The sequence below is a fragment of the Pinus tabuliformis genome, chromosome 7 (genome assembly GCF_031772625.1).
Source record: "Pinus tabuliformis cultivar Carrire ecotype Pingquan chromosome 7, CPIR1, whole genome shotgun sequence".
Classification (NCBI taxonomy): domain Eukaryota; kingdom Viridiplantae; phylum Streptophyta; class Pinopsida; order Pinales; family Pinaceae; genus Pinus; species Pinus tabuliformis.
In genome coordinates this window covers 96,842,772-96,914,860 of record NC_142293.1, presented here as the reverse complement: position 1 = coordinate 96,914,860, position 72,089 = coordinate 96,842,772, and the positions used below count along the sequence as shown (strand labels likewise).

Genomic DNA, 72,089 nt, shown 5'->3' with positions numbered 1-72,089 from the left:
GGCCCCTATGTTCAAATGTGTTTTTATGACCTGTACATTCATGCTTATGATGTGTTTAATGAAATGCTTGTTATGGTTAGGATGACTTTGGTAAGATCCTTATTCAAGTTTTGCATTATAGACCTTGTCTTCTTGTCATTTGTCATTTATGAGAGTTTCATTAAATTTTGGAGAGAGGCTTGGGTCCTAGCCCTAAAAAAGTGTCTTAAATCTCGCGGTCGTTGGCACAAAAGTAGTTGGAAAAGACTGTAGTCGCTAGGAAGCAAGCCTATGGGAGCGACTGGAGGGTTTTAATCACATGGAGGCCTTTTCATGGGAGCGACTAGGGGTCTAGTTTAGTAAAAAGCTAAGCTAACTCAGGGGTTGGGAACTTGGAGTGGTTGGTTAGCTCTTAGGGGTCCTGTAGCACCTGAGGGGGGTCTATAAAGTGTTCGTTTGTTGGTTCCACTTCCTTAAGGTGATCTAGGAGGTCGAATCATATCACAGTAACTCTGCATCACATATTTACCCCGGTGGACCAATAATCTTTGGTAAGTATGGGAGGAGGGTGTTATAGAGTGGTATTAGAGCGGATTCCATTCTCTTTGGGCGATGTCTAGTTTATGCTCTCTTTGGGTGATATCTGATACCACTGAGTGGTATCTAAACATGGTTCACCCCTTGAACTGGATGGGTGGAATGTGTTTGTCATGCATGCATGTAGGTTGTATATGTGCTTGATGTGTATGCATGGTGATGGTCATTGTTGTAGTTGTGTTGTCATGTAGAAGTTGAAGGTGTTATGATTGGGATGTGTTTGTTGTGAATGCATGTCAGTTGAATATGCATTTGTTGTGTATGTTTGTTGTCTATGTGGATGTATGCATGCATTGTCATGGTTATAGTTGTCATGCACGAGGTCATGGTATGCGGTTGGTATTGTCAGGCATGGTAACTAGATAATGAATGAAATGATGTTGATATATTGTTATGATTATGATTATACATGTATCATGCTAATCTGGTTGATCTTGCAGATAAGATATCCTCTCCTAAACTATACTGAGGTATGTTGACTATGTTTATATTTTGGTTTAGCTAACATGGTACACTTGCAAGAAGAAGAGCAAAGATGACTAGCAAGATGTTAGACTACAGTTCACAAGATTTTCCTTATAGATCAGATGAGCAACATGGTGATGGTTACTCTCTTGACATAACAAACACATTGAGAAGTTTGAAGGCTAAAACAAGAAGTTGCAAAGCAAATAATGACAAAATCATTCAGACATGGGAGAAACGCGCAAAGGTTAATGAAGTTATCCTTCAAATTTTGTTATATTTGTAGAGACAGGGACTGCTTAGGATCAATCATGGATGGGAGGACATGAGTAATGGGGCATCTGGTGGTAGGTCTTATGGTGTGCACAGGTTGGATAGGGATGATACGATCAGAGATGGCAGGTTCTTGGATATGCCAGGCATGAGAGGTGATGGACACAGGTTCTAATCTATTTCTTATTCTGATAGGTACCATGGTCATCATCATTATCATCCTTACAGGAGGAATAATAGGGGATATTTTCCAAATGAGTTCAAGAAAGCCAAGCCACCTACCTTTGATGGAGATTTGAAGAAGCTAGAAGATGTAGAGGCATGGTTACTTAGGATGAAGAAGTTCTTTGAGATGTATGATTACACATAGAATATGAAGGACATAATAGCTATCTTTAGCCTCAAAGGGAAAGAAGACATCTGGTGGGAAGATGTGAAGCGGGCCAGAGACATCAGGATAGAGGAGTTGAGTTGGCATGAATTCAAGAGACTTTTTAGGAAGAAATATTTGTTACAAAGGTACCATGGCAGTAAAGCCAAGGAATTATACGGGCTAAATATGGGATCGATGATGGATGAGGAGTATACGACCAAGTCCCTGGAATTGTTGAGGTATGCACCATATCTTAAGGATGAGAAAGCCAAAGTTCAGAGATTTTTTAGTGCATTATTATTAGAATTTAAATATCAAATTGAGTATGATGAGCCTCGGTCACTTGGATAAGCCATTGGGAAGTTGAGGCACTGTTATGAGCAATCAAAGTGTAAGGCATAATCTCGGCAAGGTTGGAAAGGGAAATATAAGACTAAAGGTAAATGGTAGCCGAAAAGAGAAAGACCCTAGGATGTAGGTGCGAAAAAGAATGTTGTACCTTACAAGAAGTTTAATGGACCTCAACCTGGAGAACAACAAAACATAGGCGATGGTAGGAAACAGTTGCAGTGTTGGACATGTGGTAAGGAACATCTTAAGAAATATTGTTTGCAAAATCAGGGTGGCAGAGTTCAGATCTACAGTTCTCAGGAGGCACCGCCAGTTGGGGATGTTGGGCATAACATTCCACGTATCTATGCAACATTGGATAACAGGCATGTAGATCACTGGACATCTATTATCGATATGGACGATAAGCTTTGTGATCAATTTGTTTCTGTTTTGATTTAACTAGGATCTAATTATAGTTATGTTAATCCTGACCTGATGGCTTAGTGTAGCTTGAATAAAGAAGTACACAAAAAATCTTGGTTAGTGCAGTTGGCTACATATACAAAGAAAAGAGTTCATCATTGGGAAAGAGCTTGTGCATTTGAGTTGAATGTTATGCCTACATCAACACAAATGAATGTACTTCCTTTAGGATCATATAGTATGCTTTTGGGTATGGATTGGCTATACCTTCACAGGACCAAAGTGGATTGCTATGACAAGTCTATTGAGCGCTTGGATGAAAATGGAGAAGATAGGATCTTGCAGGGTAAGAAGAAGGCTATATCAATTAGAATGGTTACAGTTACGTAGGCGAAGCGAAGTCATAGGAAAGGGTGTGTGTTATTCGCTATGCATATTTCTAGTGATGAAGGTAAGGATGTTGAGGATGCAAAGGTATTGAATAGGTACTTGGTTTTGCAGCAGTTTCGGGATGTATTTCTGGCAGAGATTTCAGAGTTGTCACCTCACAGGGAAGTGGAATTTTCTAATGAGTTGGTACTAAGGGCAACACCAACATCGAAAGCACCATACAGGATGAGGACACCAGAGTTAGTGGAATTGAAATTGCAGCTGAAGGAAATTCTTGACAATGGATACATTAGGCCAAGTGCATCACCCTGGGGTGCACCAATGTTGTTTATAAAGAAGAAGGATGGTACTCTTAGGTTGTGTATTGACTACAAGTAGTTGAACAAGGTAACCATTAAGAACATGTATCCATTGTCAAGGATCGATGATTTGTTTGACCAGTTGAAGGGAGCAACACTGTTCTCGAAGATTGACTTGAGATCAGAATACCATCAAGTACGCATTAAAAAATAGGACATCTACATGACTAATTTCTGGATCAGGTATGGAAATTATGCATTTATTTTAGTTTTTTTTTTCTTTGGATAATGATCTAAATACTTTTATGTGCTTGATGAATAGTGTGTTGCATCCTTATCTAGACAAGTTTGTTATTGTGTTCATTGATGATATATTGATATATTATAAGAATGAGAAGAACATGTCGAACATTTAGTAGCAGTGTTGAGATCGCTACGAGAGCATCAATTGTATGCCAAGCTTAGCAAATACAATTTCTTTCAGATAAAGGTACATTACTTGGGACATATTTTTTCCAATGAAGGCACACTACTGGGTCCAAAAAAGATAAGAGTTATCATGGAATGGGTAGCTCCTAGGAATGTGTATGTGGTTAGATCATTTATGGGGTTAGCATGTTACTACAGGAGGTTCATTAGGAACTTCTCGTGGATTTCATATCCTATCACATCATTGCAATGAAAAGGGAAGAAATTTGAATGGACAGAAGAATGTGCCGCTAGTTTTGAACAATTGAAACAGTTGTTGAAAAATGCTCCAGTTCTAAATATTGCAGATCCAGATAAAGAGTTTGTGGTGTGTACACATTCTTACAAAAGAGAACTTGGTGGAGTCTTGATGTAGGAAGGTCAAGTGGCATGTTATGAATCAAGGGATCTGAATGAGCATGAGAAAAATTATGTGACACATGACCTTGAGTTGGCAGCAATCATTCATGCATTTAAGATGTGGAGGAATTATCTTCTTAGCAGGAGGTTTGTACTGATGATTGATCACAATGGGTTGAGATACTTGTTTGACCAATTGAATCTGAATGCCAGGAAAGCTAGATGTTTGTCGATGATCAGTGAGTTTGACTACGAGATCAAGTACATTAAGGGAAAGGAAAACAAGGTTGCTGATGCTCTTAGCATAAGAGTGCAAGTAAATCATATAGTAACTATGAGTTCACATGGGACATATTTACAGGATCAAATATTACAGGCAGGACAATAGGATGACATGTATAGGGAGCTTAGGAACAGGTTGCAGTAGCAGGATACAGGTGATAAGGATGTAGAGTATCGTCTCACAACGGATGGTTTGGTCAGATTTAGGGACAAGATCTATGTGCCGAAAAATAGTGAGCTAAAGAAGCTTATCTTGAGAGAATTTCATGTTAAGCCATATTCAAGTCATTCAAGATATCAAATGACATTGATAGTGGTGAAGAAGTTCTACTATTGGTCGAATCTAAAGAAGGAAGTGACATTGTTTGTGGCTAGATGTTTGGATTTCCAACAGGGAAAAGAAGAGTGTAAGCATCCAGGTGGTCTACTACAACCGATTTTGATTCCAAAGTGGAAATGGGAAGTTATTTCCATGGATTTCATTACAGGTTTTTCGAGGACATCTAGACAATGTGATTCTATTATGGTTGTGGTTGACAGGTTGACAAGGGTAGCACACTTCATTCCGGTTAACTATTCACAAGTTGCTATGAGAATAAATTTGATTTTAATTCTTAGTTTAATTCAGGGAAAAATTAAACTGGGATTTATTGTTTCCATTTCTCAACACTCCCTCTCAACAAGAAAGGGATTATCTTCTACCCCGATCATGTCTCTGTGAAACTCAAATTTACATCTTGACAATGACTTTGTCAAAATGTCAACATCTTGCTCCACCCTGGGAATGTACTATAACAACATAATCGGCCTCAATAAACAATCTTTGAGATGATGATATCAGATATCAATGTGCTTGGACCGATCATGAAAAACTAGATTTTCAAAGAGTTTGATACAAATTTTATTATCATAGTAAATCACACTTGGATCCATCTGCTAACCAAACAAACCAGCCAAGATCTTCCTCATCCAAATGGCATCACATGCTGCCTGACTCACAACCATGTACTCTTCCTCTGTTGAACTGAGTGCAACTGATCTCTGTTTCCTGCTATACCAAGAAACTATCGCTGACCCAATACTAAAAATCCCTCGTGATGTGCTTTTCCAGTCGAATGGACTCCCTGCTCAATCTGCATCAGTGAAGCCTTGAAGCTTCACTCCATATGTCAGTTTTTACCATAATCCATACTGAGAAGTTCCCCTGAGGTATCTTAACACATGCTTTGCCGCCTTCCAATACAGCTTGGTAGGCCTAACCATCCTTGACTAAGTTGGTTAACTGCATAGCATATATCTGGTCGTGTGTTCGCCAAGTACATGAATGAAACCACAAGATGCATGTAAACAATAGCTTCCACTACTTCGCCTGAAGTAGCATCCTCCTTCCTCTAGTTACCTGCTAGAGGAGTCTCCATGGGTTTGTTGCTCTTCATGCAGAATCTCCTAAGTATCTTGTTGGCATACTTGCCCTAAGACACAAACAACTCCCCATCACCCTTCCATACCTCCATGCCAAGAAAGTAATGCATGAGCCCTATTTCCTTCATCTCAAACTCTCTTGCAAGGTCCTCCTTGCAATATTTGATCCGCTGATCATCACCTGTCAGTATGAGATCATCAACATAAAGTACAATGATCAACAATTTACCTTCCATCATTGTGTGGTATAGGTTCACATTCGCTTCACTCTTCGTGAAGTCCAACCCGATGAAGTAGCTATCTATCCTGGTGTACCAAGCAGAGGGTGCTTGCTTCAACCCATACAACTCTCTCTTCAGTTGACACACATGTGTCTCACAGTCAGAGGTCTCAAAACCTTCAGGCTTCTCTATGTACACCTCTTACTCAATCATGCCATTAAGGAAGGTTGTCTTCACATCCATCTGATGTATCTTCCAACCCATCTGTGTTGATAGTGCCAATATAGATCTAATTGACAAGTACCTTGCAACAGGAGCAAAGGTCTCATCATAGTCAATCCCCTCTACCTGTGAAAATCCAAGGGCCACAAATCTAGCATTATGCTTCTCCACACTACCATCTGCAACTTGATTTACTTTTTAAAGCCAATGAGAGATCACCACTGAATTGTCCTTTGGCCTCGGGACCACATCCCAACAATTGTTATGAACTATGGAGTCATACTCCTCCACCATGGCATCAACCCAAACTGGTTGTTGCACTGCTTTCTGAAAGGAAAATGGCTCTTTCACAACACATTTTCCCATAAGATCCATGTATCCAATGTACCTCTTAGGTGACCTCCTTTGTCTGCGCTGAGAAGTGGGTTCTCCCACATTCTCCCGTGCATCATCCAACAATTTGTCAGCCTCTATGGTGCGCTTTCTTCCCTCTATGGAAGACTCTGCTTGAGTGGATGTCTCCACTCCCGGATCCTCTGCATGTGGCTGCTCCGCATCAACCTGAGGCTCCTCAACCTTAGGAGCTAAAATATTCTCATCCGCATGTAGCTCAAGCTCCCTCTCAACGGAAACTCGCATGGCCTTCTCCTCATCGAATATGAAATCCCTGAGAACCACTGTCATCCTATTGGTCGACAAGTATACCTGATAGTTATGAGGTGTACTAGTGTACCCCACAAATATCCCAAACTCCGCTGTCATCTCAACCTTCTTTCATGCATCTTTGGTCACATGGAAATACACTAATGACCCAAAAATCCTGAAGTGAACAACATCAGGCCTCTTACCAAAATAAGCCTCCATTGGTGTCTTCATCTCAAGTATCCGATGTGGGCTACGATTCTGAACATAAACCACTGTGTTGCATGCCTCAACCCACAAGTGTAGTGGTAGGCCCTGATCATGCAACAACGCCCTTTTTGTCCCTACTATTCTTCTATTCTTCCTCTTGGACACCCCATTCTGCTAAGGGTTATGGGGTGCCGTCAAATCCAGTTTAATCACTTCCATTACATAGAAGTTATTAAACTAATTTGAGACATAATCACCACTGTTATCACTCCATAGAGATTTAACCTTCTTTCCATAATATTTCTCCACCAATGATTTGAACTCACAAAACTTTGTGAAAGTTTAATCCTTTTTCTGCATGAAAAATATCCAGCATTTACACGAATATTCATCAACACATATAACATAATACCTGTGTTTGGTCGTGGATGCTGTCGAGAATGGTCCACACACATCTGAATGGACTCACTCTAGAATAGCCTCTGCTCGACTGTCTCTATCGTGAAAGGAAGACTTGGTGGATTTTCCCAAAGTACACCTCTTGCATGTATCAACTTGCTCAAGCGTACCTTTGGGAAGACAATATCTTCAAAGACCCATGATGCAAGTGGCCTAATTGCTTGTGCCACAACTCGCCAATGTCTCGGCTCTGCACCCTTTCTACTTTAGTGCTCAAAGAAGCACACTCTACCTCCAGCTTACAGAGATTCTTCACTCGAATCCGTATCTTCTTTACTTGACCCGTGGCTATGTGTCGAAGGAATGTCTTTCCTTTCAAGAAGATCGCATCATAGCCTCTATCCTCAAGCATGGCAACATATACCAAGTTCTTCTTCAGTCCAAGCACATACATAACATTCTTCAAGGTGAGTGGAGCCCCATGCTCCCTCTGAAAAGTAATCGTGCCCAATCCAATAACATTATACTTCCCGTTGTCACCCATCTTGATATGCATCTGGAGATCTTTCTCCTCCAGGTCACTGGATAACTCTTTGTCGCCAATCATGTGGAATGAAGCTCCACTGTCTAAGTACCATACACTTCCTATCATTGATGACACCATGCATGCAATGAGGAAAAAGTCCAATTTGAATTGAGAGGTAAAATCCTCACCCACTGCTCCTCATGAGGACTTCTTCTTGGACATCTTGAGTGGGCAATTTGTAGCAAAATGACCCAGCTCATGACAATGAAAGCACTTAACTTTGATCATGTCTTTCTTCTTACCTCCATGATAAGAATTCAATTTGGAATGGGAAGATTTCCCTTTCCCCTTCTTCACCTTAATCGCTAAGGCAAAGTTCTCTTCATCATTAGTGTTTGATGAAGAGCCATCCCTAGTGTTCCTCCTCATCTCCTCCTACATCAAATACAACCACAATCATTCCCAATATGGCAGCTTCTCCTGACCATTAACAGAGTCCTGATAACTATGCCAACTCTTTGGGAGTCCTAGAAGAGCAAGAATCACCATATCATCCTTGGAAACCATGATTCCAACACTTCCAAGTTCATCACGACACTGAGTGAACTTGGTCAAGTTTTTTGGAATTGTCTTGCCTTTCTCCATTTTGATTTTCCGAAGTTTGTTCTTCAGTGCCAATTTCCTTTGGTCAATGTTGTTTTGATACAATTCCTTCAATGTTTTCCACATAGCATACTGTGTTTCCTTGCCATGGATACTCGAGACAATGTGGTCTCGAACTCCCTCAAGGATTATCCGCCTCGCCTTTGCCACACACTTCTTCCATTCGGCCAAATTCTGTGCATCTGATGCTGCTGGCTTAGGAATTTCTTGATCAACGAATTTCTTCAAGCCATTATCCTCTAACGCAACCCTCATTCAAGTTTGTGATGTGATATTGTCATTCCCCTTGTCGGGTTCTGACCCAGAGTTAGAGCATGCATCTGATTCAGAAGCCTTCAACTCAGCCGCCAGTGAGTACTTGACTCGACACTCACTCATGTTGTGAGTGGAGCTCTTATGGAACTCACGCCATTTTCCCATGTCCTTCTTTGTCTTTGTAGTGTTTTTCTTTTCTTGTGGCTTCAACGAGTTGTCCTGGGTCGCCCCAGCTTAGCTTTGTCCTTTTCTCTGCATTTTGGGGGTGCCTTTCCCTTGCTATGGATTCACGGATCTCAAATCTCGACTTTTTTGTTTAAACTTATGCTCAATCTTGACAATGTATCGGTACATCGTTCCGAGCGAGGAGATGTCTACGAACTCCATCTTGTCTCGAATGTACCTATGTATGCAGCCGCAGTACTTGAGTACCAAATGTGGCTCAGAATCCTTGATACCCAACTTCGTACAAAGGGTATGAAAAACATTGGTAAACTTCGGCACATCTTGGTCCCTTCCCTGCTGTAGTGTGGTCCACTTTATGTATTTATCCTCATAGCTCCCAACAAGGTAGTACTTCTCCTTGATGGCATCTTAGAACGAATTACAAGCGGGGGCGACTGAAAATAGCGAGTGTGTACTTTTGTCCTTCTTCTCACAGTAGGTCTCCCACTAGTCCTTGACGTGGAGGGCGACTTTGAGAAGTGCAAAAGTAATATTTTCCCGACCAGAAAAATCATGAAAATAAAAATATCCTTCCAACAGATTTAACCATTTATCTACGATGTTTGCATCTATATGACCTTCAAGTATGGGGATGTCAAAGCTAACTTGTACCTTAAAGGGTGCGGTGCTTCCAGAGTAGCTGCTATAAGGAGATGTGTCGCCTTTGGGTAGCCACTGAAGGATCTGGAAAAAGTTGTCCATCATTGTGTTCCTCTGTCGCTCAAGGGCTTCTTCGGGCAAGATTTTGAAAGGATCTCCATCCCCCTCCTCTTTCTTCTCTTTCGCCATGGGAGGCCATCGAGATTTATGAGGGTGGTCTTGCAAAGGTTCGATTAGTTCGATCCCTAACTCCTTATATCCTGACCTCATTGGGGACACGCATAGAAAAACAATGAAAGAGCATATCGCTCTGATACCACTAATATGAACTTAAAATTGAATGCAACAAATTACATATATAACCATAGATACAAAGATGTCGTAGAAATAACAAACATAAAGGAAATAAAACTAGTTTGGACAATGGTAGCTTATCTATGAGGAGAGATGTGGCAGCTACATACCTATGAATTGTGTTACAATGAGGTTCGAATGCGTATTTATTATTGAGAAATAATGGAAAACCCTAAACATCCATAAACCTAACCCTAGAAGATGAAGCGCAAAAACTATGGGCCCTAGTTGGTTAAATTGGTACATCTACTTCCCGAGGTCGTAACTTTGGCATATGATCTTCGTTTGATGTGCACAATAACTCGTTAAAAAGATTTATCTGAGGACTACAACTTTCAAATGAAAACATGAGTCAAAGTTGATGTGCACAATACCTCGTAAAAAACATTTATCCGAGGACTACAACTTTCAAATGAAAACATGAGTCAAAGTTCCATGTTTTCCTAGTTTTCCCCAAAAAAAAATGTCGTTTAGGGCCTCAAAACAACTTGGGAAGTTCAGGACCCGAAAAAACCAAAAATAGCAAATTGTGCTATAATTAAGGAAACTGAAAAACTAAAAGAGACAATAGTGGGGGTCCAAGTGGAATAGGCGGGTGACCACCAATATCCATCTAGATCATAATAATATTACGAATCATTAGATCAAACTCACTTTCATACTTTAAAATATTAAATTAACATTAAATTAAGGTTATAAATTAAAATGATCTCTTTTTTTTAATAGATGTTATATATATATATATAATTTTATTTAAAATTAATACTTTTAAAGATTTAAATGTTTTTTAAATATTGATAATGGGTGTTTGATATAGAATATTATATCATTTCATTTTTAAAAAGTTTTGTAATTTTTTAAGTTTTATTAGTAAATTTTAATTATCTATAATTAATTGTTATAAACAAATTTTTAATAAAAATAGTAAAAATGTAATAGAATGCATACCTATTATATGAAAATTTATATATATATATATTTTTTATAAAATTTTAAAATACAATATATATATGCCATAACATCTATAAATTCTAATCTGTTTACTCTACATTAAAATATAATTGTAATTTCTTAATAAAAATTATAAAAATATGGGCCGAACCACCATATACAACAAAAACACTAAAATAAGAAAATTAATGCTAAAAACTTCCAAAAATAAATATAAAAACTACAATTTTTTTACGTTGCTATGCAAAAAAAATAAAGAGGGACTTTCCTCCCTCTACGACCTTTTTTGGAAAATTGATGATCCTAGTCATTTTAAAACCACCCAAAACAATTGAGAATATAATCTTATGGTGAAAACACCTCTTATAAAAATTAAATTCAAAATAAAAGCGAAATTCAATTGAATTTAAAATGAATTTTATGAACAAAGCTCCTCTTATAAAGTGGAGTTCAAAGTAAAATTGAAATTGGATTAAATTTAAAATTAAAATAATTAAAAAATTGATACCAATTTTTTAATTATTTTAATTTTAAATTTAATCCAATAAAATATAAATAAAATATAATTATTAATTTAATTTTATTAAAATATATATATTTTATATTAAAAAATAAAATTTATTTAATTCATTGATAAATAATCTACTTAAAATTATTTTTTATGTTCACTATTTTATCAATTATTTAATATTTTGGGGTTAGGTAACACCAAATCCTAATGTATTTAATATTTTGGGGTTAAGTAACACCAAATGCTAATGATTAATTTGAGTTGGAAAAAAATAAAATAAAAACAAAATAAGATATTATTATAATAATAATGTTTTTAAATATTACTTTTGGGGCATTTTAATTGGTTAATTTAAAGTGTGTGAAATTATGGAAATAAGGTAATATAAGTTTAAATTCTCTCTGAAGTACTATACCGACAAGTAGGACAAGTCATAAACCCCCATATGTTTATTTATATGTAATAGTGAGGTTTACTAATAGTTACCCTAATATGTTTATTTATATATAATAGTGAAATTTACTAATAGTTACTCCATATGTTTACTTATATGTAATAGTGAGATTTACTAATAGTTGTGTAATGCGGGTTCCTGGGTTCTTTATATATATGAGAAAGAGTTTGTCACTTATGTGATAATAGAAGGATTATATATATATATATAAGGATTGTATATACATATATATATATATATATATATGAAAGAGTTTGTCACTCATGTGATAATAGAAAGATTGAAGATGAAAAACATTTTATCTTTATAGTCAAATTTATTCTAATTTTCAAAATATTTGTGACACTAACAGTGTTCTTGAACTATTAAAGTAAAAGTAGCAAAACTATAATAACATGGGAACACTTTTCTCATTTCTTTAAGCATAGAAATAATAAGTTAAAAAATTATTATTATTTTTTTAAGATCATTATTGATCTTAGTGAACTTCAACCATCAATATTATTAAAAAAATAAAAATTAAACTAAAATATTATTTTAAATTTTAAATATTTATTAAAAACTAAATAAATATTATAATAATGATTAATATGAATATTAAAAATAATACTATTAAATTTAAATATTGGATTAAAAAAAAAATAGCAATAAATAACAAGTTATTATCAATAATGTTTGATGACAAGTACAAGTTATTTTAAAATAAAGGAGAAGTGGTATACGTGAAACTCTTTGTATAATAAATCAAAACATCGATATCCCTTGGATTCCATGTGAGGTGGTGTGGGGGCAAGAACGAACAAGGTCATAAAGATAAAGTGGGTAAGTGGTGTCCTTCCGATCTTAACATTTTTATTTACATTTTGTTAATCATTTAATATTTTAGGGAGGTTGGGAAGATTATAAATGAGTTGTTTTTAGTGTGATTTTTTGAAAAAAAAATTGGTGGGTTTTTTTTATTATTTTTTTCTAAAATTTAGTAGAAATTTATTGAAATCACAAGGTTGATAAGTAATCCTGCACAATCCATATACAATAAAAAAATCTGTTTAAATAACACAAATGAAGTGATCTATATAGAGTCAAAAAAATCAGTTTAAATAACACAAATCAAAATTTCACTTTAAATTCAAAATATCACTTTAACAACAACACGGATTATAAATGTTAATGACTTATAGAGTCATTAGTTTTATGACACACAAATTTATCTATTCCAACACAAATTGAATATTATGATAATGATTAGCTTAATTGAAATGCTATGATAATGATTACCAAACAAGGAAATAATGAAATAAAATATGAAGCAAAATTTCAAATATTTATTAAAAAACTAATATTAAGATGGCACTGATTAGTTGAAATATTAATTAGAAAAAAATAAAATAAAATATTTAGGCCGATAGGCCTTTCCTATGCATCAACTTTTCGTCAACACTTTTACTCTGATCCGTTAGATCAGATGAAACACTTTCAACAGTTGATCTGAACGAGAAAACAAAACAATGGAAAATCAAGAAAGCACGGAAAGTCAAGAAAGCACAAAAGCTCAAAAAAGATTCTATGCAAAAAAAATCAAGAAAGCACGAAAAAATCATAAAAATCAAAGATCGAAAGAAAAAGCTCAGAAAAGCAAAGATTTTTGAGGATTTTTATTTTTATTTTTTAAATGCAATGTATTATTAATTTATTTCTATAATTTAATTGAAATATAAATTTTAAATTTTAAATTTAAAAATTAGTTTAGATTTATTTTTAGTTGTAAGTTTATTATGTGTTAAGAGGGACTTTTTTTTTGAGGTATTGATTTTTTAAGTGTGAAAAGAGATTTGATTTTTTTGGCATTTGGTAGATGTAGAGTTAAAATGAATTTAGATTAGTTTAAATATTAACCTTTAAATAACTCACATTAGAGAAAAATACCATGGGAAAAAACCATAGATTAAAAATATAATAAGGAAAAACCATGGGTTGGAAAATTTTATATTTTATATTTTAATTTTAATTTGACTAAGTCAAAATGTTAAACATTGTAACATCTCTCTAAAATAACTAAATTCAATTTAAGTCCATGCTAGCTCTCATCATTTTCCTGCTCAAAAGATAGGCGTTCTCAACACCTTAGCTACTTCGGCGGGTGTTGCAAGTTTATGACGAAAATCACCTTGAAGATGAGAAAACTGACCTCCTGGAAGTTTTTAATAAGAATGGTTATAGTAGGTCTCAAGGTCTTAAGGCTTTTCAAAATGCTGAAAAGGGTCCTAAGAGTAAGATTGACCAAGGATTGGTCTTCCATTGTTCATCTTCCCTTTATTCTAGGGACCACGGATAAAATCGCTAGGATCTTGAGGAAGCATAAGATTCATTCTTCTTTTAGACCTCTTAACACTATATGAAGTTCTCTTCATTTTTTTAAGGACCCGATTAACCCCAAGGATTAGAAGGGTGTTTATATCATTCCCTATTCTTGTCGAGCTCCTTATATTGGTGAGACCAGTCGATCCATTAACCAAAGGATTTGTGAACATGCTGCCGACATCAGGCATGGAAGGTCTCACTCCTCCGCTTTGGTAGAGCATGCAGAAAAAACCAATCATCACATCTCCATTGAAGAGGCTAAGGTCATTGCGAGGATTGACCATTTTCATTATCGTAAATTTAGAGAGGCCTTAGAAATTGAAAAAAAGACTTGTTAATTTAAATAGAGATGACGGCTGGAGTATCAACAGATGCTAGATTCCTGCACTTTCTTCCTAAAAAATTATTTTTATTTATTTATAGATTAATTAATTAATTATTTTTGTTAATCCCCATATTGCTTAGTTTATGACTCTCTTAAATTATTCTTGGTAATATGAATAGGATTAAACCTTAATATTAATATAATATTATATATAATAATATTCATTAATAAGATTATATAGGGTTATGGATCCTTTCTCACCTGAGGGGGGATGTGAAAAAGAGAGCGAGGAGGGTTCCATCGGCAGGAGGACTCGAACAAGGGCAGCCTAGGCCATCGGCTTAGGGTGCTGCAGACTAGACCTCATTTTGGATGACGAAGACTAGGAGGTACGGGGTGGGTCAACAAGTTTTCTGTGGAGATGGTCCATACAATGGCCATGTAGGCTGTGGGTTGGATCCAGGGTGCTCAATCTGCAAGGATCCCAAGGAATATGTTTACTGGGACAAATTTCATCCAACTGAGAGGGTACAGTGGATGATTGCAGAGGAGGTTTTGGGCAAGGATTCTTCCTTCGTTTCTCCCATGAATCTCAGAGGCTTGATCCAGTACACAAACCCCACCCCTTCCCCCTTTGATCCTTTGTTTACGTAATATATTATACCCTAAATTATTCATTAATCGAGCATGTCCAAAGGTATGAATCAACAATCCAACTGTATATATTTGTGATGCTTACTGGTGCAAATTTTCATTTTTCCACAAATGCATAATAGCGAATAGATTTACCTTAAATTATTCAACGTCCAAAGATATCAATCAACAATCCAGCTGTATAGGTATATGTGTGACGTTTACTGGTGCAAATTTTAATTTTTCACAAAAGCAGAATCGCTGTCAGGGTTTACCGAGAAGAGTTGTGGCAGTGTAGGTGACTAGGCTGATTGAACCAATATCTCTTCTAAAAAAATTTAACAATTCCAATTTAATAATCCTATCGGCCTCTCTTTGTACCTTTTGGGACAATTGCTAGTATATAATTTTTTTAATATTTAATGACAAATTGATAAATACTAAGTTATTAACGAATAAATATCAAATTATGTAAGAATAACGGAAAGTGGTATATACCTGAAATTATGTGTATAATTATTCAAAACATTCATATTTCTTGGATTTCACGTGAGATGTTATAGGGTAAGAATACAGGGTCAATGATATGTGTCGGCAAAGACCAGATTATTTTAAAATAAAGAGAAAATTGTCTATCTATTTTTTTTTTAACCGAACAAAGTATTGATATCATTTTTTTTTTAAAATCTAGGAGAATGGGTAATTGGTGAGAGTAGATTATTTTAAAATAAAGAGAAAATTATCATTTTAATTTTTTAATCTAGGAGAATCGGTAATTGGGGAGAGTTATCCTGAACAGATCCAAGAACCCAGTATCAAATTTAACTTGTTGCCACTATATACCTAGGCTACGTGCAACTGCCTGCAAGCCGCACAATAGCAGGAAACTTATGCCTCAACAAGAGGGTAGCAAGAAACTTATGCCTCAACAAGAGGGTCGCCTACTCTTTTAGCCAAGACACAATAGATCATATATATACTCAATGAAATTTGAACCCTCATCTAAAGGGTTACACCCCCAGAAACTTACTATTGAAACTCATCATTGTATAACAAAGTATTGATATCATTAACAACCAAAAGTTTTGATATCATGGGGACCATATATCTAAAACTTTCTATTTAATCAAACAAAGTATTGATATCATTAACGACCAAAGTATTGATATCATTGGGACTATATATCTAAAACTTTCTTATTTAATCAAACAAAGTATTGATATCATTAACGACCAAAGTATTGATATCATTGGCACTGTATGTAATGTGTGTGGGGAAAGAACACAATAGACGAGGAGCAAAATCAATGTACTCTCTCTTGAGAACACTTTATGTTTAATCAACCTAAGTATTGAGATCCTTGGGACTCTAATGTAATGTGTGTGACTCTATGTAATGTGTGTGGGGAAGGAACAACATAGACGAGGAACAAAATCAATGTACTCTTTCTTGAGAATAACTTTATAATGAAAAAAATATGGGATATTGACAAAGTGGAAAGTAACAATAATGGATGGTGGTGTTGGAGGTGTGTTTTAGGCGATTGTCACAACGTGTTAGAATGTGATATTGGAATGAATAACTAATATTATTTTAATTGTGAGTTTTAAAATGGTTTTTTTTTAAGAAAATAAGAAAATAAGAGTGATGATTTTTTAAAGAAAAAGAAAAGAAATTAATTTTTTAATTGCATTTTTGGTTTATTTTTTTATAAGTTTACTTACATGTCAACCGCGTACACATGGTGTCTCAGCTTCACATCTGAGAGAACCACAAAGGACATGTCTAAAATACAATTCAAAAAAGCATTTTCTTTTTCTTCCCTCAAAAGTATTTATCTTTTGGGATGACATCATCATCTTTCTGGTTTTTTAAAGTTAACTTTATTAGTACATTTTTTGTTTTGATGGATACCTGCGAAAGTAGTGGGAAGATATCCAATTCTAAGAGAAATACATAAAGTTAACTTTATTAGTACATATTTTGTTTTGAGGTCCATTTTTTACTAATGAATACCTTGGAAAGTAGTGGGAAGACATCCAATTCTAAGAGAAATACATAAAGTTAACTTTATTAGTACATATTTTGTTTTGAGGCCCATTTTTGACTAATGAATACCTTGAAAAGTATTGGGAAGACATCCAATTCTAAAAGAAATACAAACAGGGATAGATAATGGAAAATGCTTTTAGTCATATAATAACAATGGAGAATAGACAATGAAGAATGTTTCTATATCATATATAAATATCAATCATCATCACATAATGTCAAAATAGAAAATTAATTACATAATAAAATGTCTCACAGTAATTAATGCATATGTTTTAATATTAAATAAATATTTAAAAATAGAATTAATAGAGATTTAATATATATATTTTTTCCTTTTATAATATTATTCAAAATTTTTAAAATTTCCATTTAATATCAAAACCTATAATTAGTCTCCTGATTTTCACTGACACAATGTGGCAAGAGCATGTATATAATTTGGTGAAATTATATATAATAATAATTTTAATTTTAAGATTATGAATAAATTAAGCATCAAATTAATATATGAATTTTTTTGATTATAAGATAAAAATAGAATAATATAATTATTAAAATTTATTTACTTTATTTCAAATTTGAAAAAAAAAAAAAAAAAAAAAACATATATTTATAGTTAAAATATTAAAATACTGAAAATATTTGAAGTACATGAATAACATTATATTATTATTTAAAAACTAAATATTTAAATTTATAATCAATTTAATTTATTTAAATATTTTGAAAAAACAATATAAATAAAAGAAAATAAAATCCGTATTTATTTAAAATAATATATAAACCGGACATTGAAATTTTTTAATGATCTGTAAAAATACAAACAAAAATATAAATGGGAAAAGTAACATTATCCTTGCCATATACGTTAAATAGTTAATGAAAGGCGATAGATTTATTATCAAATACTTTATCAATACCCACCATTAAACTTACAGCTATTTCAATAAATATTATGTGATAATAAATCCTTAAATTCATAAATAGTTATTGAAATTCTTTAATCTCATAACAAAACCGTCCTTATTTATTTTTTGCCCCTCACTCATCGTTAAATACATATATTTAAGAATTTAAAACCATTGTCCGCCCTGTCCACATCAGATTACAAGTTTTTAGTATTATATTAAAGAAATTGAAGCCTCTGAACAAGTTGTTCATTTGAAGTCTGTGTTTGGTGGAATTTGAAGCGTTTGGTCCCCACACCAACGATAAAGAGCGCGCTATTATCGATTTCTTAAACGAAGTTCGGGTTGTTTTGGGTGGTGAAGTTATTTCGGTTCAAACCATTGGATCGATTCGAAGCGCGAAGCGGAGACGTCAACTGGATTGCTGACGGTGACTGATCTTAACGAAGTTCGGGCTGTCAGCTAAGCGCATCAAAATTACATAGCTGTGCATGTGGGGCTGTCACCGAGATGAACCGAGACTTTCTTTCTGCTTCAGTTGTAACCATAGTTACGGAATTTCGATTCGGTACCCAAAAAAAATTGATTACTTAAAATTTCATACATAAAAATTGTGTAAGTATAGATCTTAGCAAACATAGTTGTTTTTTTTATTTAATGGTTAAATTATTTTCCCGTTCTTAAAGCAATAAAAGTGATATACATGTAAATAATATTATATAAATATGTCAAAAAAAAAACACATAATTATATAATTTTCTAACTCTCTTATTAATTAACAAGAATTACATAGTAACTAGTACTCGCTAATTAACTTAAATATAGCTTAATTAAATTTAAAAACAATAAATACAAAAATAAAGCAATATCTGCCAGTTAGTTTAAGTATAACTTAATTAAATTTAAAACAATAAACACAAAAATAAAACAACTAATAAAATATATTATTGTTAAACACTTTCACTAAAAATTAAAAAATATTGTTAACTAATATTGCTTTTATTAACATATATACATTTTAATATATATGTTTATTTTATATATATGTGTTTTATTTTTTTATTAATATATATAATTTTTTATAATTAAATTTATTAAAATATGTTAATATAAGAGTAAGTCACTTTAAATTTAAAATATGGAAAACAAAAATAATAGAAAAAAAAAATAAAAACAAAAAAATAAAAATTAAATAAAAATGAAATAAAAATAAAAACAACAAATTAATAACTAATAGAAATAGAAATTATTAAAGAGCTTATAATAAGATCTCAACCAATCACCTTACAAATAAATAAATTTAAATAATAATAAAAAAAAACAAAAATTGAATTCTGAATATTAAACTATGGAGAAGCAACATAATTTCTTTTGGTCAAAGACAAACTAATACACACTCAAAAGAAAAAATTGAATCATGTATAACATGTGTAGCTAGTACCTCATAAAAGCTTTTATAAACAAATAGAAATGAAACTGAAAATGTTGTGGTGAAATGTTTCTTTTTGGTGAGCACGTATCTCATTGGTTGTAATGAAGATTTATAACTTTATTTTTTTGGCATTGTTTGGTTCAAATTCATATGGAGAAACTTTTTTTCAATTCAATGAGACCAATTGCACAACTAATTGTCCAAGAAACTTGTTTTGCACAACTAATTGTCTCCTACAAATTTCATGGGAATTGAACATGATCGATATAGAGTTGAATGCAATTGTGTTTGTGGGGAGTGGAGACATGAGAATATGAAACAAAAGTTTTATTGTTATCACTCAAATGACGTCTCTTTCTTTTGTAGAGCAAAATTTGTTGGACATTGGATAAACCAATGCTCCTTGTGTGTTTTGCGGCATGGACTAACCGCCTCTTGTGGATCCTTATATCTGATGATGTGATAGTTGACTAACACTTGCATCCTTATCTGACACCTGCATCCTTATATCTGACGATCCTTACTAACACGTGCAGGTTTTGGTTTAATGGTAATCGTGATTCACAACAAAAGTGAGTTGAGATGATCTATAATTTGTGATTTAGTATTAAATTGATTTTAAAATTATATTGTAAAGACATGTTAATTGATATTTATGAATAATTCGTAATAACAATTGTTCAAATAAAATATACCATTAGCCATGTTCAATTTTTTTAAATATTATAAGTTTATGTAACTCAATTTCCGGATTCATATGACATTTATTGTTGTTGTAATCCACATTTTGAACCAACAACGATGGTTTTATGATTTATGTTTTAGTACTAAATGGATTGAATTTGATAGTCACTTTTCAAACCAGAATAAAGTTATAGTAGATTAAACAACTTTAACAAAATTCACACATTAACTTTTTGCCCGGTACTTTGATTTGAGAAGAAGATAAAACAACTTTAACAAACCTATTGAAACAGATGAGAAATTGAACACTAACCTCCAATAAATGTCGAACAATCTCCAACAACTTGAAATAAAATATGAAACTTCAAAGTGGTATCGTGATAATATCCTAGCTGGAGTTTCAAATCCTTTGACCTGCCAGAAGAATAGACATTAATCACAGACACACCAAAAAAAAAAAAAAAACTTCTTGAATTCATGAAGTTTAATTTCTTGAATTCTTGAATTCAATTTCTTGATTTTTTGATATACTTAGATGCAAAAATTATAAAAACTATATTTAAATAAAACAAAGTCAACAAAATTAGGAAAAAAATGTTCACTAGATCTTAAACTTAATAACTATACATCAATAAAAATTTCTTAGTAAAATTAGGAAATAAATGTTCAAAAGATTCTAAAAACTAATAACTAATTAACATAATAGTTATCACTCATAAAAACTATGTGTAAACTAGAAAAACAATTATGATCAATGTAATTGGAATTGAAAATAGAGAAAAAAATTAGAAAAAGAATATATATATATATATCTTAAGCTAGCTTTAAATTCCAGCCAAAACCACCCAAGACTCAAATGGGTTGGTGTAAAGACACGAGGGCTTGGTTAAACTATTGGGAGATCAACTAGAATGATGCATTGCAAAACATTAATAACATTAAAGATATTGTTACTTCTAAGTTCAAAGAAAAATTGTGGCGTGAAAAAGATTTAGTGGGTAAAAGAAAATTAAGTTATTATAAAAAGGTCATCAACCCCACCCTAGAAGATCAAAAGTGTTTATCTATTTTAACTAGCTCAAAGAAGAAAATTAATATAGCAAAGATTAGAATGAATTCTCATGAGCTCCATAGTGAAACAGGTTGTTGGGCAGTTCCTAAAACACCATGGATGGAAAGGATCTGCCATCTATGTGAGAATAGGAACATCGAGAATGAAAACCACTTTCTCGTAGAGTGCCCAGGGTACAACCACATTAGATCTCAGTTTCATAATCTTTGTCGCAACATTGAACTTCCTAGCCTTTTACAATGTCAAAATTATAGTGAGCTCGGGAGGCTTCTTTCCAATCTTTTTGAACATAGGAATAAAATCTTAAATCAAACTAAATAATTTGTTTCTTTAGGTCTGATAGACCAAAGTTTGGTCTCAGTGGACGTTAACCATCATTATCATATATATATGTGTGTGTGTGAGAGTCAAATTAAAAAAGTAAGAAAACTAAAAAAAATATTAGTTTTTTTTTTTTTTTTCCAAAAATCATAGAAAAAGGAAACAAAAATATAAGCCAAACTAAAAAGTAATAAAACTCAAAAATATTTATTGGAAAAAATTTATTTATTTATTTATAAAATTTGTCTTAAATTGAAAATATGAAAAAAAAAACTATAATTCATAGAAATAATAAAAAATACAAAAATAAAAATTAAAAGAAATAAAAAAAAAAAACAAAAAAAATAGTAACTAATAGAAATGAAAGTTACTAAACAACTCATAATAAGACCTTAACCAATCACCTTACAAATATATAAATTTCAATAATAATAAAAATTTTAAAAAATGAACTCTCATTGTTAAATTACCAATAAAATATAATTTTGGAAAAAAACAAAAAACAAATGCAAAACTAACCACAAATATAATAATTAAAAAACTAAACTTGAGATGAATCCCTTAAAAACACACTTTAAAATAGATATTTATACTGTTGATTCTATTGACTGCACATTTTACTAAATCCATGCAGAAAAAGAAAAGAGAAACACAAGCCAGCCTTAATTCAAGATTTTCGCGACTTTAGATTACAGGGACTGTTGACACGTTCTTTTCATGATTTTCGATTGCAAGGACATTTGACCCATTCTCTACTCGAGGGAGGGAAAATAGAAATGCTTACTCTAGTAGGTGGGAATACTGCGAGTCTCGATTGCAACGACATTTGACCCATTCTCTGCTCGAGCGAGGGAAAATAGAAATACTCTTCCTCCATAATTCCGACTCCATCCACGCCAGTTCTGTCAGAGAGTAACAGGGTGAAGAAACGGACACTAACATATTTGGTGTGTATCGAATTGAAATTTACCGTATTAATCAATAGTATGGCCATTTTTTTCGAATTTTGCCGGCAGATTCGGCCGAATTTCGTAACTATGATTAGAACCGTGGATATGGCTCCAATACCCGGACAAGGGTATGGCATCCTTATCCTTTATTGTGTCAGATGGTTGTCCATTGATTCTTTGCACGTTTATGATGGTTGTCCATTGATTCTTTGCACGTTTATGGGGATTCCCGTGTTGAAATTGGCTGGGTATATGGACACACTACTTTCGATCCAGATTGGGCACATTAGATTGTTTTTCCAACAGGTATGTTTTAGAGAAAAAAAAACCAATCTACAGATGCCCTTTCAAAGCTGGGACACACTTACAGATGGGGAGATCTATTATGATGCCTTGTACTCACAAGGGAAATGTTAAAAAATCTGGTAAAATTTCATTTATACAACGTTTGTTCAGAAATCTGGGAAAATTTCATTTATACAACATTTTCATTCTTTTCTGTTGATTGGTATTCCAGATAATGGTAACCGGTCTTATCTGTTTTATTTTAATGTCTTCTAGGCATAACATTTTTATGTCCATTGCTGATTCCCTAAATATTTGGTAATTGTACAGATATAAGTGCCATCAATTATTTGACGGCACCCTGGTAATTGTACAGATATAAGTGCCATCAATTATTTGACGGCACCCATATTGGTCCTATTCCCAAAATATTTGTGGAATCAGCATTCTACATAAGCTCAGCAGTATGCATGGGATCTCTTCTTTGGGTGACAGTATAGAAAATTTTGCATAAGCCTCCTGGTTGGTTACAGGATAGATGTTTTTAACGAGACAGCGTTTTTCAGAACAGCATTGTGTAACATATTTGTAGTTTATATTTACATTATGAACAGATCTGTTAGATAATGAGAATATGTAACAGATTTTTGCTTAAGACAATTACCAATGCTTTTTATTTCCTGCCAAAAAAAAGCCGAGCGCAAGTGCTGAACTACAGTTTTATGTTTTCAATTACAGACGGGTTAGCATCAGATTCCGGAATTCCAAAGCGAGCATAGGAGTCTGAAAAGCAAGTTTGAACGCTCGCACCCTGGTCGCCCACTGTTTACCTGGGACGTTGTTGACGGTTTTCGTATATGGCAAAGGGAGAGCAATGCAGGTTCTGATTTCAATGTTGTCTAATTAATTGGATGAAAGAGAGATAAATACTTTCATTATAGAATATAAAACCCTTATACTAATAGCAGAAGATATTTATATTATTTATTCTTAAGAAATCATCTTCGAAGTAGCTCTCAGGTGTATATAATTTTGTGTGGTATTGTTTGGACCAAACTTTCTATCTATATTAGCTTTAAGATTGAAGACATTTCTCACCATAAGGAGTTTATTTTCATTTATGATATAAAATTAAGGTGAATTAGATATACTGGTGTTATAAATTTATAGGGTTTTAGAGAAAAGAACAAATACAAGGAATAAATAGGATTCATTAATTTTTGGTTTTGGTTTTAATCTTTATTGAGTGTAACATGGGAGGGTGAGTAAAAAGATATGAGGTTTAAATGTATTTTTATAGTTTAATTTAAATAGTTAGATTTCAATTCTAAAATATATACATTTATGAATTTAGTAAAGAAAAAAAGATAATTTATTATTATTATTTTAGATAAGACACAAAAAAGTTTACATTCAACTTTAACATTGTTAAGAGTTGCATAGGGAAGACATGAAATGATAAACCAAAACAAGAGGAGCTCACATGTGCTACCTCAAGCAAAATGCCACACTTCAACATCACATTAATCTAAATATTAAATATATACAATTTGTTAGGGACATCAAATCATATCCCCAGAGAATAGGAACTGAATAACTATAGAAAGTAAAATCACAACTACGTAAAACTCAAACTTCAGTCTTCCTAGAGGCTTAGTAAATATATCAGGCATATTATCACAAGAATTAAAATATTTAACACAAATCTCTTTGGACTGCACCTTTTTCCTAACAAAATGAAATTAAGTGTCTATGTGCTTAGTGTTTTTATGAAACACATGATTGTAAGTTTGATGGAACTTTGATTATCGCAATTGCTAACCATAGCTTCTGTCTGTTATTCTCTTGCATCTTGGAGAAGTTTGTGTAACCAAACTGCCTCACATGCTGCTACACATATAGCTTGATATTCTGCTTTTGTTGAGGATAAGGCTACAATATGCTGCTTCTTGCTGCACCAAGAGATGACCCCAGATCCAATGCTAAAGGCGTAACTTGTAATTGATCTTCTATCATCTAAATTTCCCGCCCAATCAGAGTTTGTATGACCTGTCAAGCTAATATCAAATGAATCAGAATACAAAATACCAAAGTTTGTAATTCCTTGCAGATACCTCATTACTCCTTTCGCTGCAAGCCAATGGTTCTCATGAGGTTGAGTCATGAAGTGTCTCAAAACACTCACTGCATAAGCTAGATCTGGTCTTGTTGTAGTCAAATAAATAAGACTACCAATCAAATGCCTTTACAATGTTGCATCTGCATATTTCGAACCATCATTCACCTGAAGTTTGCTATTTTGATGTAAAGGCACAAATGCAACCTTGCACTCATCCATTTTAAATTTAGTCAACAAACTCTTAGCATACTTACCGTGGGACAAGAAAGTCTGGCTTGAATCTCTCCAAACTTCTAGACCCAAACAGTAATGCAATTTTCCAAAGTCCTTCATCTCAAATTTATGCGATACCTACTGCTTGATTTCTTCAATGAGATTGTTTGCACTTCCTGTCATGATCAGATCATCTACATATAAAGAAATCAACACTATATGCCCCTCATCATTAAACACAATATACAAATTAGGATCATTTTGCTCAGTTTATAACCATGCATGAGGAAAAATGAATCAATTTTGTCGTACCAGGATCTAGGAACTTGTTTTAAACCATATAAAGCTTTCTTTAATCTACAGACTAAATGCTCCTCCCTTCTTAACAAACCCCTCAGGTTGCATTAAGTATACTTCTTATTTTAAATCATCATTTAAGAAATCAGATTTAACATCTAATTGATGTACTTTCCAATGATGCTTAGTGGCTAAAGCAACAATCAATCTAATAGTATCTAATTTTGCAACAAGGGCAAATGTTTCCTCAAAGTCAATAACTTATTTATGGGAATACTGCTTTGTAACCAACTTTTCTTTATACTTATCAATAGACCCATCTGCTTTAAATTTCAACTTAAATAACCATCTACAACCTATGGGTTGTTTACCATGAAGAAACTTTACTAGATCTCAAGTATTATTCTTAATAGATTCATATTCCTCCTTCATTGCTTCCTTCCATTCACAACTCTTACTAGCTTCATGAAAATTAGAAGGTTATGCAATGTTTAACATACCAGTCATGAGCGCACAATCCCTATACTGAGCTGGTAATTGTTTCGGGCTGCTAGATCTCCTGAGTGGTGGGGTGTCAATTATTATGCTCCATTCTTATCTTTGTGGACTGAACTCAATTTCCTCCTCTTTATCTTGCTACTGCTGCTGTTGTTGTCGTTGTTGACTGATCCCTGTTTCAACATCCTCATCTGAAAGTAAGGGTACATGACATTCTTCATTATCTTGAACAGGATTTCCATCATCAACCTGTTCAAGGAATGCTACGTCTCTACTAACAAACACCTTGTGAGTAGAAGGATTAAACAACTTATAAGACTTATACTCACTACAATATCTAATGAAAGTACATTTAATGGCCTTTGAATCTAACTTCTTCCTGTTTTCTTGGGGAACATGCACAAAAGCTTTACAACCAAATACTCTAAGATGACTTACTGCAGGCTTGAAGCCAAACAATGCTTCAAAAGGAGTTTTATAATAAAGACTTTTAGTGGGACTCCTATTCTTCAAATACACTGCAGTATTGACAGCTTCTGCCCAAAAACCATTAGTTAGATTCTTACCTTTCAACATACTGTGAGCACACTCCACTAGTGTTTTGTTTTTCCTCTCAGCTACTCCATTCTACTGAGGAATGTAAGGTGTTGTAAACTGCTGCATCCCATGCTCTTTGCAGTATTTGATGAAATCCCCTTTCTTGAATTCTCTGCCTTGATTTGATCGAAGAATCCTGATAAAATTTCCTGCTTGCTTTTCAATCATGTTCCTGAACTACTTGAAATAATCAAAGGCATGACTCTTCTATCTAAGAAAATACACCCATGTGAATCTTTTACAATCATCAACAAAGATTAGAAAATAGTAGGCCCCACCTAACGATCTTGTCTGCATAGGCCCACATAAATCAGTGTGTACAAGTTCAAGTGTATCCCTCTGTTTCCTATCTTTAACAACAGGAAATTCATCTCTATGTTGTTTATCGAATGCACATGCTTCACAATCAATATGCAACTTTTTCAAAACATGTAGACCATTCACCATACCTTTGTTCTGCAACAGTAGAAGATCACTGAAATTGATGTGCCCAAGTTTCTGATGCCACAAGTTTTCAACAGACTTATCCAATGACATCAATACTTGCTATGGTGTACTCTTCACATCTAGTTTGTAGAGGTCTCCTATACGAACACCTGTAGCAATAGGCTTCATGTGGTCCAACAAGTCTTTAATAATACAATAAGATTTAAAGAATTCTACCTTGAGATCCTGATCTGTAATCTTTGATATAGAAATCAGGTTCTTCTTAATACCAGGTACATACCACACATCAGATATATTCCTAATGTTTCCATCAGGCAGAGTGACAAGGACATCTCCATGTCCCTTGATCTCGTACCCTCTATCATCTCCAAGGTATACTTTTACTCCAGTGTTGGATTCTCTAAAATTTCTGAACCATTGCTTTTTACCTGTCATATGTGAGGAGGCTCCAGAATCTACGAACCAAATATCTGATTCATCCTCCTCAGTGGCTAGTGTAGTCTTAGCCATAAATAATCTGACATCTTGGTTTTGATTCTGCATCAACTAGATGACTTACATGTCTTTTATGCTTGTACCTTTCCCCATCCGCCTTTTTCTTATGACAAAATTTAGCAATATGGCCTATCTTACCACAATAAAAACATTTAGGAGCATAGTCATGTTTATGCGAGGTCATACTTTGTGGTGTCCTTTTTCGTGATATGTTGCCTTTCCTGTGATTAGCCACTGCTTTCCCCTTCGACTTGAACTTGGTCATCAATGCAAGATCTGGATTTTGAGGTTTGAGGGACAACCTCCTTTCTTCTTCTTGTAGCAAGATCCCGATAAGCTCTTCAAAACTTGGAGGCTTTTCTCTTGCATTCAATCTCGTTATAAACATTTGATAATCATCCGTCACGCTGTTCATGGTAATTGTCACCAGATCACCATTCGACACATTCTCACCGATATCAGTTAGTTTATTTTTAACCTCCTTTATCCTAGATATGAATGAAGAAACAAACTCATTCTCCTCCATCTTGATGGAGAGAATCTTCTTCCTGAGGTACAAAGTTCGATTGGTGTTCTTGATCTCGTACATTTCTTTGAGAATCGTCCATATATCATTTGTCGTCTTGCACTCCCGAATGTGAGGGATGATGCAATCTTTGACTGATAACTTTAGGAGAACCTTTGCCTTCATCTCCGTTTTCTCCCAGTCTTGAATTGTTGTATTCAATCCACTAGTTGCAGTAGTTCGCTTGACCTCATCATCGGTGGCTATGTCATAGACATTCTGTCCCTCAAGCAAACTCTGGAGCTTAAACTTCCAATTAGTGTAATTGGAACCATCAAGCTTATTACTCTCATTGAGATAAGCTTCAACAATTTGATTATTCATTTTGGATGAATAAAAAACTTCAATAATTTAAAACCAACCCCAAATCTTCTTTAAAAAAATGATCACTCCAAATTCCCTTAAAAAAAAATGCCCCCTTTTATCAAATAATAAGAGCCTCCATATTTTTAATTAAAGAAATTGAAACTTTAATTAAAAAAATTAATTAAACAAAGAAAAGGTTGAATCTCCTTTCCCGACAGATCCGTCTTGTCCCTCAATTGAGCACAACTGGATTGATTTGGGGCTGTATTCCACTCTCAATACCACCAAAGTAATCCTCTCTGCGGTCATGGATTCAATCCTGCCGTCCACGCCAACATCACGTGTTCATGACTTTTGCAGCACCCAATTTTCGACTTTGGAAAGTCACGCACAAGAATCTCGCAGCACCCAAAAAGAAATTTCGAGCACCCAAAACACAATCCTTCTCCACGCTGACGGCATATGTTTAAGGTCTCTTCTTAATTTAATGCAACAACAAACATGCAACCCTCACACCCTCATCGTACCAGGATCACGTAGCATCTAATGACCTCCCCTACAGCCTGAAAACCAATATTTCATAGTTGCGAACTTGGCCTCCCTCGGGCTGTCTGCAACAAGTCTCGCGGTGATCAGAGGCTGCACACCTTCGCGTGGACTCAAGCGATCTCGGCTTCCTCCAACAGTTAGCCTCCACACAGCAATCCAAAGGACTTTCTCCTCCACAGATTTCACCCAGATTGCGCGGGCCTAGATCTTGTTTTTGCTGTGCCCGATCTCATGCAACCCACTTCACGGCCTCAAGGTCGGTGCAACCTTCCCACGCAGATCCGTGTCGTGCTGCATGTGTATCCAAAGTGAATCTGCACGCCAACAAAAAATCGCGGAAGGGTAACAGATGGATCGATGCGACTCTCCCTTCAAACGACGTGCGACGATCTAGCTTCAATCGCGTCGGCCTCTCCCACTCAGGTATCGGCTCCCTCAGACCTGCAACTCTGATACCATGTCAAGAGTTGCACAGGGAAGACATGAAATGATAAACCAAAACAAGAGGAGCTCACAGGTGCGGATCACCAAGAGCTACCTCAAGCAAAACGCCACACTGCAACTTCACATTAATTTGAATATTAAATAGATACAATTTGTTAGGGACAACAAATCATATCCGAAGAGAATAGTAACTGAATAACTATAGAAAGGAAAATCACAACTACTTAACAATAATAGCCTATTCTCCATTAATTCTAAAAAACATTAATTTGGTGTTATGTAAAAATGTAAATAAATATATAATGTTGGAAGATAAAATAAATAAAAGAAAATCTAATTCATCTTTTTTTTTCTTCTTCAATTGAAGACTTAAATAGAACATCAGTTTCATGTTAGGTGAAGATTTAAATAAATTTATCACTAAATAAAAGAACACCATTCATTTTCTTTTTGGACAATTAAACAAGTGCATAAAGATTTGAGAAAAATGTAGTAAAGATTTCGAATAAGAGGAAGCTAAAAAAAAAAATGTGTGTACTATGGCCAAAAAAGAGTAAAATGTAACCTGCAATGTATCTTCAGAATATTGCTTGATATTGTGATGTACGATCTTCATTCAATGAACACGCCATGGGATTAATAAGGTGCAACTGAAAACACCTGATCCAAAAAAGTGCAATCAAATAATTTATAAAATAAACAATAGCTGTGCCCAATAAACACCATAAACAAAAGAAAACAAAAGTTCTTTACATCCTAAATATTACACAACCAAGAAATACACAAATAATCTTGTAAATAACACAGCAATAAAAACAAAGATATCAAGCAAGTATACTTTGGAAAAATTGAGTGCACGTGCCGGAAAGGAGTCGAGTGTGTCTTGTGATACGCACTTGAAATGCTGCATGACAGTTGTAGATGTACTCAATCATAAACTAGACGTGGGAAATCACAACAATCTTTATCAACGGAAAATACCAAGACTTATGCCTAACACACAAAGTGTAACTGATAACACGGTGGTAACACTAACACAAAAAGACATTTATATTAAATAACTGAATTGGAGTTTTTTTTATAATTATTTAGTTAGTAAAAAAATTAATGATTAAAAGTTATTAAGGTTAGTCTGTTTAGGTAGTCTAAACTTTAGTTTAATAGTTATGTGTGGAGATTTAGTCTAGGCAAGTCTTGTCATTCATATTTATTTAAAATTATATATATTTGAGAAAACTACTCCAAATAAATTTTTTAGTTAAAAATAAAATATAAAAAAATTATATAAATGATATATAAAAATTAAAAAAATTATATAAATGATATATAAGTTATTATGAAAATCATATAATTTTTTAGAAAATATTTGAATTTTATAAATTTAAAAATATATTTGAAATAACAAAAATATATATTGTTCTAATAGTTAAGTGGGAGGTTTAGTCTTTACAGGGATGTTCCAGGCATGATTGAAAGGTTTGGTTTTAAGGGTCTTGAGGTCCAATCCTGAGTAAGACTATATATGCCTGAGAGCCAGTCCAGGTATGATTTCAATCATAGTAGGTGGGGATGTTTAGTCCTCATAGGTTTTGTGGTCCAATTCTGGGCAAGACTATAATATGCCTGAGAACTGCTCCAGGAATGATGGAAAAGTTTAATCCCTACCAGTCTTGTGATCCAATCCTAAACAAGAGTATATATACATAAAAACTGTTCCAAACATAATTTCAATCATCCAATTCTAACCGAGGCTACAGCTCTTTCCTCACTAATAAACATTGCCATTCAATGTTTAACCCATCAAATCGCCTTAAAAAGATTATGACCAGTCAGACACAGAGATGGATCTCATGGACTATGATAAGTCAGACGCAGGAGCTTAGATCCCATGGACTTCGACACATGGTGAAAGTTTCTCAGCTTTGTCATGAGATTCTTCACAACATGCAATATGTGGGAAGGCATCTGGTGCCGAAGGAAGTCAGATATCTCCTTCTTCAGCTGACGGATTTGATAGATTTGGACAGATGGGACCAAATCTGAAATCTGTCATGAGATTCTTCAAATCAATGAATATGTAAGAAAGGCACCTGATACCCAGAGAAGTCAGAGATCTCTTTCCCATGTGGTGAATCATATCTGACCTTAATAAAACCGCTGGCTATCTCAGACCTCTTTTCCCATTCTGCGTCCTTCAAGAGGGTGTGATGGCCTTCATGAAGTCCTCATCTTTGGCCTTCTGTAGATTTCACAACAAGATTTACTGAAATTTTTGAATACAGCCTCTGAGCAGCGCAGCTAATTTACAGCATGAACTATTCCAATCAAATTGATCAGGGATTAATTTTTCCACTTCTTTTTACATGGCCATCTTTAACATGTTTGTTTCCTTAACCTTAATTCAATTGTACATTCGGGTTATCAGAGGCCCAGCCACAAAGTCAACGTTTAGCTTTCGGGTAATCAGAGCCGCAGCCACAAATTCAACATTTAACTTTACGACAACCCTAATATACAATCGAATTAACCTCAAGTTTCCTGGCTTCTGTTTTCGGTTCTTTCCTGAATGAAATGTCTCTCTTTATAAAGAGAGAAACCGGAATTTATTTACAGAAAGAACAAATCATATATAAGACTAGACTTGTTTTTGCTGACAGGAAAACGAAATTTCTCCGGAGCTTCAATGAATGTATATCGAAAGAGCAAATCCTACGAGATGAAAGTTTAGAACAGTGGTAGACAAATGGCAGGTTGCTTCTTCACACTGTTTTTATGGTGAGGAAAACGAAATTTCTCTGAACCTTCCATGGATGTACATAGAAAGAACAAATCATATGAGAAGAGACTTCACAATAGTAGACATATGACACTTTGCTTCCCTACAATGTGTTTTACCGTATAAAAGACAAGGTAAATAAAACAATGTCACATATAAGAAACACAGAGAAATATTTTAGGAAAATCTCAATTTCCCCGAAAAATCTACCCGAATAGAATTCCACTAGTCTGTGGTCAAAATTCTAATCAAATTTGTTAGGTAGCTTTGTTCAACTCTTGAACAATGTCACATATAAGAAACACCGAGAATATGTTAGGAAAATCTCAATTTCCCCGAAAAATCTACCCTAATAGAATTCCATTAGTCTGTGGTCAAAATTCTAATCAAATTTGTTAGGCAGCTTTGTTCAACTCTTGGCCTCTTAGCCAGAGGAACTCTGCTCAACCATGGGCCATTGCAAATTACACTTAAACACAACTGACATAATACCATTAACACAATGAACACAAAACCATGTGCTAGAAACCACTAATAGTAAACACAACTGAGATAATACCATGAACACAAAAATACGGAGTTGTCTATAATGCGATTTTTTGAGATTCCGGTGACGGAATCCGGCGGAAGAAATTGAGATGAAATCATGATTTGTTGCAGTTAAAATGGTTTTTTAACTGCATATTTGGATTCAGCACCCTGAAAAACCCCTGGGACGCTTTCATTGTGCAGAAACTAGTTATCAAACTTGGATTTCAAAAAATTACTGCCGGATTTTCACCGGAAAAAATCGCCGGAAAGGCTTTCAAAAAGTCGCGTTAAAGACTACGGCCAAAAATACAACCGAGATAATACCATGAACACAAAACCATGTGCTAGAAACCACTAATGGTAAACTATCCTTAGTCAAAATTAATCCGAACAGTTTTTAAGGAGAAGAAAAAGAAATTTCTCACCTTCAAAATGAATGTATATAGAAAGAACAAATCATATGAGACGAAGCTAGTGGCACTTTGCTGCTTCTTTCTTGGTTATAGAAAGGACAAATCATATGAGACGAAGCTTCACTAGACAAATGGCATTTTGCTTCTTTCTTGGTTAGGTCTCGGCGCCGCCAGTGTCCAGCATCAGGGTGAAGTAAGTCAAATGGGTTGTTAAACCATCAGTATATGGATAATATTAAAATGAAACAAGTGGGTCCACACGGTATTGGAACATGTTGTTCACGCGGTATGGTATCAGATACATATCAATGACGAGTTGACATTGTCCACGCTAAAGTAACATACAAGCTTTCCACATATTATATATAAAAGAAGAGCCTTCAAATGGAAATGTTCCAGTGCTTTTCAGTTTAAACAGATCCGTTTGCGAATGCTCAATTGCGGGGGCTGGAAGAGAAATTGTGCAGGTGGAGGAACTACTATGAGAGAAACTACTATGAGAGATTGAATGAACAGGGCAGTGGAGTCTGTATTTCCACGGTTGGAATTTTAAAGTGTATTTACTCGTCAAATTTATTGGTTTTCATATTTTTTTTCCAGTACAAAAAAAGCACCATTTGTATTAATAATAGGTATATTTACATATTGAAAAGAGATATGTTTAGAAAGCAAAAAGCAAAAAACTGTGTAGAAACACAGCACATTAAGATGAAGAAAAACATTTGCATGGAGTGATGTAGATTATATATGAAGGACAATATGTGAGCATATAACAGACTATTTCTGCCCATAGATACCAGGATGACCTCTAGGTCCATATAGATGGTAAAAACAAATTCCGTAAGATTGAGAAAAACAAAAAGGTAGTATAGAAACCATACCTTCCGTGAAGAGGTAGAAGCATGAACAAAAGAGATATAAATTTGAAAGATACCAAATATAGAAATGATTAAGTACCCGGCAATGCAAAATCTTCTATCTGAAATGTAGCTGATCCCATTTGAATCTCCATTTTCCATATACCAAGCTGACTTGTTAGCCCTTTCTTTGACAGAAAATCAGCACGTTGGTTCTGACTTCTATTCACATGATTGATGCAAAAATCCTTTTTCCTGTTCCATAATGCATCTATCCTGTTCACAGGCTGTCAACATGGAGTTCTTTATAGATAATTTCCTTTTGACATGTTCAATAATGATACTTGAGTCACCATAAATTTGTAGATTCTGTATATTAAGAAAGGTGCCAAAATGAAGAAGACCAGCGAAAGCCATAGCTTCAACTTTATTTTTTGTACCATTCCCTCCATTCCAAAAAATGGATATTCGTTGTTCTTCATTCATTTCAATGTGGAAGCCGCATGCACTTATGCCCTTCTATGCTGCCCCATCAAAGAAAGCCCTCGCGAAGCCCATCTGTACCCTCCTTTGTTGCATTGTATTCTTGCTGTTATGGTGAATCGTCTTAGATGGGATAGAGGAATGTAAAGAGGTAATCTTCTCGAAAACAGAGATCTTAATTTCATTCCCATCTTGGAAAACCATTCTGTTCCTCCACTTCCAAACTGTCCAGAGAAGAAGTTGTGGAATGGATCTAAATATTGATTTCTAAGAACTCCACCAAAACAAAGCATCTTGCATAGATGAATGTGACACCAACCTGAATCCAAAATAGTGAGCAAGATCCATCCATATCTGTAAAGTGAAGTTGCATTTTAGGAACATATGAACATTGTTTTCTTCCTCCTTTTTGTACATTAAGCATATACTAGGACCAGTCCAATTTTTCTTTTGAAGGTTCTCCCAAGTAAGGTTTTTATTGTGAAATACAAGCCAGGAGAAATGAATCATTTTGTTGGGAGCCCCAGCTTTCCACATTGATAGCGAAAAAATCTTTTGAAAAGGAGAGGGAATTTCTTTAACTAATATTGTGTAAATGTCCTTACTTGAAGTTCTATCCCCCTCCTTTTCCCCCTCCAGGTAAGGGAATCATTTCCTTCCATTTTGCATTCCAGAAGATTTCATGATAATCATTATGTTGTTCCATTGTTGAGTTAATTCCCCTCTAGACCCAATTCTATTGGTTCCTTCCAAATAGGAACGACTCCTTGCCATCCTGCTATAATCTGATTCCATGTGAAAAAACCCATTCTGTGTAGAACAGAAATGATATTTTGTGGAATATTAACATTTTCTCCTGTACCCATTATATGATCAAAACCGATATAAACATTTTTGCCATTTTGAAAGTTCCAAGAGAGATTTTTTAGAAAGATAGATTCAATTTTCCGGAAACTCAGCCATATTGCAAATCCTTGAGGGTAACCAATAGTCCCTTTTCTGTACCAATATATTAAATCTTTGTTCCCCATATACTTCTTCCTTAAGGATGTACTCCATAGACTGACCCCATTTATGCCTCTCCATAATGATTTGCATAGAAGGGCTTTACCAAAGGTTCTTAGATCCATAATACCCCATCCACCCAGATCTTTTGGGATCGTAATATTCCTGAGTTTAGTCAAATGAAATTTTCTTTTTTTCTTTACTACCTCCCCATATAAAATTTGCCATCAGTCTATTTAGCTTAGAAATGATCCCAGTGGGAACATAGAATAGATGGCCCAATAGACTGTCATCTGTGCCAGCACAGATTGAGCCAGTACCGCTCTGCCTGCCATAAATAGACACTTGAATTCCCACCCTGCTATTCTTCTAAGGAAGCGATCCGTGATCCACATCCAATCAGCTTTTTTATAGCCCGTTGGTTTAAGATGGAAACCAATATATTTAACACCCTCCTCGATGGGCTTCAACTTTATATTAAACAGTCCCTCCAAATATTCCTTTGAATCCATATCTCCATCATCAAAGTAGAAAAAAGATTTTCCTTTGTTTCTAAGAATTCCAAATGCTCTTTGGAAATTTTTTAGAATGTCATGAATGCAATTCCATGTAAGCCTACAGAGTTTCCCAAAAATCATGACATCATCTACAAATAAATTGTCGGAGATATGGTTTCCCTTACAGATCATCAAAGGCCTGCATTGATTTTCCATTACAACTCTTCTAATTTGTAAACTCAATGAGTCCATAGCAAGGATAAAAAGGAGAGGAGATATGGAGCATCCCTGTGTAAGACCTCTTTCTACCAAGAAAAATTTAGTTGGAAAACCATTTATAAGAACAACAAATTTGACATTTTCTACAGAGGCCATAATCCAGTCCACACACTCATTGTTTAAACCTATTTTACATAATATGCACGTGAGAAAACCCCAATCAAGGCTATCATAGGCTTTTTTTAGATCTAATTGAAGGATAGCAGCATCCAACTTCTTAGTATGTAATGAGTGTAAGCTCTTCTGCTTGTTAGCCACAACCTCAATGATGTTTATGTTGTGGAGAAAGCCATGTTGTTCCGGAGTGATGAAATTTGACAGAGTCTCACGGATTCTATTTGCAATAATCTTCGAGTTGATATTGTAAATCATGTTACAGAGGGAGATAGGTCTAAAATCTGAGAAAACAGAAGCTTTTTTCTTCTTAGGAATGAGAGAAATATATGTAGAGGAAATATGCTGGTGAATACTGCCCTTCTGTCTAGACTCCTCCACCATAGCCAGAAGGTCTTTGTTGATCAAATCAAAGAAATGAATGAACTCAATACCCCACCCATCTGGTCCTAGGCTTTATCATTTTTAAAGGACTTCATAACTGATAGGAGTTCCTCTTCAGACACAGGCTGCAATAGTTCATTATTTTTTTGCTCTTCAAACATAGTAGGGAAGCAATCAATTCCCCATAAGATGTCTTCCATTCTGCATGTCCCATTTCTTTTATAAGACTTTTCAAAGTGTGCCTCCGCCTCCTTTGAAATATCCTCTTGAGAGACCAGCAATCTACCCCCCTCACTATTAATCTCCCATATTGAGTCTTTTTCCCTCCTGCAGTTTGCAAATCTATGAAAGAATTTTGTATTTCTATCTCCTTCCTTAAGCCATAAAGCTCTGCTCTTCAACCTCCACGAAGCTTCATCGATAGCTAGCAATTCATATATTTTTTTTCCAGCTCCCTTATATGGCTACGACATTGAAGAGAGATATTATTTTCTTTAAGTTTCTCAGCAAAAATATCCAATTCCTTTTGAATCTCTCTCAAGGCTATCCTGTTATATTTTTTCTTATTTTCCTGCCATGTTTTCACCTTTTCCTTTAGAGCACGAAGATTATCTAGAATGGCTTGTGATGGGGAAAGGTTTCCCCCAGGAGGGCATGAAGACTAGGATTTTTTTACCAAGTCATTGAATTCTTCATATTCTAACCAAACTCTATTAAATTTGAACGAGACTCCCTTCTTGAACTTTCTTTTTCCCCATTGCAAGCAGATGGGTCTATGGTCAGATAAATAGCAATGAAAATATTAGAGAACAACCTACCCAAACGATCCATGCGTTTGTCATTTATCAAAAATCGGTCTAGTCTTTTTGCAAAGTAGGAGTTACCAGATCTGCCATTGTCCATGTCGGGCCCATGCTTTGTGGAAAAACATCAATCATGTTTTGATGGAGAAAAGCCCCATTGATAAGATCAGCTAGAGGATCATTCTTTTTACCCCTCCCCAAAACATCCTCACTAGACAGGGTACAATTCAAATCACCCTCGATAAGGAGAGAGTCAATTTCCAAAATTTCAGAAGCTAAAAAATGATTCCAAAAAGGAAAACGAACCTTATAGGGAGCATATATGTTTAAGACATGAATGGAGTCTGCTAAACCCCAAATCTTTGCTAAAAGGAGGATACTGCAAAGCATTGAAAAGCCACTGCCGATATCCATAGAGGATTCCATAAAACCGCTAATCCCCCCGATAATCCATTAGCATTAGTTGCAACCATATGCCAAGTGGGGAGCATACACCTGAAGTATCTAATAGTAGCAGAAGGTGCATGCATAGTTTCCTGAATGAGAATGATATTGGATTGGGATGATATAAATGAATCCTTCAGGGCTACAAATTTGAGGTCTGCCCTTAGACCCCTGATGTTCATTGATATAATGTGAATCATGATGGACCATCTTTGGCCATTCTTGCTCCAAGGGGCCATTTTTCATAAAGGTCAATAATTGGGATGTCAACCAGTGTGTGGTCCATATCCGAATTTTCCTTCCTACCATGAAAATGCTGAGATCCCCTATTCTGCTTCCTTCTTACTATTATATTGCATGTCGAATTAGGACTGATATGGGGAGAAGAGGCCGAACCTGGTTTGTGGATTGTGAGAGGGTAAAGTTCCAGGGATTTCTTCTTCAGGAGAAAATCCAGGTCACTTCCTACAGAATTTGTAGGAGAGATAACCAGAGAATTTGGAGGAGTCACTGATATACAAGGATTTTTCCATTTTGAAACTTGAGGAATTTCCGGAAGATATGGTTCCTTCCTTTTCGATAGATAGTTAACTGGGGAAGGTGTGGATGATGGAACATATGTTATGTGGGACAATGAAGGAAAGTTTGCCATGGGATGAGGAATTGGGGTGGGTTGAGGGACTTCTTTTCATGAAAAAGGTTCTGGAGGATATGATAGATTAATAGGATTCTTCTCTTTCCCATGGGAGGAAGACGATTTACGATGAGAAGGGGAACCAGAGGGAGTGTATTTTGGAGAGGGACCTCCAGCCTTCATTAATGAAGATCTAAGAGGAGAAGAAGATTTAAACATACCTGAAGTGGAAGACCTCCAATACGATTTCTTTATTTCCCTTGCAGCTTCCCATTGCTTTCCTTTTGAGAAATTTGAATGATCTTTTGTTTGAATTTTCTTTCCATTATGCCTATCCTGCCTGCTGAATGGACAATTCTCATTCAAGTGATCAATTTTATGACAGAATGAGCACCGAAATGCTACCCCCCAAAAATCAAGTCTCTGACAAACATATAATTCCCCCCAAAGTAATTCAATATGGTCAGAAAGCCCTCGCGATATTCTTTCTCTATCAGTGTCCATGCTACGCTCTTATCTTTTGCTCCCAGACACTTCGGGTCCACATAGACAAATTTGCCTATCGCGTTCCCGATATCAGTCAGAGTTTCTCTTTGCCATAATTCAATTGGCAATCCCAGGAGTTTAACCCAAATCAGATTGTTAGTTGGAGTGTTTTTGAGAGGGTTATATCCTATGTACCAACGATGAAGCGCTAAAAAGCTTTTTCCATGTACCTAAGGAATTTGATGAATAATATCCAAGTCTTTCTCACTGAGGAAGTGGAAACTATACCAGTTCTTCATTAATCTGACAATAGTGGGAATATATCCCAGAAGGGATTTCCATCTTTTCCCCAGCAATGACCCCATCTATGCATCCTCCATATCCGAAAAGTACCATCGACCTGCTAGTGCTCTTTTTTGTGAACTTGTAATTCGATCAGACAGGAAAAAACCATCAAGATTGCATGCTGAAGGCAACGAGATGGTATTAATAGGATGTTGTTTCTGCCTACGCCGGGGAAGTTCATATTCACCACCCTTGATATCACGTGCTACCTGAGAGGTTGGTGAAATAATAGATTTGGCTAATACCGACTGCCACCTCCCCTGGCGGAAAATACCGTCATGAGCCTTTTCTGCTTCGATGGTGGCCCGCACTAACGCTGACGAGGTCGACACATCGGAAAAATACTCCATTCTACCGCGTGATGACTGAGGGTATGACAACAATACAAACAGTTGCGTCATGTTCGAAAGGTGAAACAACAATTCATACACAGAAAGCAAGAGAGGTTTGCAGACAAGTACACTAGCCTTATCTGTGTAAACATTTGAAAGATATAAAATTGATCTTTCAAAAGGGGAAACTGGAAAAATCTACGAAACACCTTATGGTAAAATCACCCTAAAAGGATAAAAGTCAGTCAGATAGTACATTATCTGACTAATGACCATATGTTCCTTAATTGCGATAATGCATATGTGGATAGAAGGAGATAGATGTTGAAAGAACGACAGTGGGTGAAACATGCCACCCAAGCCCGTCGTCCTATCAGCCACGATCTAGGACCTTCCTCTTGCCTAACCCCTAGACACAAACTACCAGTAAGGAAAGGATAGTCACCGGAAAGACCCATAAACCCGAACTGAACCAGAGAGCCGAGCATGGACCGGAGCTCAAACAAAACTTTCCAAAACAGAAGACCAAAAATAAAATTGAACCAGAGCGCCGAGCATAGACCAAAGCTGAAACAAGCTTTCCAAAAACAGATGTCCAAAAATAAACAGAGAATCTATGGGCTTGATTGGAGAGGGCTCAGGAGGAGACCAGTCATATAAATACAGTCTAATTTTTAAAAAATATTTAAACAGTAGCACATACACCCGTTGCACCTACACCACCACCCTCCTATTCTGCATCCAAAATCTAGACAAGGTCAAGATACAAAACATATTTTTGAAAAATTTATGCAAGGGATTTTTAATGAAACGATATCATTTACTGTAATCTTTAGACGGGTAATAAGCAGTTCTACCAGGAATATAGACATTTTACTACAAGACTATGTTGAATCCAAGAACAGTAAGATGAGCAGGTAGAGACTACACCAAATCTTGAATATCTAGAAGCAAGATGTAAAACTAATACCATAAATAGACACTTTTCATATCTCATTTGTTTCGTGGGAAGTCCCTAGAGAAGATCAACTCCTGTACCGCTGTAGCCTCCCAAACTTGAACCAGACAGCTCTGAAACCTCTCTCACAGACACAGGGGCATGCAATTTTCAACGGGACAGAAAGACCAAGGATTATCCAGATACAGTGGTTAGTTGGACTGTTCAGAGGGAAAACCTCCTACCAGAGGAGGGAGATGTAAGAAAAAGACAAGGGTCGAAAAAAAAACGAAACCATTGACAGAAGAATCACGGTATTGTTTTGTTTCCTGACTCGTGTCCCGGAAACAGACGTGTGGAACAGTAAAATCAGCCCTGGTAAATTAATTTACTCTGTCGTTCACATGCCAGAAGCGTTATCAAGGCATACGACAGGAAGGTGGCATACCTGGAAATGACGGTTCGGATCGTCGGGAAAAATAACATATCAGAGGAACAATAAATGTTCGCTCGACTTTAGATCAGTGGAGAAGAGACCTAGATGATGCAGAGGAGTCCATTTGTCCCTTGAAACAGTAAAAGCCCTAGTCCACACATGCCATATTAATTTACTTGAACTCGGGAACACAAATAGACAAAATGGTGGGGGCCGAGTTCATAGACACATGAGAGAGAGTTCAATTCATTGGAGCGTGCATACAATGATCACATGCTTCATTGATGGAGGACTCCATGTAGAGGACGAGAAGATCACTCCATTAATTTGCTTATCAAATTTCATCCTTAGTCCTCGCTAAGGCTGCAGGGGTTATGACCGGTAATTGGCCCTCAATAAATAGGGATGCCCTGCTATTATTGAGGTGTTATGCCTTCAATAAGTGAGAATGTATTGTTATGGTTGAATATTTAGCTTTTATTTGTCTTGTGCATATTAAATGATATTTCTCATTATAAAATGTAATTGTTAAGTGAGTTGTTTGATGGTTAAGTAGTTGGATTCTAGAGATTTAATCCAACTAAAATAGTTTTTAGTTTAGTGTTTGATTGGCATAATTTATCAATTAGTTGATTGTGTGGTTAAGATAGTTTTTCAATCTTAGACCCATACATACTTGATGTATTTATATGTGTGTTTAACATAATGCAAAATGATTTTTTTGTGTGCAAATATTTTTATAAATCTAGATTAAAGTTGTTAAACTTCAAGATTTTGGGTGCCCCAGAAATTTTTGATGGTGTTGAATTTATTGCCGCTTTCAAAAACATGATTTAAACATTGCTCAGGCAAGATTTTTTGAAATTGTTTTGGCCGAATTCAGGCCAAAAATGGCAGTCCAGACAATTCCTCCTAGACTTGTCCCTTTCTATCTATATTAAATTTAAGATGAAAGAGATTTCTTACCACAAGGAGCTTATTTTCATATATGATGTAAAATTAAGGTGAACTAGATATAGTGGTGTTATAAATGTATAGTTTCTAGAGAAAGGAATAAATAGGACTCATCAATTTCTGGTTTTAGTTTTAATCTTTATGTGAGTGTAACATTGGCGCAAAGAGCTTATTTTTATATATAATGTAAAATTAAGGTGAACTAGATGTAGTGGTGTTATAAATGTGTAGTTTCTAGAGAAAGGAATAAATAGGACTCATCAATTTCTGGTTTTAGTTTTAATCTTTATGTGAGTGTAACATTGGAGAGCGAGATAAAAAAGGTGGGAGGATTAAATGTATTTTTACTATTTAATTTTAAAAGTTAGATTTCAATTCCAAAATATACATATCTATGAATTTAGTAAGAAAAAAAAGTAAAATCTATCTTTATTTTAAATAATACACAAACAAGTTCACATTCAACATATCTCAAAAGAGCAGCATGGGTTTCTAAGTGGCAGAAACATTTTAGAAGCAGCGGCTATCGCTCAGGAAGCTTTACATTCAATGCAAACCAAAAAAATTGGAGCTGCCATCCTTAAAATCGATCTTAAAAAAGCCTACGACTACTTAGATTAGAGCTATATGAGATGTTTACTTATAAAAATCGGGCTAAACGACCTGTGCACTAAATGGATCATGGCTTGTGTGGAAGGGTTCAACTTCGCCATTCTCATAAATGGATATCCCACATCCTTCTTCTTAGCTGAAAGAGGTCTACGACAGGGATGCTCCCTGTCACCTCTCTTATTCATCATAGTCATGGATACTCTTAGTCTACATCTGAAAAGAGCAGTTGCTGTTGGAAATATCGGCTCGTTGTCCATTTCCAGAGATAACTCTTTTACACACAAGCTTTTCGTGGATGATGTCCTACTATTTGCTTTACTATGTAGACAATCTTGGCTCATTATGCATGAGATATTAAAATCATTTCAAAGGGCCACAATGTTATTTATAAACGAAGGGAAATCCTCCTTTCATTTCGGTAATGTTAATTTGGACGAGATGGAATATCTATCACAGTTATATAACATCTAGGCAGTTTCCATCAAAGAGGGTATCAAATATCTGGGATACCATCTTAAGCCCACGGGTTACAACATTTCTGACTGGTCATGGATCATTAACAGATTTTACAAGAGAATATCGGGGTGGGAATTTAAATGTTTATCCTTAGCTGGCAGAATGATACTCTCTCAGTCGACTCTAGCACAGATTTCTATTTATTGGGCACATCCGTTTTACATTCCTTCAACTATCATTAAAAAATTAAACTGTCTAATGGCTACCTTCATCTGGGGAGGATGCAAGGATAAGAAGAAATACCATCTTACTAAACTGGAAAAATCCTCCCTCCCCAAAAAAATGGGAGGTTGGAGCTAATGAATCTTCGTCTGTTCGGCTTGGCACTATTATGCAAATCATTTTGGAGAGCGGTCTTTGAGGAAAGCCTATGGAGTCAAGCTATCAGAATGAAATATATGGGGAACAAGGATATATATTATTGGTATAGGAACAGATTTATGTGGCCCTCACAAGGATCGGCGATCTGGAGAAGTTTTCAAAAGATCCTCCCTTTCTTCATCAGGAATATAATTTGGAAACTGCATACAGGAAACAACATTCTTATAGGATCGGATGCAATCATGGGGGTAGAGATGGATTCATCGATTTCTCCACAACTTCTCACGCTCCTTCACCAAAAAGGCCTCTTCTACTGGGCACAAGTAATAAAAGAATGGAAGGGGGCTATTCCTCTATGGAAATCGAATAGAGAGCTGGGCTTGGGAGGTACAATGGTTGTCCAATGGGACAAGATTATTTGGACTATGAAAAATGCTGGAATTTTCAAAACAGAGGACAGAGATAGGATTGTTTGGCAGGTTAAGAGAGGCCGAACCAATGTGTTAGTGAGAGACATATATCTATCCTTGATAGAACAACGAAGAGAAATCTCTCAGAAACTTTTTCCATACTCTTTATGGAAGACCGACTGTCCACTAAAAATAATACTGTTTTCGTGGCTAGTTTACTATAACAAAAATCTAACATGGGCAAATTTACAGAAAAGAAACTGGCATGGACCAGCCATATGCATAATCTGCCTATCTAATACAGAAGATAACATGCACATTTTCTTAAATTGTCCACTATCTCAGAATTTATGGAAGCAGATGGCATCTTATTTTGGTTTTCCTGAAACTTCTCACCCCTCCATAACAGATGCATATGAATGGTGGGGTTCTCAGAAAACAATTTGGCGTCCCATTCGGCTAATAGTCAACTGGTTCATATGGAAGTGGAGAAATAAAAGGATCTTCCAAAACAGTACGGAGGAATTTGGGCATATTTTTGATAAGGTTACCCCCTTCTATTATTCAATTCTCCCAAACATTCCTCAACAGATGAAGCATCAAAAAACAGCCTTAGACTCACATCTGCTACTCTTCCCACGGGCACATTTTGATGGTGCTGCAAAAGAAGGCAAATGCGCATGTGGTGTTTATATCGGTATATCAAGTGAGCTTCAATACTTCATGTTTTGGAATGGTGGCAATGGAACAAATAACAAAGCCGAGGCCATGGCTTTACATGGTCTGCTTCTCTTCTGCATATTCATGGACATCGGCCCCTATCAATATCTATGGTGACTCCAAAATAATCATAGATCACATGAAGGGAAATCAAACCATAAAAAATGACAGCCTTTCTGGATGGCTAGGCAGGATCAATTCTCTATGGAAGCCTCCACTATTCCCTATCACACATATTAAACGGGGACAAAACGAACATGCGGATGAACTCTCACAAAAGGGTATGCAGTCTCCTTATGGTAAGTGGCATCTGAGCATCTCTGTAGAATCTACAACATACGTCACCCTGCCTTTCTCTACGCCGGGTTTTTAAAGTGGACAAGGTGTGGTATGCTTCATGCTCCTATTTTCAGGATTAAATGTTTTTATTTGACCAGGTATTGCCATAATTTTGAACTGATGTATACTTTCCCATGTTGATAAAACTCTATACTGACCTCATACTTGTCTTATGAGCAAAAATGATGTAAAACTGAAAATATTTTCTGATTAGGATACTATGCTGGAGATATAATCTTGCTCATATGTATATACTGGTCTTTTTTGAATATAATAGAAATACCATACAACTTTTTCTTCTGAAAAAAAGGAAAAAAGAAAAAGAAAAAGAAAAAAAAAGATGTAAATAAATATATAATTTTGGAAAATAAAATAAATAAAAGAAAACACAATTCATCTTTTTTTTCTTTAATTGAACACTTAAATACAACATCAATTTCATGTTAGGTAAAGATTTAAATGAGTATATCACTCTGAAAAATAAAAAAAATAAAAGAACACAATTCATTTTTTTTTTCACAATTAAATAAGTAAATAAAAATTAGAAAAATGTAGAAAATGACATCTATAATAATATATAATAAAGATTTTAAACCAGAGGAAGCAAAAGAAATATGTGTACCCTAAACAAAAAGGAGTAAAATGTAACCTGCCATGTATCTTCAAAATGTTGCTTGATGCTGTGATGTACGATCCTCATTTAATCAAACAACCATGAGATTAATGAGGTGCAACTGAAAACACCTGATCCAAAAAAGTACAATCAAATCATATATAACATAAGCAATAACTATGCCAAATGAGCACCATGAACAAAAGAAAACAAAAGTCATTTACTTTCTAAACATTACACTACGAAGGAACACACAAATAATCTTGTAAATAAGAGAGCAATAAAAGCAAAGATATCAAGCAAGTATACTTTGAAGAATTGAGTGCACGTGCCGTAAAGGAGTCGAGCGTATCTTGTAATACGCACTTGAAATGCTGCATGATGGCTAGACGAGGGAAATCACAACAATGGATACGAGACCATTATCAACGGAAATACCAAGACTTATGCCTAACACACAAGTGTATATGATAACACGGTGGTAACACTAACACAAATAGAAATTTAATTTGATTTAAATATCTGAATTGGAGTTTCTCATTAATGAATAAATTTTTAATAATTATTTAGCTATTAAGGAAATTAATAATTAAAGTTATTAAGGTTTAATAATAAGTTTTTGATAATTATTTAGTTAGTAAAGAAATTAATGATTAATAATTATTAAGGTGAGTTTGTTTAAATAATTTAAGGTTATAATTTAATGGTTATGTGTGGAGATGTAGTCTTCCCCAATTTTGCAGTGCAATACCATATAAGACTATGTATATTTGAAAGAACCCTTGAATCCAAGTAAGACTATTGTTTTAGTTAAAAATAATAAAATTAAAATAAGATAATTCTATTCATCTAAATGATTTATAGAAATCAATGTTATTATAAGAATTTAAACTTTATTATTTTTTAGAAAATATTTCTTAAATTTATTTATAGATTTAAAAATATATTTAAAATAACATAAAAATAACCAATATATATTTCTATTTCATTTCACAGTGGATTTTCTGTGATTGTTGTCCTTAATTAAAAAGTGTAAGATATTGTTGTTTTGAGATGGTAACCTAATAACAAGTTTGATTGATTTTTTTCCATAAGAAAAAGCAGTACGGTATTTATATTATGTTCAAAAACAGTTTTGTATTTACAGAGATGTAGCGAGATTTTATCTCGGAAATGCATTCTGTTCTGAAAGTATTTTCTTTTATACATTTTTTATTGTTGATATTCAAAATTTTTGGACTACATAGAGATCATTTCATCATAGAAATATTTAAAAGACTTCTAAAAATATGGAGATACCTGGCCATGTGACGTATATTCCAGAAAAAAAGAGCTTGTAGCATACCAGATTTATGTCGACCTTATATACCGGGCATAGAGAAACGCTGAATGTCATATGTAGAGGATTGATTCTATAGAGATACTCAGTTGCCACTTACCTTATGGAGACTGCATTCCCTTCTTTGAAAGATCATCCGCTTGCTCAATTTGCTTCTGTTTTATATGTGAGATAGGGAATATATCAAGATAGGGAATATATCAGGCTTTCATAGAGATGTAATCCTGCCCAGCCATCCTGTAAGGCTATCATTTTTATACTATGTTTGCCTTTCACGTGATCTATGATTATTTTAGAGTCACCATATACATTGATAAGGCCGATGTCCATGAATGTGCAGAATAGAAGCAGACCATGCAAGGCCATGGCCTGTTAGTGAAGAAAAAATGTAAAAATATTCTTGTTACTAAATTGAAATTGAAATTCATATTCTATAGTTCACTTAAAGTGAAGTAGATTCACATGAAAATTATTTAATCAAGGAATGAATAAGAGCATCATTGTACTCCAATAAACACCCAGCCCACCCGAAACATGTCAGTCGATTGGTATCGGATTCTGGGACTGATTCAAATCTAACCAATATCAGCCATCCCTAAACCGTCCATGAAAAGGAAAACAGCTATGATGAGTAGTTTTCATTGATAAAGAAAAATATATCGGAAGAGAAAGCTATGCATCATTTTAAAATTCTGCAGAAGATAGGATAACTAACCTTCATAAATTGTCCAACTCGTAGTGAATAGCCCTTCAAAGTTGTAAACGTCAACGTCTGAACAGCAGCCAGATTTGTTTTAAGAGGGCCCACCCTAGAAGTCTTGGTTCCACAGTCACAGTGGGAATCTCAGTGTACGCCAAGTAGAACTTTGCTTAAGCAAAGAATCTATCTACCCATTGGCAACTTCACTCAGAATACGCGTGGTGGGGCCGTTGGTTAGCGCGTGAGTATGATAGCTTATCTGAAAAATCTCGAGGTTGAGAGTTCGAGTTTCTCTTACCTCGTTATCTCTTAGCCCCACAGGCTTTGTGGACCAATCCTGTGCTGGATTTTAGGTATTTATAGTTTTTGTAGTCTAATCTTGGGCAGGATTATATATGCTTGAGAACTGCTTTAGGCATGATTGAAAGGTTTGGTCCCTACAAGTTTTGTGGTCTAATCCATGCCTGAAAACTGCTCCAAGCATAATTTCAATCATCCAATCCTAATCTGGTCACGATTATATATGCTTGAGAACTGCTTTAGACATGATTGAAAGGTTTGGTCCCCACAAATTTTGTGGTCCAATCCATGCCTGAAAACTGCTCCAAGCATAATTTCAATCAACCAATCCTAAGCTGGTCACTCTTGTTCACTCACTAATAGATTCAATGTTTAACTCATCAAATCGGGCCTAGGATAATCCTGGGCAAGACTATATATGCTTGAGAACTGCTTCAGCCATGATTGAAAAATTTGGTCCCCACTATGGTCCAATCCATGCCCGTAAACTGCTCCAAACATAATTTCAATCATCGAATCCTAAACTGGTCCAATCCATACCTGAAAACTGCTCCAAGCATAATTTCAATCATCCAATCCTAAGCTCGACTAAAACTCTTTTCTCACTAATAAACATTGCCATTCAATTTTTAACCCATCAAATCGCCTTCAAAAAGATCATGATCAGTCAGACACAGAGATAGATCTCATGGACCATGATAACTCAGACGCAGGAGCTAGATCCCATGGACTTCGACACATGTGAAAGTTTCTCAGCTTTGTCATCAGATTCTTCACAACATGCAATATGTGGGAAGGCATCTGGTGCCGAAAGAAGTCAGATATGGCAATGTTTAACCCATCAAATCGCCTTCAAAAAGATTATGACCAGTCAGACACATAGATAGATCTCATGGACTATGATAACTCAGACGCAACAGCTAGATCCCATGGACTTCGAGACATGGTGAAAGTTTCTCAGCTTTGTCATCAGATTCTTCACAACATGCAATATGTGGGAAGGCATCTGGTGCCCAAGGAAGTCAGATATCTCCTTCTTCAGCTGATGGATTTGATAGATTTGGACCGATGGGACCAAATCTGAGACCTGTCATGAGATACTTCAAATCAATGAATATGTAAGAAAGGCATCTGGTACGCAGGCAAGTAAGAGATCTCTTTCCCAGGGGGTGACTTCGAGAGGCATATCTGACCTTAATAAAACTGCTGGCTATTTCAGACCTCTTTTCCCATTCTGCGTCCTTCATGAGGGTGTGATGGCCTTCATGAAGTGCTCATCTTTGGCCTTCTGTAGATTTCACAACAAGATTACAGAAATTTTTGAATAAAGCCTCTGAGCAGCGCATCTAATTTACAGCATGAGCTATTGCAATCAAATTGATCAGGAATTATTTTTTCCACTTCTTTTTATAGGGCCATCTTTAACATGTTTGTTTCCTTAACCTTAATTCAATTGTACATTCGGGTTATCAGAGGCCCAGCCACAAAGTCAACGTTTAGCTTTCGGGTAATCAGAGCCCCAGCCACAAATTCAACGTTTAACTTTACGACAACCCTAATATACAATCGAATTAAACTCAAGTTTCCTGGCTTCTGTTTTCGGTTCTTTCCTTAATGTCTCTCTTTATAAAGAGGGAAACCAGAATTTGTTTACAGAAAGAACAAATCATATATAAGGCGAGACTTGTTTTCGCAGACAAGAAAAGGAAATTTCTCCGTAGCTTCAATGAATGTATATTGAAAGAGCAAATCATACGAGATGAAAGTTTAGAATAGTGGTAGACAGATGACAGGTTGCTTCTTCACTGTTTTTATGGAGAGGAAAACGAAATTTCTCAGGACCTTCAATGGATGTACATCGAAAGAAAAAATCATATGAGAAGACTCAAGAGACTTCACAATAGTTGCTTTCCTACAATGGGTTAGCATAATGTAAAAGCATAGCATAATGTAAAAGCAATCACATACAGAAACATTAGGAAAATCTCAATTCTAGAGATTAAAAAAAAAAACATACAACTCAGTCCAATAGAATTCTATTAGTTTTTGGTTAAAACTCAGCTTAATGGCTTTGCTCAACTCTTGGTTGGTCTTTTATAGGCTTCATTCCAACCAAATACAATTGGCATAATACCATGCTCACAAAACCATCTACTTGAAACCACTTACTGTAAACTATCATTCCGGAGTCAAAATTTAACCTAAATTTTTTTAAAGAGAAGAAAAAGAAATTTCTCTGAACCTTCTATGAATGTATATAGAAAGAGCAAATCGTACGAGACGAAGCTTCACTAGACAAATGGTACATTGCTTCCACTTACTGTAAACTATCATTCCGGAGTCAAAATTTAACCTAAATTTTTTTAAAGAGAAGAAAAAGAAATTTCTCTGAACCTTCTATGAATGTATATAGAAAGAGCAAATCATACGAGACGAAGCTTCACTAGACAAATGGTACATTGCTTCTTTCTTGGTTAGGTCTCGCCGTCCCCAGTGTCCAGCATCAGCTTAAAGTAAGTCAAATGGGTTGTTAAACCATCAGTATATGGATAATATTAAAATGAAATAAGTGGGTCCACACGGTATTGGAATATGTTGTTCACGCGGTATGGTATCAGATACATATCAATGACGAGTTGACATTGTCCACGCAAGAGTAACACACACGCTTTCCATATATTATATATAAAAGAAGGGCCTTCATATGGAAATGTTCTAGTGCTTTTCAGTTTAAACAGATCGGTTTGCGAATGATGAATTGCGGGGGGTGGAAGAGCAATTGTGCAGGTGGAGGAACTACTACGAGAGATTGAATGAAGTGGGCAGATTTCAAAACATATCCACTTGTTAAATTCACTCGTTTTCACTTCTCTCTCACCTATTTTCACAGTTTTAAGCAAAGATTTTGACGGGTTCATAAAATTTTAAATTTATTTGATGGGAAAATCACTCCATTAATTTGTTCATCAAATTCCATTCTTAGTTTTCAGTAGTGCTGCAGGTCCCTAGTCCTCACCAATGCTGCAGGGGTTATGACTAGTAATTGGCCCTCAATAAATAGGGATGTCTTGTTAGTAGGGATGCCCAACTATTGTTAAGGTTTTATGCCCTTAATAAGTGGGAATCTATTGTTATTGTTGAAGATTTAACTCTTATTTGTCTTGTGCATATTAAATGATATTTCTCGTTATAAAATGTAATTGTTACAGAGTTGTTTGATTGTTAAGTAGTTGGATTTGAGAGATTTAATCCAACTTTTGGTTTAGTGTTTGATTGAGATAATTTCTCAATTAGTTGATTGCGTGGTTAAGATAGTTTTTCTATCTTAAACCCACATAATGCATTTTTTTTTTTTTTTGTGTGCACATATTTTTATTTTGGCAAATAAAAATATGTATAGTTGATGAATGATGTTCTCATCATTGTGGAAAAGAAAGAAAATTTGTGATCCATTTACCGCTTTCAACACCATCCATAATGAGTCATTTCTAAGGACTTGAAATTTTTCCACGGGGATGGACAACTTCTTTATTATCTCTACAATTATTGCATCAAAGATGCTCTTCAACTCTCTCAATTAGGATTGGTTCTGGGTATATATGTTTTGGAAGTGCCTACTCCAACAACACAATTGACTTAGGTAAATCAAAAGTGCAACATAAGGTGGCCAACTTGTTTAAAAATATGTGTATTATTGAAGTGTTTGAAGACTATTGGAGGAGTTATCGTGTTGATATAGTTATATTATTGCTTTCTTTGATAAGTGGTGAGTACAATTGTTGACATCCATGTATCTCGGTAGATGGAAGCACGTCCATAGAATTATTAGTAATTTAGTGATTGCAAAAAGTGTTGGAAATTTAAAAAGGCAGTGAAGATTTTCTTGACCTTGATAATTACTTGTGATGTTTTTTATTATTACAATTCTTTATATCTTCTTTCTTTAGTTCATCAATCAATTACCAAAAATAGTAGCACATAAAACAATGAACACAATATGTAGGCACATGCCAGGGCAAAACCCCCCTCGAGGGGAAAACCCAGTCAAAGTAATTCTTCCTTTCAATAGTATTCTTTGAGACTCTTCACCCTAGACCAAGACCAAGGTTTCCCTCCACACCAAGTCAGCACCTAGAAGATTGACCTCTTGCCAACAACTTCGACTATGCAGCAACTTGCAACAGTTAATAGCGTCTGACAACAGTCCAACTTGGAAGACTTCGATCTCCCAATCCAGAGCACAAAACAGAGAGAGACCACCACCAAAATTTCGATTTTCCTTGACTCCTTAGACTTACCCAAACTCGCATTCACTTTAGCTTATTAGCAACATACTTTCCCAGCTACCCACTTTGCACTTCTGCCCAGCAATAGGATTTTCGCACTTTTGCCTAGTAGAGAGAATTCAAACTTGATGAGAAGTGATGCTCCAAATAAATTTGATGTCCTTCCTTTTATAGGCTTCCTGTGGGGTCGAATAGGGTCTTAGGCCGACTTGATCTTCCCTTAGGCCGACATGGTGTGGAGGTTCCATAATTCATATTTTACTCAATACTAAACCTTTTTACATGATTCAATATCCCAACAAGTGTCTCTTTAAATGTACAGTAATTCTATAGATTCAGAATAAATCCTAGAAGTCCTCAATGGGGACTTTGACCTAAAACATGATGACCCAAGCATGAAACCCGTGCTTTAATAAGTCACAAGAATAATAATAAAAATTCTTTTCTTTATTGTTTTGACAAGTACATTACATAATGACTCAAGTATATTATTGAAGACATAACATAGTTACTTTTTCCAACACTCTGTCTTAACTAGGGAGGTATTCATAATGTACATATAGATCTCAAACTATATGAACCATGAAGAACTTTAGGCACCGCAATGCCATGGACAAGATTCCTGACCAGGGAAATCTATCCAACTATTGACTCAACAATTTAGGCATCGCAATGCCATGGACTAGATTCTTGACCAGGGCAATATATCAAAGTGGGACTAAGGTGGACTCAAGCTTGCAATCTTTCTAGGTACCATCATACTTACTTGCTAACCACCAAACCAAAAATCCAGGTGTGTATCCAAAACAGAGCTCAATAATCAACACCACCTTTCCAACTTCGGGGACTCAGACATCAACACAAAGTGTCACCTAGATGTCTCCTCAAGTAATGCTTCACTCGCAAAGCCTCAACACCCCTTGATCCAATAGATCAAGAATGACCAATCTCTCCCAATCAAACTGATTGGTAACAAACATGCTATCAAATCCTTCGATAGATTCACCTGTACAAACACAACCCCAATCAATAATATACTTTCACATGTACATCATCAATACAAACCTCCGGGGTCTTACATGCAACATATGTTGCTTCTCAACTTTCCATAGTAGGACTATCAACCGAATCTTTGAAAAAAGTTTCCTCAATCATACATTTTTCTTCCTACTTCATATGCAACAACATATTCTTTAGTTAGATCTTGCTTTCCTTCTTTCAACAACACTTTAAAAATGCATTCTCCAATTTCCTTTTCTTGTTCATGGTCTTCACTCAGACTTAAGGTTGTTAGTCCTGGTCTAGTGCATGACACATGAAGCAGAGAACCATATCTGTCACTCCCTCTCAACCAGGAAGCACCTATTTATCTAGACTCCCTCTTAACCTTAGGGAGATCTCTTCTATTCATGCTTCCTCTGAGAGATCAACTTCTTCTTTTCGACATCAGAGAATATTTCATGGCTTCCAACAATTTCATCAGAGTTATCATCATCCCCATCATGCTTATCACATCAATGAACATCTTCACCAAGTTGAAGATTATGTACCTGCACAACTTCAATAGCAAGTACAACCAAAACTATAGAAGCATGATGTTAGCCATATCAAAATCACGGAAGCATTTCAACTTTATTCATATCAGATACCCAAACAAGAGACATATACTCTTCAACATCTTGCTAGGGACTTTATACACCCTAGACTATTTCATAACAACATTCATTCCATCTAGGGTTTCAATAAGTCTTCCAAAGGTATGACATACCTTACTACAACATATAGCAAACCCTAGAAACCATTCACACAAATATATATCTTCAAAGTGTTTAACAACCTTTCAAAACATATATGTTAGACTTCTCACTAGGGATTCATACAAATCCTAGATTTCATACAAACATATTCATCAAATTCAATCACAACTTAGTCATTAACTTGACTAGCTTCCACTAGGGTTAGTTCCAACCCCTAGATTTTCAATCATCAAACAGTCACTAACATGACCAACTATCACTAGGGTTAGTTGCAAACCCTAGATTTCCAAGCAATCACTAGAGTCAACCAAAAATTCAAATTTCAACAAATTTTCACAAATCTCAATTCATCATATTTCAGAGATTTTACTTTGACTAAGGTTTAACTCCAAAACCCTATAATTCCACAATCTCAATAATCATTAAATACATAGATCTCATATTGTTACATTACACACAATAGACAATATTACTACTAGGATTTAACTGCCAAACCCCCGACAATCACTTAAAAGATTTCAAATTGTTATATCACACATACTAGATATTTTAACTTCTCTAAGGTTTAGCCACAACAACCTTAGATTTCCAAATATCATCATCCTAGAATCTCAAACAAGGACTTCCATTAAATCCTAAAACAAGGACTTCCATTAAGTCCTAAGACTTATGACCATCAATAACTAGGTCAACACACATATCTGGGAATTCATAACCATACATAAGCATATCATATGCCCAATAACATTAATACATCTTGACTTGGATCAACCTAGGATTTAAAGCAAAAGGAAATATCTATATATGCCTAGATTTCATCATCATGCAAATACATTCATATCATGTGCTAGTCAAACCCAACTTCACAACAATATCAAATAAGAGTTAGATACACGATCATTTTGATTACACTAAGGTTTGATCATAAAAACATACACATTACCAAAAGATTTTTTTTTAAGACAATGTAATGGCCCTGTTCACACATTCCACCAAACCCAAATGAGCTAGGGTTCTAATGTAGAACACAATAAACCCTACATTACCAAAACCTCAAAGGTTCTGGGACTTTAAACCTTATCACTCAATCCTAACAAGTTAGGATTTCGTGATCATACCAAAATCCCAATCATGACTTCATCAATAACATTTCATAATATCCCTAAGCAACTTAGGATTTTAGACATTCACATTAGCATACCCTTCGGTTAGGGTTTTCTAGAACCTGTCTAGGGTTCTACATAGTCAATCAAGAATATGAGAGGGGTGGGTAGATTTATCAAGAGATGAATCACCCTAAACAAGAACCACTAAGATTCAATACAACTAGTCACAACAAAGTTAGTAATAGATCATTAAATGAATTATCCTTTCAATCAATGTATTCAAAGCATACCTTTGTTTCTTGACTAACCTTGTCTTGAGAGATCCTCCTTCTTGCAGATGTTTTTCCCTAGTTAAGGCAACAAAGGGAGAAAGGTGATTAGTATTTAATATAATCACAACTAAATGAGTACATGAACCCAAAACTGAAAAGACATGAGATACTTATCTTTGAGAGTTGTTGGGAGCTCCCTCCAAAGGTTGAGGGAAACCTATAAAATTAAAGCAATACATAATGTTTTTTCCAAAATATGTTAAAAACCTATAAATTCTAAAACATATAAAACAAGTTATGTAAAGCAAATGACTTAATAGTGTAAGTCCCTAATGTTTGATTCTTCGGGCTTGACTTTCTTTGAGTCTCCTTCTTCAACAAAGTTGGATTTATCTCTTCCTCTCTTCTTATTCCTGGGATTCTCAGGACAATCACTCTTGTAGTGAACTTTCTTGTGACTTGATAACACTCTATCTTAGATATGTCAATTTTCTTCCCTGGTCCCCTCGATATTTTTCCTTTATGATCCACAACATAAGCATTAGATCTTTAGGACTGACAATCATTGAAATCCTTAATTCTTCTTGACTTCATGTTCTCCATAATTCTTCAAAGGTGGGAGCTACCTTTCAAATGTTGAGACCTTAAGCAAATGCACCCCAATAGGGTGGTAATCCTAATATAGCAGTGATCACAAATTCTTTTTTCAGAACAATCTCATCGATGGCCAAGAGATCATCCCTAAGTCAAGCTATCTTCACAAAGAAGGTTGCCACAATATCTTCTTTAGTCATCTTTGTATTCCTTAGCTCATTCTTCAAACTTGCTACTTGACCAATGTTCTTAATAGTGAACAACTTTGACAAGGCTTCATACATCTCCTAAGCATGATCGATGTTAGCTATGAATGGGATAAGATTGTATTTTATTCCTTCTACCATTAGAGTCATAGCCACCAATTCTAGATCCCTAAATTTCACTTTGTCGGCATCACTAACTTCTTTTGTAGGCTTCTTTACATTTCCTTTTACCAGATCTAGCACGTTGTTCTTCTCGAGGATTAGGTCAATCCTCTTCTTCTAGGATATGAAGTTAGATGCTCCTTAAAATTTGTTCTCACCATTTATTGAGTTAGACATCCTCCTTGAATATAATAGACTCCTTCCCTGAGATAGTGCCTATGAATGGATCTATCTTTTTCTTCTTTCTTCACGGAAGCTCTAATACCATGTTAGAAAATAAAAAAGGCAGTAAATATTTTGTTGACCTTGATAAGTACTTGTGATGTTTCTTATTATTACGATTCTTTATATCTTCTTTCTTTAGTTCATCAAGCAATTACCAAAAGCAGTAGCACATAAAACAATGAACACAAGATGTAGGCACATGCCAGGGAAAACCCCCCCTCGAGGGGAAAACCCAGTCAAAGTAATTCTTCCTTTCAATAGTATTATTTGAGATTCTTCACCCTAGAACAAGACTAGACCTTCCCTCCACACCAAGTCAGCCTTTAGAAGATTGACCTCTTCCCAACAACTTCGACTATGCAGCAACTTGTAGCAGTTAACAACTTCCGACAACAGTCCAACTTGGAAGACTTCGATCTCCTAATCCAGAGCACGAAACAGAGAGAGACCACCACCAAAATTTCGATTTTCCTTGACTCCTTAGACTCACCCAAACTCGCATTCACTTCGGCTTCCTAACAACAGACTTTCCCAGCTACCCACTTTGCACTTCTGCTCAACAATAAATTTTCGCACTTCTGCCCAATAGAGAGAATTCGAACTTGATGAGAAGTGATGCTCCAAATGAATTCGATGTCCTTCCTTTTATAGGCTTCTTGTGGGGTCGAATAGGGTCTTAGGCCGACTTGATCTTCCCTTAGGCCGACATGGTGTGGAGGTTCCATAATTCATATTTTACTCAATACTAAACCTTTTTACATGATTTAAAAGCCCAAGAAGGGTCTCTTTAAATGTACAATAATTCTATAGACTCAAAATAAATCCTAGAAGTCCTCAATGGGGACTTTGACCTAAAACATGGTGACCCAAGCATGAAACCCATGCTTTAATAAGTCACAATAATAATAATAAAAATTATTTTCTTTATTCTTTTGACAAGTACATTACATAATGACTCAAGTACATTATTGAAGACCAAACATAGTTACTTTTTCCAACAAAAAGGGAATTGATTGTGGTTTGAAGCTATTACATCTTCAAGAGATCAAGTGGAAGTGAAACTTGGCATGGATGGTTTTCTATCTAGTTTGGAAATTGTGGATCTAGGGAAGGATCTATCATTAGTTGTAGAAATGTATATGTGGATTGTAGTTTGCTAGTGAGGATATGCGACAACTTGTGGATGTTGTTCAATAATTGAATTCAGGAGATCCGTGATTCAGGAGTTCGGGGGTGGAACTTGGGAATTCAACTTGCTAACTACACCTTTACGAAGGTTATGAGACAACTTGATGTATTTCATTCTACATGATTTCAAAAATGATTAGAGATGTTAATGAAGACATTGCCACACAAGAATATCAAAGACAAGTACTTGTTAAGGGAGGGTATTGGAGATTTAGCTACTACTTGTCGTGTGCGCATTGAATAATATTCCTAATTGTAAAATGTAATTTTTATGTGATTTGTTTGATTGTTAATTAGTTGGATTTGAGAGATCTGGTCCAACTAAAATAGCTCCTAGTTTAGTGTTTGGTTGAGATATTTTCTCAATTACTTGATTGTATGGTTAAGATATATTATTTTTATCTTAAACCAATACTTGATGTATTTAGATGTGTGTTTAATATAATACAAAATTATTTTTTGTTCATACATATTTTTATTTACTATTCATGATCTTTCTGCATGCAACTATCGAGTTATATTTCATATTTATTTCTCTTAAATCTTGGATGAAGTAATGTATGGAGAGATGCATGTCATTGGAACGCGCAATAATATGATGGAAATAACATGCTCATGATCGACATGGAGATCAACTACATTTGAAACAATTCATTTCTTCATAGTGGCTAATAGTTTCCATGTTCAGGGTTGACCCAAGTAAATAAATCTATTGGTCCATCTCATGATGGTTTGATATAAAAATAAATAATGGTAAGTATTAAAAAGGGTTTTGAATGCAAAATGTATATTTGAATATGTTGTGAAAATAAATATAAAATTATACCATCTTATTATTATTTTATTATTAGTCAATCATTTATTAATTTCAAAACATAAAATGTATATAAATTTAAATCACATTATACAAAGTTTACTGTGGGAATCTTTGAAAACCACAAAATCTTATCTTTACAAACATTTGTAAGCACCATCTTGTTGTTACAAAGCTTGTAGGAAGCAACCTATTAGAGACACCAATATACTTAGTTGAGCACCAACTCAATGAGATATTGTGTATGCACCAACCTACTAGAGACACTAATCTCCTTGGATCAGCACCAAGTTAGCAAGACTTGTGATCCAAAAATCTAGGAGTAAATTTTCTTAATTATGAGTGCATGTTAGCTTAAGAATCAAATGAAGGTCTAAAGAGAAGAAAATGTGCAACAACAAAAATAAGAGACAAGATAAAGAGATTGATAATGAAGTTCACCTAGTGTGGGCTACGTCGTTGAGCCAAATTCCAAGTTAGTGACATCACTATTATAATTCAAATAAGTTGTTACATGCTTTAAGCCTTCAACTTGCATACAAATTTGTCTACCAGTCTCTTATATTGGTCATGGTTTCCTCAAAAACACTTTCTGTATAATTCACTTTTTGAACCACTTTTGGCCAAGTTACATAGTATAACAATGCTTTAAAACCAAAAGGATTCACTCTCCATACAAAAAAAGACCCTCTGTTCTGTTGGAAAGCACACTTTGGTTATGTAATGCAGGTCGTGGGTTCGAGTTAGCGAAATATTATAAAATTCTAGTGCTTAATTACAATTGAAATCAAAAAAGGATTTCGTTTGATCCACTAAACAAACATTGAGGATGGCATGTTGGTTGGAACATTGTAATGGTTGCAGGGGGGTCATCAGTTCAAACCCATAGACTCCCATTTTGGAACATAGTGTTCAACAAATTTTATATAACGAATCCCCATTCTTCAACATAAGTCCTACATTTTCTCTCATGGTTAACTCGTTGGTAATATATCCTGGAGGTCACGAGAATAAATCTGCAGACCTCCATTTTTACCTATTCAACCATTCGTAAACTTTAAATATCGATTTTAGTTTATCCATGCTAACGAAAACACATGGTGTAATGGTAATCTGTTGGTCTAAGGATGATGAGGTCACGGGGTCGAATCACCTTGCCAACATGTTCAGTATTATTTTAGTACCTTTTTGGCCAAATGAAGTTTGCCATGAGACAAATTATGATTGGCCCATGTCATGTCCAGTTAATTGCCACGCTAACCTGCGACGTTAACTTGCTAAGTCACTATGCCACATGTTATGCTCTTGAGTTGTCACCTGTCAACAGATCTTGCCACATGTCACAATGTGAATGGTATACCTATTAGAAACTATATTGCCATGTTAGAATCCATGCTACCATGTGCTTCCACGTGGCACACCCTGCCAACTTTTTTCCTTGTTTTTTGAAAACTTCAAACCGCCATAACTTTCTCATACGACATCTGTTTGAATTCTTTTAGGCATTGTTATAAAGATATCAATGAACTCTTCAACGTTGAGACCTCTACATAAAATTTTGAAGAAATCAATTTTTATCAATCATAACAATCTTGTTGGATCAATCTTCCCTGTTGGAAGCTTTTGGACCACCAAAATTATGGTTTAGTCGTTAAATAAGTGTGTGTATAGCATGTGAATGATAACCCTAGTGGTGAACTTTAATCAATATCTCCCATGAAACATCTTGGTCCATTGCATAGGTAATTTCTAGGGTTTTTGGTGTGATGGCATCAATTATCTTTCCTCCATAGCAAATTTTGGCCATCCAATCAAATCATAGACTCCATTCTCCCAAGAAACAAGGCACTAGCCTTTATTGTTGGTGATCAAACTCATTTCTTATTCATAAAATTTATCCCTCTTTCCCCTATCCTAATTCAACCCCTTTAAGGCCAAGCTCTCAAACTAGGGCTTAGTGCAAATTTATAGGCAAGGAAGATTTTTGGGATTGAAGAGTAAAAGTGCTATGGGGCATAGTTGGATGCCTCAAAATCAACCCTCTTGGTAAGCATTCACTTCAATTTCATCCATAAAGTTTCTTTCCTTAGTTGTTTTCCCTAGGGAATCCCTAGGTTGGTGTTGCTTCAACTCAGGGGCTTGTTTGAGGGTTTCATGTACGTTTGTGTTGTTGGAAATAACTATTGGGAACCCTTTCTTCGCATCTTGACCTTGGGCCTTTACAAATCTCAACCAACCAATCAAACCCTAAGTCATAGATTTCCTCTTTGAGGCCTCTACAAGGAAGTCAAATTCCTTATTCTTTGTTTAGAACTGTGTACTTAAGCTGAGTATTTCATTTGGAAGCCTATTGATCACCTCACACCTTAGTTGTAGAAAATCCTTGAAATCTTGCAACTGCTAATGAGATCAAATTGATAACAAAAGACACAATATTTCACTACCAAAAATTTGTGGAAATAAAACAATGAATAGAAACATGATCACACACAAAACAAAAAATTTATATGGGGAATCCAACTCGGAAAAAACCCTCTTGCTTATATTAAATCAACTGAGCAATCTAATCTATTACATAGAATCTTATTCCAGCCTGAAGCTCCCTACAATACTGATCAACTCTTTACAATACTTTCTCAACGCTCAGGTAAATAAGTCCTGCTAGGAGCTCCTATTTCCTAGCACAATTCTGCCCCTAAAAAGTAGTATATTCTCTTATTTCCTTACGCAATTCCCAAGAAAATTGCTTTTCTTGTATCTCAAGCTCTGCTTAATCCTCAATCCTTGCACACAAAAACCTATGTATAATAAATAAATTCATATGTCCCTTCATTCAATCTTAATTGGTAATTCGAATTGCATGACGTACTAGGGCTAATTCTTGAAGCTGCTACAATTAACTGACAGTAAGTTGAGTTAACACAAAGTCAACTACTTAACTAAACTCATGCCTATCTCTACTATAAAACTAGAGATCATTTAACTGACAAACACTAGAGTTAACTCCACTAGATAGCTAATTTTAGCCATCGACTAGTCCAAAACTCACTACATGCCATCTAACTCGAATTAACGGACAATAACTCTAGGGGATAGGAATACCTTAATAGAGATGCACACCACTTGTAGGAACAACAGGGTGCCATAAGGCCATTTGACCATAAGGGAGAGGAATGAAATCATTGTGACAAGCCACATCACACATGTTAACTGGCAACTAACTCAAGTATCTATGAGACTGAATTCAAATTAGCAGATTTCACTAAGGCACAAGTCAAAGAAGCCATTCATTGCTATATTTTCAACACTCCCTCTTAGAAAGGAAGGGATTCTTGGAAGAACCTCGTCCACTTGGATCTATCTTCATCTCTACCAAGTTCTCTGTTGTTGTAGTTGCTCCCTCTGAACTAGAAAGAGCCATGTACCCTGTGTATCTAGGTGTCTGCTTCTTGGTGTTGGGAGACTCAACTCTCTTATGAGCTCCCTTAAAAAATTAATCTCTTCACGTGGCTCGAAATTTCCCTATACTAGAAGTCTCTGATTGAGTGGCTACCTCCACTTGCCTTGGGCTATGATCCTCATCATCATCTTGTTGGTTAGCCCAATTGCCAACTAACTTAGGATGAAACTGAGATACTAGCTAAGGATCCATCTTGTGAGCCCTGTCCTTCTCTCGCTCAACTACCACATCACTACTCTTAAAAAATATTTACCTTGCTGCTCAAGGCTGCAAATGCATCAACCTCCAATTTGTAGAGGTTCTCAATTCTGACACTAATCAACTTGACTTGTCCTAAAGAAGAATGCTTGAGGTACTTGTTGAATACTACATCATACCCTTTGTTTCAATGGCTACTACTGGGCCAAGGTTTTTCTTCAATCCTGGAACATACATCACATTCTTGAGATGGAGAAGGGAACCAGACTCCCTCTTAAAGCTCATTGTACCAACTCCTTTGGTCAAGTATTTTCCATCATATCCAAGCTTGATATGGAATTGCATGTCTTTCTCTTCCAAACTGCTAAAGAGATATTTATTCCCTATCATGTGTAATGAAGCCCTTAAGTCAGTATACCAAACATTACCTCATACTGAGCTTTACGTGCAAGCTATCAAGGATAAATCCAATTTGAATTGAGAAGAGAGTGCTTCTCCTCCTGCTACTGTTGCAACAAGCTTGCTGGATTTCTTGTTTGGACATTTTGTAGCATAATGTCCAAATTCATGACAATGAAAACACTTAATCTTTCTAAGATCATTCTTTTCCTTACCTCCATTCTGACTAGACTTAGTTTTTCCTTAGGCCTTATTGCCCTTGGATTTCTTCCCTTTTCCAGTTGTTAGGGTCCTATGATTCATTGGATCAAATGATGATTGAATGCTTTCTTTCAGTATTTCCAATTGTAAATATTATTGCCTATTGCAAATGATTTCCAAAACAAGATATATAAATAAAAATAAAAAAAGGAAAAGGAAAAGAGGGTATATATATAAAAATATAAAAAGAAAAAGAAAATGAAATGATAAAATAACCCCACAGAAAACGAAAAATGTGAAAGTGATGCCCGTTGAAGTGCCACTGATAGTACAATATTTTTTTAAGAATAAATTCATAAGGTTGTGTGCAGCTTGTTCAACATGCCACAATCCTTTTTCTTTTTTGAGATTGTTTTAGCGGCTACAACCACCCTCCAAAATTTTTCCATAGCTTCGTTTTGGAGCCTCCCTACCAACCATCCTCAGCAGCATGTCTTGCACTGTCAAGTACATGAGCTTCAGTGGTTTTCTAGCAGATTTCCAACCTGTTCACGATAGCTTGTTTCATCCCCATCACATGTTGTTTCTACGGACTTGGTCAAATTGCAGACTGAGTAGCTCCCTCAAGAAATTGCGCAATTCTAGAGGGGAACCAACCTTCCCTCCAGAAAGTGCGCAATCTTGACTGGAAACTTGCTAGGCTCCAGAATTGTGCAATTCTGCCTGTCAAGCTTCACTGGAAAAACTGCATAATCTGTCCCAGTAGGACTGCTCAACCTATAAATTGCGCAATTCTGGGCAGCAGTCAGTTGCTCAGCCCAGAAATTGCGCAATCCCTTTGGGAAACCAGCCCAACTCCCTCCCAGAAATGCGCAAATTTTCCCATCAGTCAAGCACGCTGTTGCATGTGCCTTCAGGTTGATCGATTCCCTTCGGGACTGAGCAAAACTGATTTTCATGCATGGACTTATTCTCCCAAGGCAGCATGCAAAGGAATCCCTTGATTCAACGATCTATTTTTACCAGTTGGAGGTTACATGCAAGGATCATTTCAGAAACCTCCCACTAAGTGTCGCTTTTCCTAGATTTGTGGCATGCGTGTTGCAACCTCGATTTTATCGAAACTCATCGACCGGATGCTACAAAGCTGATTCTTCACATCGAACTTGCAACTCTGACATCCCTCATTGCATCTAGGAGTTGTCGGCACACTCAGCTCAATTGTTTTGGGGTAAGCCCTCTTTTCATGTCTAACGTTGCATTTATGTTTCTTTTTGTGTTTCGCTTTGTGTGAGTGCCGTATGCTTGATTCCAGTGGGTGCTTGCTATCATTTTGATGTATGTTAGCTTGTAGAAGTGTCATTTCAGTTTTCGTTCGCATCTCACTGTTGTCGCATGCATGACACTATTTTGCACGGACGACCGCCGTTACAGTGACTCGCTTCACACACATGCATGCTTTCCCATTTTCTGAATCATGCACTTGTTGTTTGCATGAATGATAATTCACTCTTGTTTGCACTCATCTCATCATGCATCCAGACTTCTCATGTTTTCATTTGCTCATCGGTCGGTCTGGGTTGCCTTAGCCCGGACCGTGCCCTACCCGGCTAACACTGCGCATTTACGAAAGTGAAGGCTCTGCCTTCCTTCTAGAAATTGCACAAGTCTAGCCCAACACTAACCTCCAGACTTGCATTGCGCAATTCTTGGAGGCAGTGTCCTGCTAGCCCCAGAAACTGCGCAACGCAGTTTGCTGGTTGCATGTCACTGCTGACTGAAATTGTGCATTATGCATTTTCAGTGCTCAGCAGGCCAGGATGGACTGTGAATTGCACAGTTCCAGTAGTCAGTCAACCTCCTGACAGCCAGGACTGTGCCTTGCGCAGTTTTGGCAATCAGTCTTGCAACCTCCCGGTGGAAATTGTGCAACCTTCACGACCAATCACACAGGTATGTTGCAAGTCTATCCTCAAGTTTGTTTTGGTTTTCGATTGATAGATTGCTTTCCATGAGTGTTTCTTTGTCTCTAGTCATCACAAGTGTTTGTTTGTCTCTCAACAACACAAATACAATGGCCTTCAGGAGAACAGTGTCAAAGGACACCGTTGAGAGCCCAATGGGGTTTGCAACCAAGCAAGTGTCTATGAGCTCGCCTACCTATGAGGACATCAAGTTGTTCGTAGACAAGGACATCAAGATGATATGGCAACAACATTACAAAAAGTAGCACCATCAGCAGTAGCAGAAGGCAGCACACCTGCACACAATGAATGCAAGAGGAAGGTCGTTGAAAACACAGAGGCGAAACAAAGTTGCAAGCTAAAGTAGATGCACTTGTGATGGAAGCAACTTTGGAGACCTAGGCTATGAGGTCACGGCGCGACATGAAGATTGCGTGGAGGTAGAGAATGGAACAAAGAAGGAGTTGCATGTGCTGAAGCAACAACTCAAGGAAGAATAGGAGCTGCATAGACAAGAGAATGAGTTGCAGCAGGAACAGGTACAACAGGGGGTGCAACATGCACAAACGGATGAAACTGCGCCTGTACAAGTTATAGATCCATCCCAACAGCTGGCACGGAGCAGACAAGGTGAGCAGTGATGTTGATCACATGCAAGGGAATTTAACAACATGCATGTCATTGTGCGCACGCATGTGATCCCACCCATTTGGCACACTCACCGAGGCGAAGACAAGAAGCAAGTCCAACTAGAGCTGAACATGTATTTTGACAAGTTGATGTGCACGACCACCAACACATGCTTGGAGAGCAGTGTAGACACTATGCATCAACATGTTGTCATTTTGGTCACACCCAGGACGACCATGCGCATGCTATCAGACGAGTTGGACAAAAGAGCCATATCAGTGCACCCAAAAGCAACGAAGGCAAGAGTTTGCTTCAGCAAGATGTCACCATTGAGCGCGCGAACACCATCACAAACGACCAAGCTTGGCATCAACTCACCACCTTCGACCATCACAAGGATGTCAAAGAGTTGGTCTCACCACAACAGTCCAAGTGTCAGTGATGTCTTGCGTGGCTTGCTCAAGGCATTTTGTCTCACATGGGCACATGTGCATTGTAATGTAATGTCTTATCAAGTGGAAGTTCAAGTGTCGATAGTTGAATGTAACAAACATATAGTAGTTGAAGAGTCATGAGGATAGATGAATGGTCTCAAAGGGGAATGTCAAGGGTCACCCCACCCTTTGCTATAAATAGTCCCTCATAACTCATTATAAGGGATGTTGGTCAGCCAAGCTTCCAATAGGAATATCTTAGAGAAAGTTTGGACAATATTGTAATGAGCCTTGGCTTCTCCACTGCATAGAGCTAGTATATCTCTTTGGAGGAGCAGGCGGTTATGGCTGTAACGTTCCGTTGTCAGAAGTAGTATTTGGACATGGAAGTATTGTATGACTGGAACTTACACTTCTTAATATAACGGAGCCAACATGTTTCATGCATATGTTGTATTGTATTTCAGCTATCTCGAGTACTCTAAATGATATATGTATTTGTTTGCTTACGCATGGTTGTGTAGCTATTTCTGTATATGTATGTATGAATCTTTCTGAAATGTGTTTTTGGTTTAACCATCACTTTGGATTGCTAGCTAACTTTCATTCCATGTTGTGATGCATATTTGCTCGTGTGTTCCCTTCTTAACTCCGTGCTATCACAGGTTTCCAAGGGGCGCACTCACCTCACTTTCTGTGTGTTAGGACCATTCATGCACCTTCATTGTAATGCATATGTCACACCTGTGCTACCAATAGGGACATCTTACTTGTCTCTGTGCGAAACCGTGGTCAAGGCATTACCATATGACCCATTGCTGGGACTCCTACAACAAACAGTCTGAGGTCTAATTAGGACTTCTTAAAGGGGAGATCCCCTGACATGTTGGCGGGTCCAACACCGTCAACAGAAACATACTGTTTAATCATGTTCAAACAATTTTCAATTTATTTCAATTAGATTAGAATGAATAAGTTAGCCAAACAGTGTAATCTTGGCTAAGATTAGATTAGGTAGATTAGGTGAATAAATTAATCCAACAGTGTAATCTAGATTAATGCAATTGTTAGATTAGTTTTTGAATAGGTGTTTAGTTATTTAAATTGCAAAATAAATAAGGGTTTTCATTCCTAAAGGCACCCTAATCGCTTTTAGTTGAGTTAGTTTAGGGGAAAATTGAACTTATTATGAAAATGTAACAGTTGATATTATTTGTCCAAAGTATGGACCTTATTGTAAAAATATATGCGCGATGGGACAATTTATCATTGGTGTTTAAACCGCGCACATATCCCTACTCCTGATCACGATCCCATTTTCATTGAATGGCTCCCAGGCCTTTTCGCCCCCCCGCCATGTTTCCCTTTATCGGCGAGGTGGGGGGGGGGGGGGGGGTGCAAAAAAGCGGGTTCCCTACCAGGTCCCGCCGCTGTGTGTCCCACTCACACCATTTCGTACGCCCCCTCTCACTTACCACTTACTGCTCGTACCCCCCTCCGGAAACCTCTCAGCCCGCGCCCATTCTCGCCAATGATCCCACACCCATTTAACCCAACGGTCCCGCGTCCTTTTCAACCTATCGCTTGGCGCCACGTCAAATAACCATTACACCCTCCCATTCACCACATCCTCCCGTTGCAGAGTAAATGCTCCCCTAAACAACTGTTTTAGCTAATGGTCCTGCTCCGTTGCAAACTTATAAATCCATGTACTCGTCTTGATCACTTCTTTCCTCACCCTCATACTCTCACAGTGGTATCAATCCGATCTCTATTTTCCTCGTCTATCATCCATTGCTGACAGAGTAATTACCGATGAATTATTTTCCCACGCAATGAGCATTGTCATCCTCTGCAATTCTACTCTGTTGTCACAATGGCCTCGAAAACCACAGATGATGCCACTGTTGTAAACCCAATGCTTTCTCCCTCTGTGGATTTAGACCACATTCCCTTAGCTAACATAGATTAAAAAATTGCTAAAACACACTGTGAATTCGACCTCTTCGAATTACACTCTTGGTTTCGAGACACCTATCTAGACCAATAAGATGAAATTGCGCTTTGGAAATCCAGACTACCCCTATTCATTTTCCCTCAATCCTATTATTTCCTAGAGTTTCTCCTCAAATGCGAGGCCTCTTATCTCTCAAGAAAAAGAGCCATCATATCCCCTAATGGTGAAATCCTTTTCTCCATTACCCCTGAGAGTATAAATCAAATGTTGCAGATCCCACACAGTGAATCCCTTACCCCTTTCTCAATTGATGCTCTCAAAGAGATTTACCATAAACTTACTTTTCTCTAGAGAGCCCGAATTTTTGAAGTCTTCCTGCTTGAGGATTCTCAATTGCCCAAGAAAAACCGCCCTTATCCCTCTTGTATTTTCCCCCAAAGAGCCAGACAGATCATCTCTGTCTTGTCTTGCATACTTGGGTTTTTCTCAGATGAATGGGTATATGAGGCTATTTTAGGCTTTCAATCCACCCTTTCCACAGAAGAAGGACTTTCATTCATTTTTGACAATGGTCACTTTCTTGTAGATGTAAAACATGAACAATTCCTTCAGTTTCTAACTGAAGGAATGTTCATATACTCTTCTATGCTCATGCATATGTTTATTTTCTTCTAGACACACAGGTTTCCATTTGTAGTTCAAAAACTCAATCAACAAGGAGAGCCTCAGCCCATGATCTTTTAGACCTCAATTATTAGAAAACATTCACAAGAGTACAAGTTCAAAGATTTTATAAATCAGTTCATATATCCAGCAACTTGTTTGCTGTGGCATAAAAGTTCCCAGGATCAGTGAGGACATTCAAAAGCTATTGCATCTCAGTGAACATGTGAAGATAGAAGATTGGTATTTATACCAAAACTATACAAAGATCAAGGTTTATGGCTTCGAGCTACCACCCTATAAACTGCCAAAATATCTTCCTATGAGGATATTTTCCTTAGAATACATCAGGAAAATAATCCAATTAGATAACATTCACTTTGTGGCAGCCAAGAAGAAGTCCCAGTTCAAAATAAAAACACAGATAGGGTCATTTATCTGTAATAGCAGAGCAGCAGGAGAGGAAGCAGACCTCCTTCTAAAACAAATGAATTTTCCCCTCAGTTTCACATGGTCTTATGACCCCTTTGGGGTAATTTCTAAACTAAGGGTGGAGCAGAAGACAACCCCTTATGTACATACCCAAAGACCAGAGATTGAGAAATATAGAAATCAATAGGATTGGGTAGAGAACACATTGCAGGAGGTCGAGGAGCAGGTGCTGTCCAGAACCGCTTCAGAGACTCCTACCCCTAGAGAGAAAACTAAGAAAAGGAAAAGAGAAGATGATTCTTCTCTAGTAACAGAAGTCTCAACAAAAGAATTCAATATTTATTCCAAGAAAGTAAAAACATGCTCCAAGGTAGATTTCCCACCAATGGAGGAAACACAGGGTACTATTGTACTCTCTGGCCTTCATACTTTAAAGTTTGGCAGCAACACCACTGATTCTCCATCATCCTCAACCACTAAAGAAACTCCAGCCACCACACCTCATACAACAAGGTCATTTACATAACAGAGGCAACTGAACATATTTCAAAGGTACAAGGAAATCAAACAGAGGAATGAAGCCCTCCATGACAACATTTACACTCAATTCAAGAAACAGTCTTCCTCAATTCAACACAGGCGCATTTCAGCCTATGATACAGAGAAAGGAAGAATGCACATGGCATTCCTGCAGGCTCAAGTAACTCAACCTAAATCATCAGTTAATTTCAAGCAGACCACATTTGAGTTTGAGGGAAAAGATGTCCATCCTTTAGACCAGATGGACATGCACATGAAAACAGGAGAGATGTTGTATTCAACTTTAACACATACTACTATTACGATTTCCAAGCTACAACTATCTTTGAACAATGTTCAATCAATACTCAAAATGGAGAAAATTTCCTGTATAGCCAAAGAAAATATAATTAAATATTTAGAGGAGATGGCGATTAAAGCAAGATTTGATCCAACTAATTCAAAGGCCATGGAAGAGATTATTAAGAAGAAGAATGTTGATATCCCTGGGAAAGAAATTGAAGCTCCCTACCACTGAAGATCCTCGGGCAAAGGAATTAGGAGAAACAAATATACAAATAGAAGAAATGTTGAAGTTACTAGTGGCACAGAGTGCATAGATTAAGGAAATGGATGCAGAGATGGATAAACTAATCAAAGAAAAGGAGAAGAATTCTCAGCTCGCTATGGTTCCTCTTGATGCAGTACCTATTGCATCACTACTTCAAACAAGCATTCCTACAACAACTACAATAGCAGGAGCATCCTCCTCTACAACACCCACAACTTCAACTACATATGATTCAATCAAATTGGCCCAATCAATGGAAAATATGTCGATACAAGGAGAAGAGATAAAAAATATGCGAGAGGATGTAAAGATCCTACAGGAGCATAACATCAGATATGAGAATTCTCTCCTAATAGAGCTGCAGAAATCCCATAGACTTACCCAGAGAGTGCAGCAAATAGAAAAGGAAACTTCCATGGGTAATACCCTAGCCTAGGTCAAGGAGAACATTTGGAAAATTATAAATGAAGCCATGATAGAAATATGGCCATCTATACAGATCATATTTGAGCAGAAGGAATTAATTTATAAATCCAATGAAGCCATTGAACAAATCAGAGAGTAGTTGGGTGATAAACCCAGTGAAGCTACAGAGCTCATCAAGTTCCTCAATTCCAAAAACAAGCAGGAGCTAGAAGAACTGGAGATTGAGGACAGGACTGAGACCATACTAGAGGTAAAAAAGGTGTTGACCAAAAGGAATTTGATCAGACAGCTGGAAGAAAAATGTCAAGTTCTGGACATTGGTGTACAAAGGTTCTTCAACAAATTGGAAGTCCTCTACAAAAAGGGACTTCCCAGTTTATTAGTGATAAATGACAAGCTCAGCACATGGTCAGATTACAACCAAAAATTGATGACCATTGCTAAATATGGTTCTAAGTTTGCAGGAGTGAAAGGTAGCATAACAAGGAAAGCGTTTTTAGAGGCATTAACATATGATTTGGACATCCAGTATGAAATCAAGCACATCTTCATTTCCAAACCAACTTTTGCCAAATATACTGAAGTGGACGAGGTCTACAGGAAGTTACTCAAAATGTCCATCCCTAGTGAACAACGTTGGGATAAATTGTGCAAGTTACTGGAGTAAGAAGGTGATTTAGTTAGATAGATTTTGTTTAGGAATTCCTAAAATACATCCTAGTCAATTTTGACAAGATATTTTGTAAATAACTTATAAATACTTCTCATTTTGAAGTATCAAGGGTTGATTTTTGTGTTCCACAAAGCTATTGCACTTTTTCATTTGATGGGCTGATCAATAATAAAAAAGACATTCTTAACAAGATTCATGTGTTGGACTATTTGGTGAAGTGCCTCTCTCACTGTCTATGTGATTATTTCTTTGTTTCCATACTTATGTTTTATTAAATCTGAATTATATTACAGAAAGTTGATTTGAAAATATTTTGTTTAAAGATACACTCTGATTATGGCTGTGGATAATTTAAATTTTTTCTTCTGATATCAAGTTAAAGAATTCTTAATTGCTCTTTAGCTTCAATTGAACTTATATCTTTTCTTCTATTACATTTCATCTAAATCTAAAAGATCCAGTTAGTTTAGCTACCTTGCCCTATGAAACTTCTTTGAAAATCTGAGACAGATCCATGTTAAAGTTTGTAGACTGCATAGCCCAATGGAAGTTTCATGCATCTAATCAATCAAATCAATTTAAAAATCAAACTTTTAACTCTCATAACTAGTATAATATCTAAATACAACAAAGTTAAATATGATAGAGAGACCCCTCTCTGAGTTCAGGGACACTAGATCCTTAGCTCCAAAGTGATTTTGTGGTTACGTCTATGATTTTCTTTTTCAACATCAAAAAATTATAGAGTGCTAACATTCTGGCAACCATACTAGGGAAGAACAAATCTTCAGTTCATTTTTACAAAATTAACTTCCCTAGTTCATAAAACTTTATTTCAGGAAGAGTAATGATCTAAATTTTAGAAATAAAGGATTAGAGGCTGTCTCTCACATTTAAGATCTGACTCTGAAAATTTTTT

General features: G+C 35.9%; 2 long non-coding RNA genes across 2 annotated transcripts; one reads left to right on the top strand and one right to left on the bottom strand.

Annotated features, from left to right (window-relative positions):
• Positions 1-20,606: 20,606 nt before the first annotated feature.
• LOC149245448 (uncharacterized) lies at positions 20,607-50,551 on the bottom strand. The gene is made up of 4 exons (XR_016265547.1): positions 50,428-50,551; positions 45,731-45,825; positions 30,019-30,113; positions 20,607-20,709 (listed from the first exon to the last, which is right to left on the bottom strand). It is a non-coding gene; the product is annotated as an uncharacterized LOC149245448 (long non-coding RNA).
• LOC149245449 (uncharacterized) lies at positions 22,789-23,979 on the top strand. Its single transcript, XR_016265546.1, has 3 exons — positions 22,789-23,063; positions 23,300-23,445; positions 23,662-23,979. It is a non-coding gene; the product is annotated as an uncharacterized LOC149245449 (long non-coding RNA).
• Positions 50,552-72,089: the final 21,538 nt, after the last annotated feature.